Source organism: Gobius niger (genome assembly GCF_951799975.1).
Source record: "Gobius niger genome assembly, chromosome: 9".
NCBI lineage: Eukaryota > Metazoa > Chordata > Actinopteri > Gobiiformes > Gobiidae > Gobius > Gobius niger.
The window spans coordinates 24,270,002-24,342,090 of NC_136860.1; the positions used below are offsets into that span (position 1 = coordinate 24,270,002).

A 72,089-nucleotide genomic window follows, 5' to 3' on the forward strand; every position below is an offset into this window, starting at 1 on the left:
AGCCCCACCAAAGGGACCAGCAGCGTTTGAGGCACGGATTCTCATTGTCTGTGATGTTGGAAGTGACTGAGGCAGAGCACACACTTTACTTTCGAAAGCATTTGTGTCCCTTTCCTGCCTCTTGGGTGACGCAGATTGATTCGGACAGCAGCAGAGTTCCCACGTCTATGTCCAGCATATTAAAGCTCTCCGTGAGTTCCATGGAGAATCGTATTGAGCCACCATCAACAGATTTCCATATTTTCATATTTAAATGTGTGAGAAAAAGCACCAGAAACCAGTCAGATCCATAAATATTCTCTAGTGGAAAAGTGATTTCTTTTGCAGCCTCACTTCTGTCCCATGTTCAGCAGCAGCAGCAGCAGCGACATAAAGGGCGCATCCACTCTGGTCCTGAGCCACCAGAGAGTCCCGTGGCTCGGAGTCCAGTCCACAACCACTGCTGTCTCACAGGCCAGAGGACTGTGGTCTGCTGTAGGCCCCGTTCACCTGAGGATAACAGAGGGAGCAGAGTCAAATAAGATACTCATGTGACATAACATTATTAAGAGTCTGTAGTTTAATATTGAGGTGATGGTCAGGACAAAATACTAAGGAGGAATTTGCTTTTCAAGTAATAAATTGAAGAGGTTTTGACCTGGTTTATGGTTGTATTATGTTTGGATAATCATTTCACAAATAGTAAATGAGATGTAAAATCTCCAGCACTAACAATGGATCATACTGTATCAAGTGACATGGAAGAGACAGCGATGAGAGAATAGATTCTAGTCTAGATTTTTAGAACAACTGAATCAGACACAATCTGGGTTGGTAATTCAGTTAGAATTACTCGCGCGCACCTACTCTTACACATGCTACTTTATCCATCTTCTGAAACCTCTCATTCAAAGAATCTTCCAGACAGAATCAAACCTAAATCGATTCCTGTGAGACTCCTACCTCAAAAGACAATAGAGTAGCTGCTGTTTCGTCCAGCAAGAACAGAGACACATTTTTATACATTTGGCCGACAGACACAACTGCAAATCAACAGATCGAGAAGTCAAGAAGCAGCCAATCAACTCGCTGACAACGAAACTGTGCAATTACAACTCCTTTGATATGCAACAAAAGACAAAATTAGAAACAAAACATACAGTAGATTAGGTATAACCCTTTTTTTACTTGCACGAAAATAATATTTCGAAGTAACTGTAGGAACTTACTCTTGAGTAAAATTCTGATTACTTTATCCACTCTTTTAACATTATATTAGACAAAAAACTTATTTTAAAGGCACACTGCGTCATGGATTATATTGTTCCCAGCAATACAAAACATGCTCATAATGAAGAAGAAACAGAAAATGCTAGTTTTAATCAGAAATCAATAATCAAAGAATGGATTTGGATGAAGACCTAACCAAGTTAAATCTCATCTTTGGTCGTCTTTAGTCATCATCTCCACGGAGACGTCCAGCTCAGAGACAAGTTACAGTCAGGTCTTAGGAGAGGCGAGCCGCTCACAAGCACACGTGTTTCTTCATTTATTAGATATTTCTTTTATAGTTTTATAGATATTAGTGAACGTTTGTGTGTGTGTTTTTTTTTAATTTAACCATCAGATATGACTCACTCATTCTGAAACTAATAAGATGCTATGTTTAATTTTCAGTCACTATTTTTCTGCTTCTACTAATCATTAAGTCACTCTTTTGTTTAAGTACTGGCTTCTCGACACACTTCTGATACAAATTTATGAACAACTCTGTCAATTGTTTGTATTTACTGCAAGTGAGAAAGAAAGGGTGTGTGAGGTAAGGATTTCATGCGTGTCCAGTAAGCCTTGTGATATTTTCTCCTTTATTCCCTGGAAATGCAAGGTGACACTGTATGTTGTGGAGCCTGTGCCGGTAATTTGGGGCTTTTGCTGGAGAACTCACACTGCAAGACACTAAAGGCAACTCCCTTTCACATTCTTCCACCAAAGTAAATGCAGAGTTGCTAATAAACGAGGCATCACAACACTGTAAACAACACATAGCTTAATATTGTTGAGGAGTACAGGCCAGTTTCAATGACAGAATCTGCCTTTTAAGTTGTTATAAGGCAGATATTTAGATTTTTTGATGGGACAATATAGCGTTTAAGTAGCCTGGTCAGCAAGACACGAAAGAAAGTGTGGCAGTATGGCTGACCAGGCTACCGCAAAAGAGTGAAGAGCATCGCCTCAATTGGCACAATGTTGCTACGCTAGGTCCTCTGAGCTGAAGTTGTGGGGGCGCTAGTACTTCCTGTTCGTATGAATTTCCACTAAGATTAGCTTAGACCCGTTCGAATCATCGCATTTCCTAAAGATTCTGTGATGGACAGTGAGTTCCTGGTAGATGATCACTTACTGCAGGTGAACGAGTTGCTGTACAGTGTAAAGGATCAATGAGTTTGTCTTGAAGCTAAAGGCTAACATTAATTTCATGCATTATACAATTTGAAATAGTGCCTTTTATTGTTTTTTTTTATAACATGTTAGCCTTTAGCTTCAAGACAAATGATCAATCCTTTATGATCACACGTGTCTCCAATCTGACACCAAGATTTGAACACACAGTAAATGATCATCTACCGGGAACTCACTGCCACATAATCTATAGAAAATATGATTATTGTTTCAGGAAAAGAATACAGACAGGAAGTACTGGCGCTCACAACTTCAGGTCAGAGGAACTAGCATAGCCATAACGTGCAACAAGCCAATTAATGGGATGAAGCCAGAGCACCCAGAGAGACCAAACTGTATGTGGGGGAGGAGGAGTGCGTTTCTGATACTAGGTAGAAACTGATTTGACCCTTATCTAACCAGGAGTCTCACTGAGATTCTGTTTTTCAAAAGAGCACTGGCCTCAGGTTGTTGAAAACTATTTACATGGAGACAGAATATGAAAACTCCACACAGGCATTGCTGTGAGGTGAGAGTAATTCCTACAACTGAAATTCAATGAGATGTTGCCAAATCTTTGTGAACTTGTCGAGCACTGTTTCTTTACTTTCGTCTGTTAGGAGTTGAAACAAAGGCCTCACAGATGTAACAGATGTGATACGGTTTCTCCAGAAAGAAGCACTACTAAAACTACTACTCCGAATTGCTTCTACAAAGAAATGACAACATGCACCGTGTCAACTATACTTTGCTCTGGTGACACAACATCTGAAAACGTCCCCTTTGGTTGTGCAAAAAGTTAGTGCTGACGCTTCCAGGTAATGTGATATTAATACACCACAGCTGTTGAGCAGAAGCAACTATTTCACATACTTTTCATAGTAGAGACACATTTTTGACGGGGATGATGAGAACGCTTACCCTCGCGTCATACTCCAGGACGAACGGCGGGATGTCTATCTGCTCCGGTCTGATGCAGGTGAAGAGCTGCTGGAGGTTGTCAAGGTAACACACCTTCTCCTTGATCCCCGAGACGCTGAAAGTGGTGAAAAACCAAGTGGACACCTGCGCATGGAAACAATAATGTTATAATAGGACACACACGGAAGCAAACAAGCACTACTTTTATGCACTGTATATAAATGATGAAAAAAAAATATTGAGAAATTCTTAAAGGGACTATACAGTTTAAAAATGTTAAAATTATGTATTTTCCTCCCCCTATATGTTCCAGCCATGTCCGAATGTGTAGAATGAGCCCAGACCTGTTCACCACAACTGCCTCTAAAATCCTGCACTGTCACTCAAAAAGTTTTACTTCGGGTACTAAGTGCCGTCATGCGCGAGCTTAATATAGAAGCTGCAGTTACACGTATGACCTGAGATGGCAGTAGTGAGCATAAAATGGCCAACTTGCCCCTTTAATGTCTATAAATTATGAATTTTGTAGTGTTTGAAGGTCTTCTATAATGTTACCTTTTTTTAACCTCTTAACCCCTGCCTGAACCGAGCACATTTTCTCCAGTTTGGCTTTGCCCCGAACACACCCCTCACCCCCACATCCCCCGCACCATGTAAACACAAACACGTGTAGACATAGCAAATGTTTGAAGCAGCAGACGCAGCAACAGTTAGCGGCTAGCAGTTTAGCATTATGACAGAAGTTTCCAAAAAGATTGTGAACTGATCTGACCTGCTCTGATGCAGTTGAAATCCACATGAAATGTCTGTTTGTTTAATAATCCAATATTAAGGGTTGTTGGGAAAAAAACCTTTGCACTGTAAACTTACATCTAAATGGAAGTATTATCTTCTAAATGCCAAAAAAGAGAGACTTTCATGAAAGTTGCAGTTTAGCAAATAAACATAAGTCTCAAAATGTTTACTTTCTCTACATATCTTATTTATGCTTATATTTTGTGTATTTCACACAAGATTATTGAGATTTCCGTATCTCGTTGAATGCAATCACAGCAGCGTGTGGTTTGTGGTGTGGAGGGGAGTGAGGGGAGTGTGGGGCGTGGGTAACGGGGGAAAGCCAGGTGAGGATGGGGGTAGTGGTGTAGCAGAGCAGAGTTCACTACTACACCGACTGACGGAATAAGTTCAAAAAGACATCGCTTAAGGCAGCTTTAAAACAAACAAAGCAAAAATAAACTAACTCATTTTTTTTTTGTTCAAAATATAGGGTGTAGTAAAATTGTTCCAAGCCAAAACAGAAATCAACCAGAATTTGGCTAGTTGTCCTTTGTTGATGTGAAGCCTCAATTATGAGGAGGGTACAGGAACTAAAGTATCGAATATCAAGAAAAGCAACTGCAGTTCTTCAGAGTGTTATGGTCTTATTATTATATTCATCAAGTCCTTAATTGCTCACCATGAACAAATTAGAACAATACAGTCTGTTACTGTGGGAAACAAACTCTGGGAGGTTTCAAGGGCACAAATGGGGAAATGAACAGCCATTAGATTTTGGTTTCAATCCAGATGTTGCTATTTCCACTGAACTCTAGAGCCATGTTCCAAGAATTAAAAGGCTGAAAAGTTCACATTAATATAATTTCTAGATTGTTTTTACCTTCACTCTTGTGTCGCTTTTTTTCTCTTCATTAATGCAACATAGACAAGCAACTTTCCAGATACCAGCCACATGTTCGATACAATTTTATTTGCGCTATGATGTAGTGATTAATGTGTTGTTCTTGGTTAAAAAAAAGTGTAAATATTGAGAAAGAGCTCTAGGGCTTAGCACTCTTTCTCAATATTTACAATAGATGCTACTATTAACATGACACAATATACAGTACATATCATCTAAAAAAAGTAGAAGACTTTACCTTGGAGCGAAATGTTGGGTGCACAAAGTAGAAGGCCTTGAGATTCTTCTTATACCTGTAAAACAAAAGAATGTACAAGACAAAATATTTAAACAGTGTCAATTCAAAAGTGACCACAGCCAAAACAAAAATCTTAAACCTTTAACCAATAGTGTACTGAGTGGGTGTTGAGTAAATATTGCCCATCAAAGTTACAAAACCGAACTGTCAAAGTTCACAATGAGTTGATCTGCTGTGAACTCCTGGGCTCACAGCAGATCAAATATTGTAGTTCCGGTGTGCGAGTGGCTATATTAATTCATTTCACACTGGTCAACGAGAGCTGTTTATCTGGGACACATAGTTTACACTGACAACATCCAAATACCAGACAGTCCACAGTGTTCCCTATCTGCACACAGAGTACACCGGTGCAACAGCAAAGATTGGTTTAGTAATGAACTCAGACCATGACGAGAGGCTGCTGTGGCAACTCTGACCAAAGATTCTCACATTTGATGTAACCCCGATTGAAGACCGCATGGGCGAAACAAATTGACTTCTGGGGAAATTAAAATAACTTATTTTTCAGTCAGTGTGCCTCGGACTCTGCCTCTTCCTACTATTCTCCTTCAGGGCACTATTTTATCATTTATTTTATTTGTTGATCGTCCTGGCAGAGCACCTGTCTGCACCTTTGTCAAGTCTCTCCCATCCTGCTGTATTCTCCATTCTCACATTTGTGTTGGATTAAATGATCTAGACATTCGTCTTGGCGACCCCAATAAATATAAACTGGATAAATTACATTTGGTATACTTGCATAATGCTTAACTTTCCATGTTTCATGATAAAGTGAACTCATGATAAAAACAAAACAAAATTTGCTCTTTAGGCCATTTTTGCATATTTAATACCAAAATACTGCATTTCCTCATAGAGTTCCATTTATGCAAGTGTTAATCAAAAGGCAATCTATCGAAAACCATCAAAACAATTGGAACTCATGAAAATGGTCCCCGACCCACCAGTTGACAACCACAGTTACAGACTATGGGATTCAATTAAATGGACACAACATCCACTTATTTCTAAACCTTCAGCCGTTGGTCTGGCGTATAAGGTTATTTATTTCTTGTAATGTCATTTATTTAGGCAAAATGATCTCGTAAGCTGGCTAACAAATCTGGTGGTGGCAGTTTACAAACAACTGCAATTACATTTTGTTCTTCAAAATCTTTCAGCTTTCTACCCACTGTCTCCAAGTGAAAGTCATCACAAGCTCTCCCTTCAACTAGAACGCTTTGGAAAATCTTTTTGATGATGTTTGCTGTTGGTCTGCTTGGTTAGATGCTCGGAGCCAAACTCCGTCTGTGGTAAATAAACATGTTGAACAACAAGTCAGACCAAGCTACAGCGCTTATGGCACAATCTCCCTCATTACGAGTAAATAGACCAGTACAAAGAGGCTATGTACAAAAGCAAAAAGGCTTTGGTACAATACAAGCTCTGTAAATGTTTTATGAATTGCAAAATACATTTTATAAAGTTGTTACGAAACCTCTGCACATTCAAATTAAAGAATACAGCTCAAGTAAAGTACTCATTCACATACGTAAGATTGTTAAAAAATGACTTACGACAATTTTATGATGATATTAGACGTCGTATGATAAATAAAAATAAACAATGAAAAGTTTCTGAACCTTGCGTAGGTCCCATTCTAGGTGTGACCGAGTCCAGTATATTTTCATGTATTCCTCTGCTGCAGTAATCCATCACTGTCAGTTTGCATTGAGTGCACCCTGTAGCAGTGACTCAGCGTTTTGGGTGTCAAACGGGCCATTCACACATCTGGTGTCACTGGGGTCCTCCTGCCCCGGACGCAACCCTCGCCCCAGGCTGTAGCTCGTCCCGTGAAGCCCCATCAATAAACTATTTGGCCGTGAACAACTAACAGCAGCCACAAATATGCATCATACTTCAAGTTATCTGCTATGGATATGATATGCACAGAAACTACACCTGATGTCCTCCCTGACTCAACCTTCGGACATGTCTCTAAAACCTTTTAAAAGTTATGTCTACACTATACTCCATGATGATATAGGATAGAAAACACAATAACAAGGCAAAAAAGGCTTTTTGTGTGGCAAAACTGAAAAGTCATACTTTCTCTGATATTTTGTGGGGTAGACTAACAAAAGAGCATCTGCCAATTGGAATGATAGAGAATACAGACTTGCACATTTATTAAAGGTCACACACACCACATTCATACATAGGAAGCTGGATTTCTAACCACCAACTGTTAGGGTCGTGAATGATGAATTACTCTCTAAAAGTGAAACCTTTCTGGACAGCACCACTTACACATGCACTGGCAGTTTCACACATTTACACACTATCAGTTGGTAGAAGACATTTTAAGTCTTTAAAAGTCAAACAAATCAAAAAGAGTCATCTTCTTTGAGCTACATTATTCATAGCTCGTCTGACTAAACATCATTTCTGTTATGCAGAGGTCATAGAAAGATGAAACTCACCGGTGTCCTAAAGTGCAGTTGACTGTAGAGGAGTTTCCCATTCACACAAAGCTATTTTGACATTATGAAACAAGATTGAGCTTTTTTTTCCTTCTGACCACAAAGAGACCCCTAATGCACTTGATCCTGATATTCAAAACAGTGATCTCAGCAGCAGGATTTCAGGCTGGTATTCATTTTAAACTTGTCTCTCTCACATATACCGTCCACATTTGTGGGGCGTTTGAAGTTTGTGCTGATGACATCTTTTATAACATGCCCATATGTTGTTTTTCCCATGAGAAAAAAACATGAGTAGTGAGTAGCAGAGTTTGGCTTTTAAAATGGTGAAAGTGGAATGATATAAAAGTCATGTTCTGAGTTTCACACAAGGAGCACAGTTGAAGTTTCGCAGGTTGGTTTTCACTTCTGCTTTAGTCTGACTAATGCAACCCTACTAGATATTATACTAGATTACATATTCTTCCAAGCTCATTTGGACTCCATTTACTCTGCTCAGACTAGAGGTTGCCCCAGCGGCACTGAAGATGGGTCAATTCAGAGAACGAATTTCCCTATGGGGATTAATAAAGCATAAATAACTAAATCGTGAGTTAATCTGACACAGTTAACAGTGCATATTTCAAACAGGGTTGCACATTGTGAAAAACTGCAATATCGTCTTGCACATTGCCATAAAATTAAATTCATTAAGGAACAGGCCACAGTTTTTCCATACTAAGATATGTCTGATCTGAGCTTAGATGAGTCAATGCATAACTGTCTGGTCTTTGTGTGTGCGCTCAGTCAGGCAAAAAGACCAAAGATGTTGTGAGCCTGTCCTCCTCTCCTCTATGGGGCCAAACGGGGGGGAAATTAGAAGCGACCAAGCTCTTTCACGTTTTCCCTATTTATATAGTTACGGGAGTAGTTACACGATCCAAGAATAGTTATACAAAATTAAACATGTAGATTTTTCTGTGGACTAATATCTTCAGAAGATATCAGTGCACAGACATCGAAGTGCTCCTAAGGTGTTATTATGGCTTTTAATACAGTACCCCTGTTTATCTGCTTAGAAAATCATGTTTAATTTTGTGTAACTATACTTGGATCGTGTAACTACTCATGTACCCGTATTTAAATAGGGAAAACGTGGAAGAGCTGGGTCGCTTCTAACTTCACTCCTGTTTGGGTCCATAGGAATATGCTGGGAGAGGCTAAAGGCTAACAACATCTTTGAGTGTGTGCTCAGTCACGCAAAAAGACCAAAGATCAGACAGTTATGCATCAACTCGTCTAAGAACATATCCCAGTATAGAAAAACGGTGGTTGCTTTAAATCTAAAGAAGATGCACGGAACTTTTTTCTCATCAAATCTTGTCAAAACAAAATACTGAAGGAGAACCTAAACATTACTAAAATGGGTCCAAATCAGAAAACTAAAACTGAACTTTTCATATTTTTAAGTTACCATGTGTTTTGTGTGTACTGCTTTGGCTGTGTTGGCAAAAAAATGTAAATCTAAGTCAGATGGAGAACGGACCTCATTTTAAACATGAAGAATTTAACATCTGAGAAAATGCATGAATGTGAGCAAACAAAAGAATCACGTGTATTTGAGAACATGTTTGCAATGGTCAGGTTTTGCACATAATCAGACCCCTTGATGGGATATTTTCTTGTTTGCACAGGACATTTCCCTACATTACTGCAGCCCGTAATTGCATCTATTTAAAGTTAAAGTTCACGCTGATTGTGAACAAACTCGGAAAGGTCAAACAAGAGTCAACTCTGGGCCAAACAATTCGACTTCAGCGGACTCGGCTTCGAAACACGCATGGGAAATTATTAAGTTAATAGTTTTTTTGCTATAACAATACAAAGCGCCAGGAAGCTGTCACGAGCCATAACACATCTGGAGGTATTTCTCTGTATGTATTATTTCTATCATCTATGTTAAAACAAAACAGATCACCATCTTGTTGTTGTACATTTGATTTGCAGCTCTGGACGCTAAAGACCGGACGTGCAGCGAGCCAGGCCAACCGAGTTAGCCAAATGGCATTAATACTTCTGAAAACTATGTTCACGTCGCGCCGCGGGTTACTTACGGTGCCCTGCAGTGGAAATTATAACTTGTTTCAGAGTTCATAAGTCTGTGTGTGTTAGATGAACTGAGGCCGATCGGAAAAAGCATGAAGCTATGTGGTTCTGTTTGAAGCTGATTGAACAAGCTTTGATCTGACATGATAAAGAGCTTTGCTGGGTTTCTGCATCGTGTCTTAAACAGTATTTTGACATGTGTGACTTCATACAATGGCAGGTGTAAGGCTTGACTCTTGTTTCCTTGTACAAACAGGGTGATGTAAATGTTTGAGCAAAATCTCAAGAAAAAACGTCAATAAAACACAAATACCCAGGATTATGCTACTGAAAAGTACTAGCAAGAAGTACAATTGTTTGTTTATGTGGTTGTAACAGTGCATAGTAATGAACACACACTAAAAGTTCTAAATCTCTATGATAATATGATACTGTATGCGCGAAAGGTTTCAATCAAATACAAGCTATATTTTAGTTGCTTGAATACTATGGTCAATGCATTTTATCACTTGTAGGCTATGCTGCTGTAGGCTAATAATAGTTAAATCACTTTGTTGGAATTTAATCGCAAAATTCCCATTATCACGTTAAAGCAGAACTAAGTAATTTATGCCCCTAGAGGCCATCAGCCCCACTGCAGGTGTCATAGCATGTTGCATTTTTTTTTAACTCATTGTCCGTGAGAGTAAATACTACACTGACAGAAAAGACAAAGACAGAGAGGGATATTGTACATTGTGCCACAACCCAATTACACAATGGAGATCATTTTTGTCACTCAAACTTGGCTGTAAATACTACTAAAGTGGCACGAGCCCACAGTTAACTTTGCCAGTCAGCGTCTTCTTCGTGATTTCATTAGTCTGTATTGAGCCTCCGGGTTCGGAGCGGGGAAAGTTGCAATTGCAATTTTCTGGCCAGAGACACCAAGGGGAGATGAAAGACCCCCCAATCATCCCATCAACATTTATTCATTTCCCCCAGAGGAACTATGGAAAGGATTTCATCATCATAATCATCATCATGAAACTTTATTTATAAAGCGCTTTTCCTTCCTCACGAAGTGCTTAACAGATTACAACATTTAAAACAATATGCCTGGCACACCCTGAATATATACGGATTAAAGGTAAACAAACTACTTAGTACTGCTTTAAGTTGTATTTGCAGTGTCCTGTGGCTGTAGTAATTCCTGTTGCCCCAACTGAAAGGCTGTCAAGGTGCAATATTTGTGTCATGTTCCATTCAGAAAAAGGATTATTGCCATTGGGTAATTTCCATCCGTGCCGCACATACAGGAGGTCTTGCCCAAGAACACAAGAGCAGCCAGCACTCTTCAAAGCTCGGATTGAACTGCTGACCTTTGGATTAGCGACTCTAACACTGTGCCACTGCCATCCCCTTAAAGGTCAAACAACGTTTTTCCCATGTGCCTCCAAGTGCAATACTCACTGTATAAAATATTTAAAGATAATAGTAAACCAAGTTACCGATCAATACCACTGGTTAGAGCTCAAGTAACACGTTCATCCACAAAAACCTACCCAATGAAAACAATCAAACATCCTTGTAATTTAATATTTCTTATGACCGTACCAATTTTATTCATGTCACTCATCCTTGATCAAATCCACAAAGTTTAGTCTGACTGGTATCACCTCTAAAGGACAGTAACAGAGAGAGAGTAAAGCCATTTTTGTGAACGTGCTCTTTCACCGGTCGGTCAGTTTAATCAATCAACTTAACAAGTGGAGACTTTCACAGAAGAAGTAAACATGTCCACTCACTTTGCATCCACAATGTCGTAAAGGTTCTTGAGGAAGTCGGAGTCCAGGTGGTTGTGCTCGGCGGTCAGTGTGTGGAAGTAAACCATGACATACTCCTTAGCCGTGATGTGGTCCATTACATGGATGAAGTACAGTAAGGCCTATCACAGACGCACAGCGAGAACATAAACAGTCATCAAGACCTCCTCAGAACATTGAGCACTGACAGGCGACATTTGCTTAACATCACAGAAGCAGCATAGCTTAGACCTGGCAATACTCACGTTTCATGATATATTAAAACTATGACTCAAAATATGTGTGTATTAATATGCTCAGAGAGAGGGAAAAGAGGTTACTTTTTCGATGTCTATGAGCGTCACAGGGATGTTTCGTCCGACCACAACCATGACCGTCCTGCCACACATATCCACACCTGGAACATGTGTCAAAGGATACGGGTCAAAATCAGACAGATAAGATGGATTAAGTTGGTTACTAATTGTGCAATCAGATATGAATAGTTCTGGACAAAAGGCACAACATAAAATGAATCTTAAAAATACATTACAAAACTTCACACAATACTGTGAATACAGTAATAAAAGTGAATACACAGTATTCACGCAATACTAAAATAAATGCTATGTTTTTGTTGGAAAAACTGCAACCAACTGCAGACATTATTACTACTTTTCATACTTTTCAACTTTTTTACAACCGGTACTAACTTTTTGAAGATCCTTGTGACATGGCCATGCACCTAATGTCAGCTTCAACTTTTTATTTCAACTTTGGCAGTAGGATATTTGCATTAACGAAAGAACAAATTAAAAATGTACAATTCACAACAGATGTTCAAGCTATTTGACTCACAAGCCACTTTTAGAGACATGTACAGAGATCTACCCATACATTTCTAATATAGGCACAAGTGGTAATAGGTAAAATTAAGGTTTTTGTTATTGACTTGCAGTTATATTGATAGAAACATACAAAATCAGTTACTCCCTGTCCTGTGAATGTTTACATGTTATGGCCATTAAAAAGTATAACATGTAATTGTTTGGGTGGTATTAGTTTAAGCAGACAGTTTTCTCATTCTTATGATTTTGATCCATCCATCCATCCATCCATCCATCCATCCATCCATCCATCCATCCATCCATCCATCCATCCATCCATCCATCCATCCATCCATCCATCCATCCATCCATCCATCCATCCATCCATCCATCCATCCATCCATCCATCCATCCATCCATCCATCCATCCATCCATCCATCCATCCATCCATCCATCCATCCATCCATCCACCCACCCACCCATCCATCCATCCATCCATAAAATATAGTAGTCTACTTGGGTGGGCAGGATCCTGCTAACTACTGGCTGATCACAATCTACTGGTTGAGCGCGTCTGATTTAAAAGGAAATGAAAGAAATGTACGTCTTTGTACAAAACAGCTGACATAGTCAGTAAAGCCTCTTAGGTCTCATCAATTACTGCTTGTGTTATCTTTTGAACTGAACCCTGTAGTTGTAAAATGTCCCAGGACAAAACTTGGTGCTTTTCTTTCCTCCTAAATCAAAACCTTCCCCCACTTCCAAGTGGTGGAGCCACATCTCCAGAGCCAGCCATGATCTTTATTTTCTGTTTGTTTTGTGTGGGACATGTGAGATATTTCTGAGGCCTGGGCTTTGTTTTAATGCTACCCTCGGTGTCCAACTCAGTGGTTTTGGATCCTGGATTTGTCCTCTCTGCCTAAAAGAAGCCCAGTCTGTCAGTGCTGCAGCAGGAATAGACACAGGCTGAGATAACAGAGAGCATCACTTTCATCATTCATTAGTGGCAACCGCAGACAATGGCGTTTGTGTTTTAACTAAAAAAAATGCAGACATATGTGGGGTAAACTAAATTACGGCGTTCAAATGTGGGTAATTTTGGCTTAGATCTACATTAACGTCATACTTTTAGTCCTTTAATATCCCTTAAGATGAGTTCAAGCCTGTCTACAAAATGTGCAACTGTAAATTCATGATATTTGATCTTTAAAATTTATGATATTTGATTTTGTGTGACCAAAGGCAAAATGCATTTGACAGCACCCCCATCTACAGGCGAAAATCATGAATTACATAAATAATAATGCATTTTGTGACCATGTCTGTGAGAATGGCATGATTTCTTTTTACTTGTACCTGTCTGATATAAGGCTTTTAGTGCAGCAATATCTGATAGATCTTCTGCTCGGGCTCGACACAACCAGCGATTGTAACTGAAAAGAAAAAACACATAAGAAATTTAACTATTTAACTAAAATGCCACTGATAAAATGTAATTGCTGATGTGCCCCTTACTTCCTCAGGTGCTGTTTCTGTGTGGCGGCCTCAGACATCTGGCCCTGGAGGATGAGTTTTCTCTGTTTGTCCACGTCGCCCTCCATACGAGCGAAGGCGTGGTGTCCCACCTGCCCCAGATCTATCTCCAGACTTTCCTCACCAGAGTCCGACTCATCTGCACACACCAGAAAATATATGTTTGGATTAATTTAGACATGAAACCGCTGTCAACATTAGATCGCATATGAATAACAATACAGTATTTAGATGGCCTGCAAAGCAAAAATCATTTCGGAACATATTTGCAGATGTTTGGTTGTTTTCAGAACAAAGGACAACACATACTAATCCCGATCAAAAGTTTAACACCAATTGAAAAATGGCGAAAAGCCACTGGAGCCCGCGGCCAAATCAAATCGTCAAAATGACCCAAAAGCCACTGAAGAGTGTTTTTTGTAAAAAGAGGCAGAAAAAATCTGAATGTATGGTTATTTTAAGGCTCTTTTTTGGAGTGTACATTTTTTGACATTAGGGTCTTGAAAGGATGCAAAATTAAGGGCCACACAAGGTTTCAATTGGTCTTTAACTTTTGATTTGAAGGTCCCGCACACCAGAGGGTTCCAGAAGTAAAAATCTCAATTGGTAAGAGTTAAAAGACCCGACAGAAGCAAATCAGCTCTGACCTGACAGAAAATATGAAATACTTGAACATACAGACTTTGAGTTTATAAGTTGTTGTTGTTTTTTTTAGAAATCTTTTTTTAGTCATCATTCTTTTAAACTACTAAGATTATTTCTGTTTTTCAAAATGTATATGGTATTTTTACTTCGGGAACTGTCCTGTAGGCAAGTCTGCATTGTAATCTATTCTAATGATGATTTCTATTTGATTGCGCATCATTTATGCAGCCCTAGAAGAAACACTTTTTTTTCCAAGTCTCAGCTCCACATGTTGCATTTTAAATAAACAAGAAATAAAGAGGCTTTAGATAAAAATGTGTTCGCAAATAAAGACATTGTTGATCAAAGGCAGGGCCTGGTTCCTTTATCTCCACATGCATCACAGAAGGCTTGTGCAGGGTTTTAATCTGCATCCAAACAGCCTGTGTGTGTATGGAGGGTTGGAGGGTGTTGTCATTGTGTTTCTTTTGCAGAGTTTGTTTAGTTTGGCTTAACACCATGAAGCCACATCTCACACGTTTGAAGCCTCAGGCCAACAGAAAGGTCACTGAGGCCAACACGCTCTGAGCAAAAAAGTCTGATTCTGCTTGAACTTGCTTTTTTTTCCTTGGCAATTATATAAAAAAAAAAAAATCGAAATAAATTAAAATAGATACATACTGCGGAGATGGGTTATTTTAACATTTATTTGGACATTGTTTCCTTGAAATTGTGCATTTTCACCATGAACTGAAGATGTGATTAGTATGGCTTGTGAATGTGCACTAAATGGCACACCCTCGCTTACAATGAATGAAATGAATGTTCTTACAAAACCACCTGTGTAAATGCCAAATTAAACCAGAAGGTTTTATAAAACCAGTCTGCCTTGTTGCCATTTCGAGTTTGATAATAACCGGAAAGCAAATCTCCGGGAACATAATCATTAAGATTTGTAACTGGGTCAGTTAAAAGCAACAGCTTGAATTTCATGTTATCTTGTGGTAACACGATGAAAGCTGTTTCCCTCTACGTTTACTTTGGCAGAAACGATTCAAATTAGTCAAATGATCCTCACAAATGATGTCGAAAGAGATTACTGAAAGTTACAAATGGATTTGTAAATCACCTTGCCATAGGTCAACGGTTAGAGCAATATTTGAGGAATTTAGCCACATCAAGATATTAAAAGCTGTGTATGCAAATGTCAAAACCACAGTCCAAACTTTCTAGTTGGATTGAATGATCAGCACAAATTATTTCTGTATATTTTCTTATTTATGCATAATATTTTTGTTATCCACAAACGCTATATTAGGTTATATTATGCATGTATGCACAACACGTGCATTGTAAGTGCTTATAACTTACTTTTATCCAAACTGAATTTGGGTTGACGGCGTACTTACATACAATCATTATAACAAGTTTGTGAATTTGGTCTCAGAGCTTTAACTACTGGGGGCCTGCATTAGCAATAACTTGGACTTGACTGGTGCTTGGATTTTGGTACTAGAAGGAATTTAGATCAGAGAGACCTTTTAAGTTATGCCTGCTGGTTTGCATCAAAAGATCTGGCAACAAAACGTCCGGGTCACTCTCCTTAATCAACTTTTAAATCATATGCTTTTGTAATTGTGACAAAATCAACACTGTAAATGTAACGAGCCAAGTTTAGGTTTAATATAAGCATGTTTTTTTAAAAGTTAGATCTAGGGACATACTGTAGATGGGTAATTGTTATTTATAATAATGAAAAAACAACAATAATCCTACTCTTCCTTTAACTTTATTATCACTGATTTAGTTGCAGTGTACCTTCTAAAGTGCCTGGTTTCTCTGTGATCCGGATCTGTCTCTCTGGTACGACTGGTTCTCCCTCTGAGTTTCCGATGTCGGCGGGAATTAAGGGCAGAAAGACCCTCTCCTCCTCTTCAGAGCGAGGGTAGTACATGGGCAGCAGCTTTCTGAACACAGCCTACAAAAACACACAGTTCAAAATGTGGTGAGAATTTGCGCGTTTCATGTGCGCTGCAAGAAAAACAAATAATTTCATCTGATGTTTCACAGAGCATTGCCTGTAGAAATACTCCATAATCCAAAAATGAGATTAAAAACACTGGAAATTTAAATTGAAATGTTCCACTTAAACTATTTGCTTAACTGGAAGAAAAATCTGGACACAAAACAAGTATTTGAGATGGATGATGAGAGAATTAAGGTCAAAGTGAAAATTCAAACAAATAAAAGTTTTACAAACCTCCTCGGTTTCTGAAACCGCGAACACCACAGCTTCAATACTGTTTCCATGATTCTCCAGAAACCTCCGAACTGTTCCTAAACACAAAGGGTAGGACAAGAAATCTTTATTTGTGCAGCACTTTTCCACTTTTTCATCTCCACTATAACTGAGACCATTGTTTTATCTTCACAAAGTTAAAAGATGACATGAGTTTCTCGATTAACAACAAACCAAATCCATTTAAAAAGTAATGATCTTAACATCATACTGACAAGGAATTCATCCTGACTGTCATGACAAAGAATAATTACTTAATCTAATCACACAATCACACAATCAACAAGGAACCAGCACTGAGCAAGTTAGTTTCACGAAACATGCTGGTATTCATCAAATAAATATAAAGGAAACTGAAGACCTAATAGTCAGTGTGATAACATCTGTTAATAAAGTGCATGTATTACAGTTTAATCAGCTCACATGTTTGAGGTCAGCTTTAATGGGTTTTTGAATGTGACCACTTACTCAGAGCTATGTGCGTGGCATCCTCCAGAGGGTACCCTCTTCTGGTCGTACTGACCACACAAAAGCCCACAGATGCCATTGACTGCTCACTGCGCACACAAAACAAGACCTTTATAATCACACATTCAGAGTATTTTCAGTTATGAAATAATAAAACACAGATTTCTTGCAAATAAAACACATTTTGTCAAGTGGCGTTTTTGTTAACTTCAAATAGATTTATTGTCCCTTTCATAAAACAATGTTTCAAAGGTCATTTATAAACCAGAGATTGGTCTGAAATGAACATGTTTATTTATTACAATTTCAAGAAGAAAGCCACCTGAGTTTATTTAACATCTGTCAGTGAGACATTGTTGATCAAAGTCAAAGTGTCAGAATGGAAAAATCCAAATCTAAAACTGCTGTTCCCAGACCATTTATCTTCTATATACTATGCCTTTTTGGAATTGAGCTGGTTCTTACGCAGCCAGCTGCATGATGTTCCTGTAGCAGCTGTAGAGCGAACTCTCTGCTGCGGTCCTGTACTTGGCCTTGAACTTTGGCCCAACTGTGTGAACGATGAACCGCGCCGCCAGATTAAAGCCTTTGGTCAGTTTGGCTTCTCCCGTTCGGCATCCTACAGGCACAGAGAAAAAACATTTTGGATGAAGAAGATGTATAATGGTAGGGTCATTAATTACTGTATTGCTCAACTATGGGAACATGCAGTGAGCCATTAAATACTTTATGTACTTTATGTTTTTCTGTAGTAATAGATATTCATTTATAAAAGCAGAACACGTCAAATTCCTGACTCAACCTTTCCCCCCTGAGATAACAGAGCACATCTCTCTTTACCCTTGAGTTTGAAGAGTTCCTCCCTGAGCTCGGGTCCGGCCAGGCAGTGGATACTGTCAGACACTGGGTTTTTGTCGTTTAGAGACTCGTTGCTTGTGTTCACGATGGCGGTGCAGTTTAACAAGGCCACATCTCCAACACTGACGAGACAAACAAGAAGTTTGTTATTTCATACAAACATATTGACAAATACTTTAATTAATTGGTATGATTATTAAGTCGTAGATGATCATTTTGTATAACTGGGCACCAATGAACACAACATATTACTATGATAAATAAATGGAGAGCTATGTGACTGCTGCACCTTTAGACACAATCAAAGGCAAAGTGCAAATTTATTAGTTGAAATTAGCAAATTGCAAACAAAAATTGTGAGAAAAGAACAACATCCTTTGCAAAAAACCCTTTTTTTTAATGTTATATTTAGACATTGTGATTCATAGGAGTTCCTATTCCTCAAATGTTAGTGCTTCTGGACATGCTTAAATCTGAATCTTGATCTTAAAGCAGAACTAAGAAACTCATGCCTCTAGTGGCCATAAGCACCACTGCAAGTGTAGTAGCATATTGTTGTTGTTTTTTTACTCATCAATTGTCCGTAAGAGTAAATACTACACTGGCAGAAAAGACAAAAGAGGAGAGTTTACTGTTTAAGTGGTGCTAGCCCGCAGTTAGCTTTGACCATTAGCCTGTTAGCCTCTTCTTTGTGATTCCATAAGTGTGTATTACGTCGCTAATCTGGTGCAGGGAAAGTTGCAAGGGGTGATCTTCTGGACAGAGACACCAGGGGAGATGAGAGACACCAGGGGAGATGAAAGACCCCCAATCATCACATTAAAGGGACTACACGGAGTTTAAAAATGTCAGAATTGTGTATTTTCCTCCCCCGACATGTTCCAATAATGTCCTAAGGTGTAGAATGAGCTCAAACCGATTCACCACAACTGCCTCTAAAATCCTGCACTGGCACTCAAAAAGGTGTTAATTCGGGTCCAAATTGTCGTCATGCATGAGCTTAATATAGAAGGTGCAGTTACACATATGACCTGAGGTGGCAGTAGTGAGCATAAAATGGCTAACTTGCCTTTAGCTCCTTTAACACCAGCGGGACGACGAAAAGAATTTATTAAGGTAAAGTTACTTAGTTCTTCTTTAAATGATCAATAGCAAACTAATTATTGTCAGAAAAATCTCAATTACATATATTTATCAAAACATTGTGCAGTTCTACTTAAGTGAACTGCATGTGTTATGAATCAGCCTGATAAGAGACATGTGTCTGTCTTGTCTAGACATGCCAGTGGCCCGAATCATTGTTGGTGAAGTGCAAAAGTCAGTGAGGCCTTTGTCTCCAAAACTAGAAGATAGCCATATATTAATAGACAGCACTTTCTGTATTACTTTAGACGCTTACAAGGCAATTCTACACCAACAGGAATACATCTAAAACCTTGTATGAACTCATTTAACCTCTGCAGGAAGAGACCACACGCATCAGTAAATCAGAGCATGCCTAAACGTCATCTACGTATCATTAGCCCAAATTACTGATTCACTGAAGTCGTTTCATCGCTCCCAGCCTGTTCTGCGTATTTGGAAAGAACAATGAGGAACTGCTCGAGCATGTGTTGAAAGTATTTGGTCACAAGACAGATCCTGCCTCCAGAGCTGAAATATGCTTTTACTTCACCCTTAGTGCCAGAGAGGCCAAAGCTATAGCACTGCAACTCAAAACAACATTCTGCGAAGCACCTCTGAGAAATATCCTTTAAATCAGCTTCAGTTTGGAGAGATGAGAAATAAACCATAAACATAAGTCATTTCTTCAGAAACGTGGATTCTCAGATTCATTATTTCCAAGAAAGGTCTTTATAGCAATGGTCCACTGATATTCAATAGTTTTACATGTACTGGCTGTAAGCTGTGCTGATAAGGAAATGATGTCATGAGCCAAAGCAACCAAACAGGCAGTTTTATGCTTTGGCAATAAAAAATGCAAAAAAAAGTCCAATAGGGCAGCACGATATATGGAAAAAAATATTGTGTTCGTGACATTCGCAAATAAACCTCCATACGTATAAGAATCACATGCCTTTCTGAACATGTTTTCATTAGTATTTGCATTTCTTTAGTACACAATAAATCCTTTTGGAGACATGTTGAGATTTTATTTAGTTAATGACATCATATTACCTAAATAACAGTATTTGTAATTTTAACAGAGATTCTTATAGTTGTGATTTAACTTCAATTCCCCTCTGGGCCAAGACTCCACTGAAAAAGAGATTCTTGTTCTCAGTGGGACTTTCCTGATTAAATAAAGGTGCAAAAAATAAAATAAAATACCTCCCCCGACTTATTAAAAACACGTTTTCAAAGGCATGGTATGTAGCATGTGCACTTACGTACTACCTACGTATATTTAGGATAACTGTGTACGTGTTATTTTAGTAGGATCCAGTGCTCGAGAACTGGCAGTGGGTGGGCTTCACAACCAAAACAAACAATATGTGTGTATGTTATATTTTAGAGTTATGGTGGCTTGTAGTGGTTACAGAACTTTAAAACCAGCTCAGCGACCTTTGGACTAAGCCAAGGTTTTTTAGTAATCAAACATGTTCAATTGTTCATTGAAAAGAGATTTTTTTGGAGAGTCAAAAAGTAGCAATTTCACACAGTAGGTACCACTGTGTGAGGGTCCAGCAGCAGTATTGAGGAATGTGAGCTTGCAATGTGAATAAAACAAAAGGATATTTACAAAGATCTTCTACAGCTGCAGGTCATGTGCTCTCGTCTAAAAGAGGATTTTCTGAGTGGCCTGGACTCTGAACATGAGGTTAGTATATACTATAGCATGATGTTATCACAGCTGATGCAAACTTACTGGAGGATAATCTTGCGATTGATTTCGGGCATGAAGGGGAAAGGTGAGGGGAAGGCCAGCTGACTGTCCAGACTGTCATTATGGTCTTGTAGGAACTCCTGGTCAATCTCGTCGGTCTGCTGCTGCCACGTGGGGAGAGTCTGAATGTCCACAAACTGGGACCGGGCTCCTAAGGGGTCCATCCCAGCGAGCCTCACACCAACTCTACAGCAAAAGATGACAGTATTTTAAATCATCTGTGAGTTTACAAGGTCATTATCAGTATGATGTTGTTTGAGAATCAGAACAATCAATAAAAAAGCAGAACAAGAGAAGCACAACAGCAAGATCAAATGGCCATTACAGAGAAGGGCTTGTACTGAAGAGGCGGATGCAGTGACACAGTGTATGATTGCACACAGATAATGATTTGTTAAAACATATAGATTCATTCAATTTGACATTTTATTTTTATGTGCTGAGTTTTTAAATTCAGTAAATGCTGTCACAAATAGCGACCACAGGCACCGCAAACTGGCCAATGAAAAAGAGGTAATGACAATTTATACAAACCAATTTGGCCTTTAGTACAGCATGTACAGCCAGTGCTTAGGATCCATGAATTGTCACACTGCATTGTGAAGCAAAGCTTTGTGTCAAACTAAATTTCTTTCTTTTTAATTTTTTGTTTAATAAAGAGCTATTGTATTAGTAATTTAAAATGATGCTAGGATCAGTTCCTTATCAATAAGCTTTCTTAACAAAATAAAAAGACGAAATAGCAACAGTGGGTAACAAAACATTGGTATGCAATAGTTGACAGGATATAAACATTATCAATATAAACATGACAAATCTGGCAAAGCACAAACAAAATCTGTAGTTGTACAGTACTTACCAATCAGATGATCTCGTAAAAAATGACCAATAAAATTAAGAATTATTTTCACGACCGACTTCTGATCAATGAGGTCGTTTTAATCCATCTTGCTCTCAAACTAAATTGTAAAATCATGGCTCAAATGAAACAAATTATAAATTGAACGCTGCTGCATTGGCAAGAAAGACAAATTAGCCGTCATGCTAGTAGTAGTTGACTCCTGCCGAGTCAAGCTGCAGCAGCAAAGAGTGACGACTTTCAAAATAAAATCCCGGCTTATCATGTGTTATTTTGCAGAAAGCAGAATGTGGTTCGTATCTACGATGTGCTCGATACTTTTGAATACATATCAGTCTATGAAAAATCATTGCAGTGCCAAAATTGATATTGTACTCACACTGTTAGAAGTTTAGAGAAGATTATTTTTGTTTTGATATGCAGCTCAATTTCCTCTAAGTTTGCACTGACAGTACTTTGACGCACCTTTCCTGAATCAAGTCAGCTGACCAAAACACTTCCGCAGTTTCCCCACAACAAATCAGCACAAATACTTTATCAAAAACTGACATTAGTACACACTGTAATTCTTAAATCTAAATGTCATCAACAAATACATACGATAAAAAGTTCCTGTTGTCACTTTTTGGGAGACGGTGGAGTCAAACTGTTGGTCTTGTTTCTCTGGCGACTAGACAAAAGCAGTTGAAAAGTTGCTCTAATAAAACAATTATTAAAATCCCTAACAAGAGGTAATATTTTAGGATACATTTCAGCTAAATAATTACAATAATAATACACATTTTCATGACTCGTTTGACGCTTTGACATAATGAAACATTATGGATCGATCATGCTCAGTAGTTGATTGGCTAGGTCTGGAAGCTTGCACTGGAACCATAACACACGACTAGGCTAGCCGCTTCATCAAAAAGGTAAAATATCATGGGGGAACGAGTACATTATGCTAGTTATTACTTCAAAACACGAACATTAAACCTGTGAGTAATGTATTTTAGTATTAGGTGTATGGTAGATTCATTACAAGAGTGTTTTAAGGCGTAAAATCTTTAACACGTGCGTCCTGAGGTAGCGCTGTGTCCGCTCGATATGTTGTTAAATTGCAAACTGGAGGGGCGGTGTTAGGCTCAAGTCTATGAAAAGCGAATGTAACTCCGTACCTTCGGGTTACCTATTATGTATAAACAGTCAAACACTAATAGCCTGCTGCTAGCTTCAAACATGCTCAGTGTTTTCTATGAAACATCGAAATAAATATATAAGAAAAATGTGGAAACAAAACATGAATGCCTTGCATACAGATTAGAAAGAAGTCTCAACACACGTAGTAGTAGTAGTAGTAGTAGTAGTAGTAGTAGTAGTAGTAGTAGTAGTAGTAGTAGTAGTAGTAGTAGTAGTAGTAGTAGTAGCAGCTGTTGTAGTTGTAATAGTTGTAATAGTTGTAGTAGTAATGGTAGTGTTGCAGTCCTTCTTTTTGGCAATGCACCAACCATCTATAATGTAAAAAAAGAAACATTATTTGATGATCACAATAAGTGAGTGGTGTTGACAGTATTTCAAAAGGTAGCACATTTCTGCAGTCAAACAAGCACACAAACAAAAACATACTTACACAATGCATACAGCTTTCTATGTGTCTGCTTTAATGTCATTGTGTTTTGAATAGGTTGCAGTGTGTTCCTGTCACAGTTGGTCATGGGTTTGACCAAACAGTACCTGCGTTATGCGCCCAGTGCTGTGTTTGGAGTGATCGGCAGTCAGAAGGCAAATATTGCATATGTGACTCTACGTGGAGGAGAGAAGGGACGGTATGTCGCTGTGGCTGCATGCGAACAAGTTTTCATTTGGGATGCCCGAAAAGGGGAAAAGGTAGGACTGATTCTGATGTGATTCTGTATAAACTCAGAAAAGGTGATTTACTCCAAGTATTTTTGTGTTTGTACGTCTAGGTCCTGATTTTGCAGGGCCAGAAACATGAAGTCACTTTCCTCTGCCCATCCCCTGATGGTGTCCACATCGCCGTGGGATACGAGGATGGGGCTGTGAGGATTTTCAGTTTGTTAAACGGAGAGAGTAATGTCTCTTTCAATGGACACAAGTCGGCCGTCACTGTCATTCATTATGATTCTCTGGGAGCACGGCTAGTCACAGGATCCAAGGTGAGTGTCTAACATTATAACATTAACACAACACAATTAATAATGTCCAGAGTTGTTTAAACATTATGATAATGAACAAATGCCTTTACCTTGTTGTTTATTACTTTTTAAAACAGTTTTTTTTGGCTCTTCATGCAGGACACCGATATCATTGTTTGGGACATTATCAACGAGTCTGGCTTATACAGACTGAAAGGCCACAAAGATGTCATTACTCAGGCCTTGTTACTCAAGAAGAACCTCCTGGTCACTAGGTAACTTTGTAATGACAAGTGTTTGATATGTTGCTGTAAAATAACAGAGTGGTATATCGCAGGCATATTTTGTGGGCGGCATGGTGGCTCAGCAGTTAGTGCTTGTGCTTTACAGCTAGAAGGTCCCGGGTTTAATACGCAGGCTGGACGGAGCCTTTCTGTGTGGTATTTAATTTGCATGTTCTCACCGTGTCTGCGTAAGTTTTCCTCCGGGTACCCCGGTTTCCCCTACCTCTGCAAACATGCACTGTGGAGCGTGAACCTTCTTGACTTTTGTAGATGGGTACCCAAGCGCCATGTGGCTTCCCTCTAGAGGACAAATGTTTCTACAGTGTTCAATAAATAGTGGAGTGAGAGTGTGGTACAAAGGATGAAAAATAGCCAATAGCTGCACTGTCCTGATCAAAATAAACTATAAAGAGTTGATTTGGTTTTATTTGTGATACTTTTGCAGCTCTAAAGACAGCTTTGTGAAGTGGTGGGACTTGGATACTCAACATTGCTTTAAAACCATGGTTGGCCATCGCAGTGAGGTAAGCAACTTTTTAAAATATCACTGGGAAGATTTAAAGCAAAACATTTCCAAGTTATTTTGTGTATGTGAAGGAAATACATTTTGAGCCAGGTTTTTCCGTCTTGTACCTTTCCAAGTGTATTATTTCTTTATATGTGTATTGAATGTTGTTGTAGTTGGCTAACTTAAGTCCTGGAAAGTAATCGGATTGCCTCATATCTTCTGTTGACTTTATCTAACAGAGACATTATTCTTTGAACTTTGTTTGGTTCAATGATTAAATCACTCACTTACGCTTCTCAGTAACGTCTCCTCAGGCATTGTTGAAAGATCGGGCATCATCAAATCAAATCACTATAACTCAAATCAAACTTTATTTATAAAGTGATTTTCATACAACATGTAACACAAAATACTTTATGGATTAAAATCACCTCAACCCCCGCATATACAGTAAATGATAATGAACACACACACGCTCAAAACCCCCACCCCTCACTCATGTACAGACAACCGCAGATAAAAAAAAATAGATGGGCTAAAATAGGGGGCATGACCAAATCTTTTATTTTTAGCTACTCGTTTCTAGTTTTTGTCTCAATTTCTTGTTCTGACTGTCCTAACAATCATCAGTCAACCTAAAATTAAAGTAAAAAAACAAACAACGCTTTTGTCAAGATTGGAATCAGACATTGATACTATACAGTGGGGAAAAAAGTATTTGGCCAAAATCCAATAGAATGTCTGTGTGAAACTGACCAAATACTTTTTTTCCCCACTTTTTTTGTATGTTACTACTTGAACATGTTAACCTTTTTATTATAGGTGTGGAGCATGGTGATGCTGAATCAGGAGAGCCGACTGTTGACAGGTTCAGCTGACAGTGAACTACGAGCCTGGGACATCAACTACCTGCAGGAGGTGGGGGCTCAGGGTCACTTTTTTTATTTTGCATTTTTCATTTTGGTCAACAAGCATTTACCGAAATGACATCCAGTGACATGTCATGTAAAAATGTTTATCATCTGTGTGGTATCAGTAAATGATGGCTCCATGTAATTGATTACCCTAATCCGTTAACGATTTCATAAGCACCGGCCAAGTTCAAGTTTTGACAGAAAATCAGCTTTTTCTAAGAAAGCACAAACTAGTTATTAAGCAAACCCTGTTTGTCATTTGCAATTTCTGCGAATGTTTGATGTAATCTAATTAAAAGCATATAATGGATTTGTTTGATTCATTGTGACCCTCAGGAAAGAGCAGAAGGAGAGCCAGATGTGAAGAAAGGAAAAAGTCTGCTGGAGGAGGAGGATGAAGACCCTGAGGGAGAGCTGGACGAGAATCCAGAAGAGGTAATAGAAATTAATGTTTACACAAAGGATAAATGGATGCATAGATAGATATATGTAGTCCTTATGTTTGACACATTTTATTACATTTCTTAATGCTTTATTAAATGTGGTCAAAATGCACTGTCAGAACTGTCATCTTTTAACGGGGTTTAATGATTTAAAAAACACCATTAGGGCGTCAAATGGTAGAGTAGTCCATTGACCGAGAAGTTAGTGGTTCAAATCCCGGCTCTCGCAGGTGCAGATTGTTGTTGTGTTCTTAGGCCAGACTCTTTACCCCCTCTGTGTGTGAGTAAGTGAATGGTGCTGATCAGAGATGGCACAGATTGGAGTGAATGAATATTGACTACAGTGAAACTTGTCAGAACAACCTTGTTATTATTGCAGTTTGCTCTGTGTACAAAATCATAATGGGAGTTCCCAGTTGAAAGTCCTCTGCATTAAACTTCAGCTGAACTTTCTTACAGCGCATTTTAAGTTGCAAGAAGGCAGGCTCCATCCTGAGAGAGGCCAGGGACCGCGTTGTGTCAATGGCTGCCGACAAAAAAGCCAGAGTCATCGCCTGCCATGTGAGTTTATCGTTGCTCATCCTTATGTGCAGCACTTATAAGATCTGCTGCACATGATAGCTTTGTATTTTATGTTTTTAATTGTATTTCCAGGGCAATGATGCAGTCCTGGAGATCTTCACTGTGCTCTCAAAAGATGAAATAGAGAAAAAAATGTCAAAGAAGCTGAAAAAGGCCAAAAAGAAGGCAGCCAAGTATGTAAAATGTTGATTCAATTATTTACAACAATCCAGTGTTTATAATGAGCATTTATAATGTTGTTGTGGCGCCCTCTGCTGTAGGTCGCAGGAGGATGCAGCTGAAGAAGCAGAACCAGTGGTGGAGCAAACACTAAAGGATGAAATTATTAGATTCACAAACATCAAAGCATCTTCAAAAATCAGGTCAGTGTCAAAATCGTATTATATGTTTCATCAAATAGTCTCAAAATAATCATTATGTAATTTATCACCATTCACATTTCACAGCTTCTATGAAAGTTTTTTTCTGCCTTTGTGTCTGATGTTGCAGATGGGTGGACTGCCTTTCATGTGCCGGCTGTGAGCTGAAGGTGGCGCTGCTGCTACAGAACAACACAGTCGAGACATACAGTCTGAGGACCACAGAGAAAATCCCCACAGCCAATAAGACGGCTCGGCTCACTCTGGGCGGCCACCGCACTGATGTCCGGACTCTGGCCTTTAGCTCTGATAACCTCGCTGTCCTGTCTGCGTCTGGGGATACTGTCAAAGTGTGGAACAGGTGAGGGAAAAAGTCAGAAATTTCCCCCCCTAGAAATGTGTCATTTTAAAGTCTTATATGAACGATGTGCTTTTTAGGTCGACTCTGCAGGTGATTCGGACTATGGCCTGTGAATATGCTCTATGTTCCATGTTTGTGCCTGGAGACAGACAGATTATACTAGGGACTAAGGTATATACTATTCATTCAAGTCAGTTCCCCACTATTTCTATGTCCTTATGTATTCATGTTGAACTGACAAATCCTTGTAATGACAGAGTGGGAAGCTGCAGATCTTTGAGTTGGCTTCAGGAAGCCTTCTTGAGACTGTAGATGCCCATGATGGTGCCCTGTGGTCGATTTGCCTCGCCCCAGATCAGGTAAAAATATTTGCAATGCACTGAATATTGTGGAATATAAAAGCTAATTGGAATTATTTATAGCGAGGAATTGTCACTGGTGGAGCAGACAAGACGGTAAAATTCTGGGACTTCGAACTGATCAAGGACCAGGGGACAACACAGAAGTAAGTTTTGAAAAGTTACGCTAATTTGAAATCATGTTTTTGTGTTTGCTTGTCATGTTATTGTCTCTTACCTACCGTTTTTGCTGTTTTACAGGAGGTTGACATTGAAACACTCCCGCACTCTGCAGCTGGAGGAGGATGTGCTGTGTGTAAAGCTTTCCCCAGACCACAGACTTTTAGCTGTTTCTCTTTTAGACTGCACCGTCAAGGTCTTCTACACAGACTCGCTGAAGGTGCCTAGAGATATGTTTACTTTATGTGTATCAAGAAGTTGACAAGTTTTGATCAAAAACATGCTCACCTTGAAAATGACCTGTCTGTCTTTTCAGTTCTTCCTCTCTCTTTATGGGCACAAGCTTCCTGTTTTGTGTCTGGATATTTCCCATGTGAGTACTGAAGTCAAAGCAATAAACTGATTTGTATGGCATTTTTCTAAACGATCACCCTGTGGTTGTTGTTGCAGGACAGTACACTCATTGCCACAGGCTCGGCTGATAGGAATGTCAAGATCTGGGGTCTAGACTTCGGAGACTGTCACCGCTCCATGTTTGCTCATGACGACAAGTAACATTGGACTACCTTATTTGAAATTGGAGAGCGTGCCTTTAATTCTCACTAATTTAAATCTGATTCTTTCTATTTCCACAGTGTGATGTTCCTCCAGTTTGTCCCCAAGACCCATCTCTTCTTCACTGCGGGAAAGGACAAGAAAATCAAACAATGGGATGCAGACAAATTCGAGCACATTCAGACATTGGAGGTATTAATGTGTATTTTCATCCACAATCTCACATGTATCTATAATGTGATGTTTTTCTCGGTCATAGGGCCACCACAGAGAGGTGTGGTGTCTGGCCATCAGCCCAAGTGGTGACCACATTGTGTCGTCCTCTCACGACAAGTCCCTGCGGCTCTGGGAGAGAACGAGAGAGCCTATTATACTGGATGAGGAGAGAGAGATGGTATGTACTCATTAAAGAGATTATACAATGTTATTGACTAATATTAATGATGGTTTTGTTGTGAAGGAGCGAGAGGCAGAGATGGAGGAGAACATGGCTAAAGAGGATGTTCCTGTGGTAAGAGCGATTACTCACTCATATTTCAAATGTTTTCTAAGATACACACATGCACAGTAAAAAATATGGTTTTACTACTTTGTAAGATGCAATCTACATGGATGGTTGGATGTTGTCAGTAATGTGTTGTGTGTGTTGTAAATATATTATATGGGGGTTTACAGGTACCAGGAGAGACACAAGGAGAAGCAGCACCAGCTGGAAAGAAGACAGTAGAGACGGTCAAAGCTGTGAGTGTTTTCACACAAATCACTGTTTATTTTGTCATTTGTTTCATCCTCTTAATGGTTTGCTAAATCAAAAGTACTATCTGGAATGATATTTTTTTCCAATAAAAACTACCGGCAAATGAAAAAAGAAGTTGAGATCCAAGCACCCGATGACAACCTGAGGTCAAAGGTCGCAGTTTGATCCCGGACTGTGTGGACTTAACTTGTACTCCATAGATTCTTTTGTAGGTTTTGTCTAGGTACTTCGGTTTCTTCCGTGACTAAAATATGTACAATAGTGTCTCCTCTTGGGTAAGGGCACTCATGAAAAAGTGGGGAGCTCTGGAATCTCAGTGGGACGTGTCTGGTTAGATAACGACCAAAGAATGAGCCACAAGTTGGACAATTTGTACATCCCAGGAACAAATGTGGTCATTTACGAAACGTCCTCTGAAGCGACATAATATTAATCATTAAACGTAACAATGTCTACAATGGAATGTCTCTGTTTAAAGAAATGTCTAAATTTGCATGACATTCAGTAGACTTGAAATGAAAAAAATATTTATCTTAACTAAAAATACAGGGTTTCCCAAAATTAAGGCCAATAAATGTCGTTAAAGGGGGGGTATTATGCAAAATCGACTTTTTCAAGCTTTACATCATGTTATTAAGTCATTCCCTCATTAAAACCATGCCTGAAGTGTTGCCTTGGCACATTCACGTATTTTCGAGTAATCTGTAGAAACTCTGATGGCGGCCATTTTAGGGATAAAACTATGGATAAAACGCCTGATTCCTTCAGGAAACGCCCTCGACCTCCAGGATACGCCTCCGACCTTTCGTCACCAGCCGAGTAACCAACCACTGCTCCTCAGCAGAACCCCCTCCCCGCAGTGTCTAGCCCTAAGATGTAAACAGAGTCATCATGGAGGATTAGCTTCATGTGTTGTGAACCGGAGCCACAGCAGACTTTTACAAAGACACACATCAGTGTTTCTGTTACCGAAACACCCAGGATTCAAACCGGTGACAAGAACACTTATTTCAGTGTATGGTTCTGCGCTGGGCCTTGATGATGCACAGAGCCTCCGGTGAAAGCTAATGCTAAGCTAAACCTCGAGTCATCACGTGAAAACGAGAAATATGCACACATAAAGTCAATAAAACCACCACACACATAAAGAACCGTTTAACAATGATCACAGACGGAGGCAGGCTTGTTGATTTGGAAGTTTATTGCTCACATTTCATCTACAATGGGTCATAGCCGAGTGGTTTTCTCCCGGAGCTAACAAGCTAGCCGCGACAAGCTAACGGGAAAATTCACTGAATACAAGCAGCATATTATGCATTGAAAACATCACTAAAACAGGCAACTGCTTGAAGCAGCCTTTATGATGACCACACACGGAGCCTGGCTTGTTGATTTTGTAGTTTATTGCTCACATTTCATCTACAGTGAGTCGTAGCCGAGTGGTTTTCTCCCGGAGCTAACAAGCTAGCCGCAATAAGCTAACGGGAAAATTCACTGAATACAAGCAGCATATTATGCATTGAAAACGTCACTAAAACAGGCAACTGCTTGAAGCAGCCTTTATGATGATCACACACGGAGCCTGGCTTGTTGATTTTGTAGTTTATTGCTCACATTTCATCTACAGTGAGTCGTAGCCGAGTGGTTTTCTCCCAGAGCTAAGGCACTATTAGCCGCGACAAGCTAACAACCGTCACCTTCACAACATTCATTGAAAACAGGCAGCATATTATGCACAAATAACGTCAATAAAGCAGGCAACTACTCGAAGCAGCCTTTACGATGATCACACAATGAGCCTGGCTTTACACATTTGTGGTTTATTACAGACTTTTCATCAACAATGAGCTGTAGTCGATTATAACAAGCTAACGGGTAACCTCGAAAAACCATTGTCCACCTGCACAGATAATGTCCGTCTTTTGAATCTTATGGGCTCCTGCAGATCCTGGTGTCGTCCATGGGGGTATAGTTAGAGATCCATAGGGCATGGCAGATGCAAAGAGAGAGCCTCCAAACAGCAGTTATTTTTCAGGCAAGAGCCCCGTCCAAGCGTCCGGTGTGGAAGGTTCGTCTCCAAATAATATCCTGTGTGGCCATTGTTCACAAAGTGATAAACAGTAGCTCCTTTCCAACAATAAAAATTAAAATGCACCGATCGTAGTTTCAATACTGTTGAGACAACGAGCGCAGTGTTGTTGTGATGCCACAGACAGCGTGTGGAGGGGGCGTGTCGGAAAGGGTCAGAGGTTCTTAAAGAGACAGGGGCCTATTTCAAGTCATTTGCTACCGCCATTTTGAAAGAGCAATTTTATACAAGGCAGTTATTCTAATTTACTGCATTGACAGACCAACAGAAGGTTTCGTCATCATTGTAGTGTGCTATAGACTGGTGCTATGTGGCTGAAAAAAGCATAATACCCCCTCTTTAAATTGGATTCAAACTGGCTTCAAATCTAAATTTCTGTAACAATAACAAGGTTGTTTGACTAATTTTGCTGCAGAAGCTCATCAGAAATACAGAAATGATGGTCCAAACACATTTGGCTGCAGTTTGTAGCATTAACAATAAAATACCTTTAAAAATCATCTAACTGGACTTGCTGCTGCCTATAAACCATGAAATAGAATGACATTTTTAACAAAAGCCTCAAACTAAATGTAAGTTTGATGTACAACATGGTCAGGTAAGATGTAGTTCAAAGAAGGCACCAAACGCGCAGGAATGTGTTGAAATGCCATGTATAATTGTGTAATTTCAAATGTGTGCAGGCTGAAAGAATTATGGAGGCTTTGGAGCTTTACAGGGAAGAATTAAAGAAGATGGAGGAGCACAAGTACGCCTGTAAACATGCTGGCAAAGAGGTAAAGTGTGGGACTGAAATGCACGTAGAGCTGCTTATGCATTGCTTTTATAAATGTGTTTTTGCAGCTTCCTCCACCGAAACCCAACATGATCCTTGTGGCATTTGGAAACATTTCTGTAAGTGCAAATAACTGAACGCTTCATAACAAATATTTCAAGTTTCCTTTATCCTGATACTTTACTGTGTCAATTACAGCCAGCCCAGTATGTGTTAGAAGTCATAAAGAAAGTCAGATCCAGGTAATATAGCAAATCTTGATGCAAGTTTTGGTCTTGCATAATCATTTAACTGCACATTAACCTTTCTTTCTCTGATATTTCTTCAGTGAGCTGGAGGTGTCTCTGCTCGTGCTGCCGTTCCCGTATGTCTCAGATCTACTGACGCTGTGTAATGGTTATATCAAGCAGGGCCTAGATGTGGAGCTGGTCTGTCGCTGCCTTTTCTTCCTTCTTAAGTAAGTGTTCTTGCTAAAAGTTGAGTTCAGATATATCTCGAGACACGATTTGCTAACGTAAATGTCTTTTCTTTTGTAGAATCCATTTTGGGCAAATCTCCAGCAACCAGATGCTGCTGTCTGTCATTGATGAGTTACGGACCAATACCCTTTCCAAAGTCCAGGAAATTCGGGTAAGCAAGTTGAACGAAATAATGTGTGGCATTGTTTAACTGAAATTAAATCAACTGTCTACAAAAAGTGAGACAAAAGTGCTATGTGTTGATAACATGAAGGTCCTTTTGAAGCCTACATACAGCTGATTGATTTAAGATAAATACTTGATCTTGCAGATGAAGTAAATGTGAATGTTAGTGGGGACCAAAGGAGAGAAAACCGTGTGTTTTGCTTTATATTACTTTATTCTATATATTTACTATACATTGGGCAGCACGGTAGTTTAGCGGTTAGTGCTTGTGCTTCACAGCTAGAAGGTCTCGGGTTCCAATCCCACCTGGAGGGGCCTTTCTGTGTGGAGTTTCCATGTTCTCCCCATGTCTGCTTCGGTTTTCTCCGGGTATCACGGTTTCCCCTACCACTATGAACATGTACAATAGGTTTCCCTCTGGGGCCAGGACTCCCCTGTGAAAGAGATTGTTAATCTCAGTGGGACTTTCCCGGTTAAATATACAGTAGGTCAAATAAAAAATGTAGTATTATTAAGTAATTAAGCATTAATAAGCGTTAGTAATCTGTTTAGGGTCACGGGTTAGGGTTGTGGTCAGGATTAGGATTAGGATAGGCCATCAATAAGTATCTTGTTAATGGTCTAATTCTATGGTAAAAGATGGATAATAAGCAACATATTAATATCTTTACAATTATTACTTATGACCTATTAATTACTAATGCTTATTTATACCTTATTAATACTTAACAAGCTCCCCTTAATAAAAAGCGTTACCAAAAAAAGGAACCAAATCTTGTAAAATTCATTTGGAGAACCACATAACATTTTGGAGGTACAATATAGTAAGTTAACAACACTGCCTATAGGTATAATAAGTACTTTATATTTTACAATGAAATAAAAGCTATTAAATAGAATTAATCAGCTTTGTGGCCCATTAGAAAGAATTTGACAGATTATGCATTTGTATTTGATTTTCCCGTTTTCATTTGTTGTGTAATAAAGTCTAATTTATTCAAATCCATTACAGGACATGATGGGCTTCAACCACGCCGCGCTCCTGTTTCTTCAGAGAGAGATCGAGAGTAAGGAGGATGTGATGTTTTTCGCTGACGCCACCGGTCGCCTCCAGGACAAGAAGAAGAGGCGGAGAAAGAGGGAAAGAGCTATCCTTACAATAGCTTGAGTTAAAACTGGACTTTTCAACTTTAATTCCTGGAGGTCGTGCCTTGGCGGATTTTTGTAAGCTTTGACATCGCTGTTATTCACGCTTCATTTCTCAAATAAACTGCGCCAGATTTTTCACACAGTTCTTCAACTTTTATTTGAACCTCTGAAAACAAATAAATCTCCACTGCCGGGCTCTCCAAAGCAGTCCCCCAGCCGAAAAACTGCACCTCTCGTAAAATGCATCCACATATATTGAGTTAAACATAGTCACATATCACGTAAAAGTCACTACACGTTCCCCCGCTATGATCATTTCACGGGGAGGACAAGTGTGATTTAGGACTGCTTTTCTGCTATAGGCCTAAAGGGAACAGATCGGGCATAAAGCCAGCTATAGCTAAAGATAGTTATGGGGGTGCAGACTTGGCAGGGACCACCAAAGCTCTGCACCACCTGGCAAACCCGCCACTAATGTCAGGATGATGCAATTTGACTTTTTAACATTTGTAACTTGGTCATTATTTACACAAGAAGAGAAGTATTAGTATATAAGTATACAATGCCCCAAACAGAATACTCACCCTGCGTTGTTGGTGACCATTGAGAGCTGCCACATTCGTTGACAGTCGAAGGCATGCATTTTCCACCAGTGTGTTTATTTCCTGACCGAAAGGTGGTGAGCAAGTATGTAGTGAACCCTTTAAAACACCTCAAGTCCTCTGTTCCTGTTTTAATCTCGCGAGCAAAAAACAAATTAACTGTATATTTACAAGGCTGTTAAAAACAACTGCCAGCAGCACTTTACAAGACCAGATTCCTTCGCAGGGCTGTAAATGTCACACCTACCAAAATTAAAAATTCTTACCGCCAGAGCCAGGCTGCACTCACAGCACAGGCTGCTTATGTGTTTAAACAAGCTGCAGTTTACCGGAATGGACACCAAAGACGTGTAACTTCAACACAAAAGTCAGTGTAACATTATAAATATATACTCACCACTTAAAGCTCATATGACATACATATTGACATATTTCTTTCACTCATCTGTGGAGGATTATATTATTATATTTTTGCTCAATTGTGTATTTTACAGCCATAATGCTAGAGAACACTAGATGGCAGTCTTGTGTTTTCACAAGGCCCACTCCAACAGAGCAGTGTTTCTCATATTCTCAGTATTACAGTCTGCTGCTGCTGCCACCTGCTGCAGCTCAGCCCGTAATGGCTGAGACGCAGTGTTGTGATGGCTGCGCTCCAGAAGACTGGCATACTGAGAGCGGGCAGTAATCTCACACTAATATCACACATGGCATCAGCGGCACTTTTAGTGCTGATCGGCATTGAGCCAGAGCCCACATTTTCCTACAGCTGCAGCGAGCTGGATGAAAGCCCTACTCCAGAAGAAAAATGCTCCCGAGGGTCAAGTTCTTCTGTACAACCAGTGAGACATGAACAACATTAATGTTATATACTGAAATGTAATTAATTCATTTCATTTGTATATTTTATCTGTCAAAGCTTTGCCGTTATATTTGTTTTTATCATCATTTTATCACTTCTCACTGAACCACATTTCTTCAAGCATTCTGAACAGTCATATTTGTCCAGACAGGTGTTTATATTGTTTGACCTTTAGTAAATAATCATAATTCTGTGTATTTACATTGCACATATGCTGCACAGTGTTGAAACTGACCACTTTGTTTAGCACTTGTACAGTAACTACAGTTACAGTATAATGACTTACTGCCCCTCATGGCTTCTTGCTGCGGGGATCTTTCTGTGAACAGATGTGCCTCTCCCACAGTGTGTTATTTCACAGCCAGTATTTGCGTTAGGTTTTGATGGACAGGAGATAATGTTGCTGTATGTGGTCAGCGCTGCTATAGTCTGTCATCATATGGGCTGCATGACATTATATACAGCAGGCCGCTGCTCGGAGCTGTTGACTTGATTTGGAGGTGTCTATGGCCTCTGAATGTGATCTGGGCTATAAATGAGTATGACCCATGCTTGAGATAGACATCCCTGCAGTGACAGGCTTCTGTTACAGCTGCAGCCTCGCTCTGCTGACCGCTCCACAGCCAGGTTAGAAGGTTAGGCCCGCTAAATATAAATGAAATTAACCAAAAGGTTTTTCTGTTATAAAGTCAAAGATAAATGTGTAGCCACAAAAGTCTTTTATCTTCTTTGCCTTTTTTTGTTTACAGTTTCTGAAGCCCAAGAACTACTTTATGGTTTAGGTACGGCAATGGAAGCAATGTCAATGAATTCTAACCAATAGGCAAAAATAATTCCTGTGTATTCCAAAGACTTTTCCTCAATATCCTCAAAAATGGTTGAGTAATGTGAACGATACCACTGATAATAATAAAGATGCATAGATAAAAATACTGCATTAGTAATAAAGGTTTGTTAAAAATATGTCTCACAGTTAGGCCAATTTGTGAGCTTTATTTTTTTATTTGCAATGAGGCAAATGTCAAAGAGAGAATTAACAGTTGTTTGACAAATACTGTGCTGCAAAAATGCAAACCAAAAAGCATCAAACATAGAAAAGCGCAGCATGTAGTGGTATTTCAGGTGAGGGCCAGATTTTGTCATTCCAAATTGTTTTTGTCTAATAGCCGACTCCTGACTGGACCGTTACCCACTTGTAGGCTGAGATATGAGCTGACAGATCGGCCTAAATGGTAACAGTTTTTGCCCCAGCAGCAGGAGCGGGCGGGACGTCCAGCCAGGCGCGTGACTGATGAGGTGAGAGAGCAGGTGGGAGAGGCCAAAGCCCCAGACTGACTTGAGTGACTGTTAACCTGAGCAACAGCAGCTAAATTACAACTGTGACTTTTCCAGCCTTGTCCACCTCGTAAATGTGTTTGTTTGTTTTGGTTTCTTTTATTTATTGAGAGTAATAGATTTTTTTTTTTTTTTTTTATGTTTTTTCCACACACATCTCCGTTTACAAAGCACCAACATGAGCTGCATTAAATTGTATGATAAAAAAAAGACATTGCTGCATTTTGATTGACTGCATTGAAGGGCCTTGTAAAACTTGCGGCATTGGGGCTAATGTAGTTAAGCTCAGCCAGTGAAACTATTGTTGCAAGTTTTTATTTACTGACAGATAGCAAATAGCTTTGAGAAAATGCAATTTGGGATTATGAATTATTTGTGTATTTATGTATGTCTATGTTAAGACCACTAGGAACAATGCAGCTTTTCTACAGCTTTGAAAATGTTTGTATCTGTGTCATTTTAGGTTCGAATTTTGTCAAAGTTGTTGCTGCAAAAGCTGAAGAAGGGTCTACATCGCGCCTATCATCACGGCGGATGAAAATCCTGTTTTAATAACCAGATCTGCACGCGTGACGACGGTGGAGGAAACCAGTTTTCCTGCTTCCTCTGCACCAAGGTCAGGTCTCTGTGGGCAGCAAGGAAGCCACACACATTCAATCAAAAACAGTCTGTATAAAAAGACCCGCGTTTTTACCCGTAGTCTGATGTCATATCTTTAACCGCATTTGAAGGGGTTTCCAAATAATTATTGTTTGTTCTTAGATTATTAATTCCCAAACATCATCAATAAGACATTTTTTTAATTTATATTTTTAATACTTGTGAGTGTGTGTGTTATGTTTTTTTACTCTATTTATCCACATCTGTGACCAGCAAAGTTTACCATGGCTTCTAATCCCTTTATTGTGATGAAAATGTAAGAGTGGTTGATAGGATTTTGCTTTACATTGCAGTAAAAGCATAGCAATAGGATGGAAATGACAGTGTCTAAACATAACACACTCCTGTCATTCTACTTATTTTATGGGAATAATCATAACCCTAAATATGAACATGGTCAGTATTTTCAGCAATGTCCTTTCTTGTCCCTTATTGCCCTGCGAACACTATTCTTTTATTACCGGGTTTCTGCAGAACTGTGAACAAGAAGTTTTAGTTTATTATTTTGAATACAACCCCCGATCTGCTGCTGTTGTTCTTCTGTACGTTCATTAATGTTACACCATTACCAGATAGGGCCACATCTCCAGTCAGAAAGAGTTTGTAAATTCATATTGCATTGGTTCTAGTTGGATTCTGTTGTGAGAAATAAAAACTGTTGGAGTTTGATTTAAACGATGCAGAGTTAAAATAAAAGTTACAATATATGTCCAATAATAAGTTGGTTCTTGGTCACAGTTACTGTACTAGCGTGATTTATGAGCTGAACGCCAACCCACAATCCTCCTGACAGACATGCAATTTCCTGTGTGAGAAAGGCTAACTTCATCCGTACATGAGGCACAGGACAGAAACTTGTGTATTTGTGGGTAACAGTGGAGCGTGCGGCCGCTGACACGGTTTCATATTTTCCAATGAAAACCTGGACCTATTGACTTTTACATCATTTTTTTTTTTTTTGTGGGAATCCATAAACATTGAGGGCGATGTTTGCTCGTTTGTGTAAAACCTCAAATCCAGACGTGCACATTGTCAATATACAAAACCACAATTACCCATAAATCACAGAAAATTAATAAAAACCTTTCCTGAGAAATAATATTTGTTAACCGTGGTTGACTGTTTGATTTGATAAATCAACATGAGATTCAATATTTATTTTATTTGTTTGCATAAAAGTTGACTAAATTTAAGGAGCTGATGTTGCCACAATCATGGACTGTGTGTGTTCATTCTAGCAGGTTTTTATTTTTTTTTATTTTTTTTTTACTCAAGGCTAATTTATATTCGTAATGAAATCATTTTATCTGTATCTTACTTGATCCCTTGAAGAAGCTCAAACCATCCATTGACATACTGTATTCACTAGGGCTAAATTGACCTCTCTATTTGTCCCCACTCATGTCTAATCCTATTAATTTTCTGTGAAGATCTTAAATCCAGAGTCTCCATTTTGTGTTTGGTTTCTCTTTGGAACAATCTGAACCATTGCATTGACACAGGAAGCAAACCTGGTCTGAAGGATGTGTAAAGTGTGGTTTGTGCACAAGGTTCGGCACATTACAATGTTACATGTTAATTCTTCAGCAGCATAATGTCGATGTAGGCTGGGGAAAAAAGTACATAATCCTTCATCAACATGGACACAAATAGGTTAAATAAAAAGACAATGATGAATGATATAGATATGTATTTGATTATGAAGCCAAAAGCATACAACTTATATATTTGTTGGTTTTGACCATCTTAAAGTTTCTGTTTATGATTAGTTTGAATGTAGTTTACCTTTATTTTATATGACATGTTTGTGTAAGATTCACTGACATTTTCAGTATTCTTGTCAATTGGTGGAAAGTACAATTGAATTAGTATAGGCTACTGATAAACCGTTTTGAATGAGCCATATCAACATGTGACTCCCACGTGAAAAGGAAGGTGTCCATGTGCCAAAGTATAACTCCGCCTTTGGGAATTAGAAAAGGCCATTTTACTGGGGTAATGCTAGGCTATGCTAACTCCTATAAAGATTTTACTGGTGAAAACTATATGGATGGCTGAGAAGTAGCTGAGAGGGTCTCTAGAGCAAGTCAATCCCTGGACCACCCAAGAACGAAGACCTGTCAATCATTTTATTCTAAAGATAAACAATGAGAGGAGATTTTAGTGCGGTTTAGAGGCATATTTATACAATCTTTACTCACTATTGCAATGTCTCTCTCAGAACTATCCTGATCCAAAACACATTTGTAATGTGGTAACTATAGGCTAATCATCAGATCCTTGAAAAAAGAACTAAAAAAAAACAAACAAATGTTTTCAGCTCTGTTCATTCCCTGATTTATATTGAGTTTGCAGACTAGAGGATGAACAGAAGAAGCTCTTTGGATGAGAGATGGAAAAACAACCCAGTCTAGATGCTTACTTTTGAAACTGTGTGTTGCTTTGTTGGAAACTCCCTGAAAAACTGGGAGCTTTCGCAAACATGTCTGAAGTGCTTCTCTGTTCTTCTTGTCGAGTAGTTAATTTATGGATCATGTCATTGACTGTTAGTCGAACAGGAAGTGGGTTGAGTTTTGGGAGACTCCCCGGGGTGCGTCCCAGTCATCGCCGTGACAAACACAGAGGTGCAGGGGTCAGACGGGGTCAACGGCGAAGTGTGTCCCTGAGTTTGTCTTCGTTCTCCGGGGTGAGCTTGTCTGTCAGTGCTCAGGCCTGAACTGAACTGTGGGCTCAGTCCTAATCCCTCAGTCAATGAGTAGATCCTCCTGCTACAAACACCCTCACCAATGACGAATCAATCCCACTATTAACATCGCACCACCACACAGTCTGGGGAAGCTTTGGCTTGCCCTATAGACCTGTGGTTATTTGTCTTGCATTTGCCTTGAGCTTTGACTTCCTCGAGGTTGTTGTCCATTATTTAAAAAATTATAAAGTAAAAGCCATGTTCATTAGTTAAAAGGCTAGAAAATATTTCAAACTATAGATTTCTAGGGCTGAGACCATACACTTTTGTCACGATCCGATACGTATCACGATTCAGGGGCCGAGTAATATGTTACCTTAAAGCTACACCATGTAGAATTTTACCCAATAAATACAAGCGTTTCTTTCATGACAGATGTTTTCATCATTGAAAAATCCCACATAAATGTACAAACAAACATGTGATTTTGCTGTGAGCGGCTCACCTCTCCTAAGACATGACTGAAACTTTAACAGGAGTGGGTACGTCTCCAGCTCGTTTCCATGGAGATGTGACTAGACCCAGTAAAATTTGACATCTTAACAGGTTAGATCTTCATACATATCCATTCTTTGATTACCCACAGTAAGAGCCTTTTCTGTGCTGAGCTGGGCATTAGGAGGATGTTATGTCCTGATGGCAACAGTATAGTCCAAAATGTTACGCGGTGTGCCTTTAAAATGTGTGAAAAGAAAACAGTCACATCGTTTATAAACCTTTTTTGAAGTGTTAAGATTGAAAAGTGCATCAACACAAAATGCAATAAAGTGCTGTGTAACTGTCACTGAAAAACAAAGGAGAGCGTGATAAAAATGCCTCCAAACACAATTATTAAAAGTATTGCGATACTTGATAAAGTATTGCGATCCGATATTTTGTCCCATCCCTTGAGATTACCAAAAATCCATTTTATCACCATCTCTTTAAACATGGATTGCATTCCTGCCTATACCTCTCTGTTGTTTTTAAATTTTCCATAAGTCTTTGAAATCCTCAGTACACAGACAGGAAGAGTCAGACATAAACAGTGCTGCCCTGTCACCTCCTCTAATACGATCAGATCTGTGTGAAAACAACTCAACTCCACGCCACACGCCGCTCATGCGCTCTTAATCTCTGTGACTCCATCTCCAAACACCTCTCCACCTCTGTGAGGGTCCACGTCAACATGCCCTGTGTGTTAGCGCTAAATCACTGCTTCCTATTAGGATTTAATTAAGTTTAACCCTCCCTGCACCACAGCCCAATACTGCCATTGAAGTCGGCTTTTGTTTCCAGGAGTTTCGTGGGCCATACGTGTCTAACAGGTCTGAGATGCCCCTGGCCATGACTGATGTGGCACCACTGATTAACTCAATAATACCATCACAGACGACTTCAGGTTTTCTGTTTTTGTTTTGCTTTTCTAATAGCTGTTTTGCTCAAGTTTTAGCCTCAGGCCGAAAGATATATATTTATTTATTTAATAGGCTTATATGTAAATTTTTTTATGGACAGACTAACGTGACCTTTTTCTACTTAGATCATTTGCATCATGAAATAATTAAGTATTCTAGTACTTTGCAGACCCATGGTAAGAAGCAAGGTTTGATTTCTTTACGGGGTGTGACCTTTCTTAATACTCGCCGTGTCTGTACGTTTTCTTCTGATGCTTTTATTTTCACCATAACTCTTAAGCATGCACAACAGGCTGAAACCTCCAGCTCCTCTTGACCAAACTTAGCTCATCAAACTTATAAAGCATTAGTCAGCTATACACATGGACCCACTTTATTTTTTATTATTATTTCATTTTTATCTTTTCCTTCATCTTTCTGCAGCCTCTTCCTCTGATCACTGGTGCCCTTTCACACACTGACAGCTCTGTTGCACCAATATAAATTGTAGATAAGGACGTTTACTGCGGAGTGAACCGATCCCAACTCCTCCAGAGGCCAGCGCTGTGGTTCAAATAGGATATTACAGAGAGGGAAAGAAAAACAGATACAGTCATCGTGGAGGTCTGGTCGTCTGTGAGGAGATATTGCAGACTTGTGCAACAGATACAAAGAACAAATGGTTGATGAAATTATTTGTCTCGGGCTGTAGTCATGTCCTTGTAACTCAGATATTGTTAATGAGTAGTTCTTTAAGATAGAGATATCTTAGATAGAGAGATAGATAGAGATACTTTATTGGTCTATGTTGATCTGTTGCGGGCCTTCAGCCACTATTGTTATTTCTAAAGATTGAAGAATTGAATCCTGCGTGCAGTGATCTGCCGTCCGGAGCAGAATGTTGAGAGGGTTAAAGACCAGTGTCTGCTGATGTTACTCATGATGTCTGTGCAGGAGCCACAGCTTGCAGGGGGTCCCGGCCGAAACTCAAGAACAGGGGCTGCTGAGATTCAATGTAAATCGACACTCAGAGAGATTACACCCATACAGATCACATGAAGTCATAGAATACAGTGTCAAGTATCATCCACATAGGTTTGGTATGAAGGTCAAACTGTAAGCACGCTTCGCTTATAGTTTGAATCATAAGCACAGTGCTACATTTGAGATATTTTATGAATTAAAATTAAAAGTCTTGAGTTCTATTCCTCGCAAGAACATAGATACCAACTCCATCCACAAGAGGCCAGTCCAGTTTCAGCCAGGGATTATTTGCTGCAAAGCCTTAGAATCGACTTTCTAGACAGGAACGAAACGGTGAGAGACAAGACGTCGAGTCCGAGGCTGTAACTCCTGTCACGGTCACAATGCTGTAAATTATCAAGTGGAAGTCTTTTTGGTGTTAAGTGTTTTCACTCCCAAACCGTCCCACCTTTGACCCGAGGAGTGTGAGGACAGCTTGATGTTCCCAGCACAATTTATAGCCGCGATCAATGTGTCCAGTGGTTCTGCCATATGAACTCCTGTGGTGACTGCTCCTACATTTGAATGATTGAATTTTTAGATTAAGGAAAGGATTATTATTTATTATTTTCAATTTTGGGATGTCCTTGAGACTTTTGTTGTGTCTTTGGGTAGGACACTTTGAATGAGAGATTGGTGGTGGTCAGAGGGGCTGACAGTAAAGGTTGGCAGCCTCGCTTCCAGAAGTCTACCCCAGGACAGATCACCACAAATATGTAGTGAATGCATAATGATGTGTGTGGCGAAACTTGTTAACTCAAACTTGTAAAGTGGTGTATAAATATTAACTATCTTAGGACCTCTTTGTTTACTATTCCAATCTACCAATGTATTTTCACAGTTTCTACTTCTCAGAGAGGTTGTCTTGTTTAGCTGCCATTTGGGATGTGAATTAGCAAAAGAGTGACACTTTGACATTTGAACTGTCCCGTCGAGGGGTGGGTTTCACTTGACGCAGGGTATGTTGTTTTCATTTTGACTAATTACGAGCTCACATTTTGCTCACGCGGCGCATTTCTCAGCGAATACATCCATCTGCAGCGGGGATTCAGGCTTCAGTGACACTTTTTTCCATGAGCCGTGGATGCGGCCCCGAGTAAACCGGATTGAAATATTCATCAGGCTCTGCTTCAAAAAAAATGACGCGACTTCCAAGTAACTGGGCATGTGATGGATGGCAGACTGTTCTGTCAAATATACATATAATCTTTGATGGATTTCCAGTGACTGCTGGTGTTGTCATGCACACAGTGAGAAAAACAAAACATTGTTTGCTACAGTCAGTCAATTAGTCTTAAGGACTAACTTTAACCAGCAATGTCAAGAGTTGGAAAAAAGGAGACTTTGAACTAAGAGATGAGCAGAGCTGATCTTAGAGTTTCTTACAATAAGACCAACCACAATTAGTCAGCGTTGGTTGATCCATTAGTGTCACATTTACTAAATTCTGGTCCATCGACTTTAGACCTTTTATCTTGGACATAGCCTGATGGAGAAAAGCTGACTGGTCTAAAAAGGTCTTCATAACACGGCCAAATTCGTACACTCAGGTGTTTATGGAGATGTTTCTTGAAAAGAAATGACTTGAATGTCACTGAAGTTCCTTTCATCCCTTCATAAAAGAGTTAGGTTTTCATTTTACAGTTTGTCTCGAAATCACCTGCTTCCTCCCTCCCCCTTACACTGCTGCACGTCTTTGCTTTCCCACTCACCGTTTAGCCGCCTTCTCATGTCTCTGTCGTCGATCTCACGCTGAGAGTCCTGCTCGTAAATTTGGTCTCGTGTGAAACCAAAGATGTCTTCCCTGGACGGCCGGTGGATTTTTTTTTTTTATCACTTGAGCCTTTTTAGTGCCACCGGCTCATGTCACCAAACCCAAGCACTGCTACGTGTTTATGTATGTGTATTTGAGCCCATCAGGGGGTCCTGGTGTAAGGTTGCCGCAGAAAAGTGAGAAATATGAAAGGCCGGACATTCAAAACTACAAGAAAAAAGACACTATGTTTAGGGGAGAAGTGGATATAGCAGTTTATTATTGGACTGGAGTAATACACTGACAAGATTAACTCGCAGTTGATGGGAAGGTTTTCACAACAGGGTGCCAACAAATAAACACAATTTGGAGATGACATGTCCACTTTGAGGCGGCGGTGGCAGACGGACAGGCAGCGTCGGGATGATACGGTGTCAGACATTTGGGGATTTCTGAAACCTGCCAGCCACGCCAGGGAAAGGTTAGCTGTTGAGCAAGAAACACCCAGGCACGCCGGGTTTCTGCGAGACAGCTGGGTACTAATCTCCGGTCCACAGCAGTTGTATAGTGGTCAGATCACAGCCCGCCATTCGATAGTGGTGTGAAAATAAGACTATTAGGATTCATACAAATTGATTTGCTGGACGTTGTGGTGCAAAATTACAGCTTTAATGTGCGATTTTTACATACAACCATATCTGTGAATGGACATTTTATGGATTCAAGCCTCTTGAATGTGATGCTTTGGTCTATATTACTTTTAAATAACCCTACAAAAGCTCATAGGATTGTCAATTAGAATTTGATTTGATGTTGGATGTCATCTTGGGGTTGGAGTTTATAAGATTTTTTTTCTTCATCCAACTCCTGTTCTTCTTTTCATGGAATGTATTGTTTGTTTGTTTTTTGTTGGATTGTTGCTTTATTTTTAGGTTGCATTACCTTGAAAAAAGAATAAATAAAATGAAATGAAATCTTCTCAATAATGCAAATATATTTTCAGCCACTACTATACTACTAATTAGTACTAAGCATTTCTGAAGGTGGTTATGGCTTTACCTTAAAAGTGTATAGAAACTTACTACAACATGATAAGACATCGTTCTTGTCCAAGTTGCTTCAAAAAGTCGCAAATTGACTGAATTTTGCATATTTTTTGGCAATACAGCATAAAGCAGCAATGCATGGTAGCCTAAAATGGGCAAAAGTTCAGGTTCAGTCATGATGTTCCCATTTTACATGTCCTTTCCTAAACATATCCTTCCAGTGCACACTCGACCGCCCTGTGCTCCATGTACCGTACAGTGCTGTATATTTAAAGCCATGACTTCCACAACAAATGGACGTACTAATTTGAGAGAGAAGAGAGAGCCAAACTGCATGCAATTCCTGATACAGTATGTCCGTGGGGATTTGAAGCTATAGCCCCCATCTTCTCATATGTTACTGTCCACACTTGCTGAAGGCTTACAAACATGCTCGGATCAGAATAATGCGCAAGAACAAATGGCGTTGGCACTGGACACATGTTAAAATGTGTGGGACATTTGGTTTGCAAGCAGCACATGTTGCAACGCCTGTGTGTGGAGACAGTGGAGTGGTAGTAGTAGGAGGAGTGGCGTTATTATTTCGACCATTCGTCAGACAAATCATCAAGAGATAACCAGGACTCATCCAGATTCACAAAGGCACTCAGACACCCACTTAGCAACTGTGTACACGCAAGTAGCCTAAACCAAGAGCGGTTCCAACGGATCATTACTGTTATAAGAGCAGGGTCTTTGTCCAAAAACTATTTTAATGCACGTTTACAGATATAACTGAATGAATGTTACAAACAAAACTATAAAGAACAGGTAACACATTATTGAAAGCTTTTTGCAGTTATTTTTTGACTACGGCCAATTATTTAATTGCATGTTCAAAGGGCACAACCAACTTCTGCCGCTTGATTTAAAGGACTAGATGCAAGTTGGTCATTTTATACTCACTGCTGCCACCTCAGGTCTTACGCGTAACTGCAGTCGCTATATTAAAGGGATATTTTAGGATTTTTGACATAGGGCCTCATTTCCTAGTTATCCAGAGTGTTGCTGATTCCTGGAGATATTTTTGTTTTGTAATTCATGCAGTTCTTATATTTGAAGAGTTACGTGGTGCTAGGCTAGCACATTTCTATGGTATCAGCTACACTGCAAAAACAGTCTCAGTGCACCTGAGGCAAATCACTTATAACACCAGACTAACGATATAAATGTCTGTGTCAATAGGATAATTTTTGGAATATAACTGACCTTGCATCACACGAATGATCGCATTTTGAGGGACTATTTTCTAGCAGATCACTCCGCCGCTGCGTAGCTTATACAAACACGAAGCTGATGCTGCTCAAATATAAGGTATTTTAAATGCTCTATCGACACAGACATTTATATTGTTAGTCTGGTGTTATAAGTGATTTGCCTCAGGTGCTCTGTGGAGCGGGTCAGACTGTTTTTAATGCAGGCTAGCTGATATCGTAGAAATGTGCTAGCCTTGCATTAGCCTAGCGCCACAAAACTCTTCAAATATAAGAACTGCATGAATTACAAAAAAAATATCTCCAAGAATCAGCAACACTCTAGGAAAAAGGATAACTAGGAAATGAGGCCCTATGTCAAAAATCCTGAAATATCCCTTTAAGCTGGTGCATGACGGCACTTCGGACCCGAAGTAACAACTTTTTGAGTGACAGTGCAGGATTTTAGAGGGAGTTGTGGTGAACAGGACTGAGCTCATTCTACACATTAGGACATTGCTGGAACATGTAGGGAGAGGAAAATGTATTTTTCTTTTTTACATTTTTAAACTCCGTATAGTCCCTTTAAGAGGAGACACAGAAAACATAATTTTGCCTGTAGGGAGATTAGTCTCTAAACAAGGAATACAACCATTCATTTGGAAAATTAAAGGAATTTTCTCGTGAAGTTTCCCCCCCCGCAATCTAACTTTAAAGGAGCACCTGCAGACACCAACCTTTTCAGACTTTTGTAAAGTCTTTTTTTTTTTTTTTTAATTCAAAGACTAAATAAGATATTATATGCTCTTTGTAATATGTATCAAATATGGTAATTAAATTGTAATAAATGCATATGAGGCTTTATGTCCATATGAAAACATAATGGAAAGCTTTAGAATTTTTTCCCACTCTTCTTTTGCTGTTTCATATTCTTTTTGAAAGAGCAATAGTTTCAAAGAGATTTCTCGAGTTTTGTCTTGTTTTCCCCCTCTTTACCTGCTTTGTCTTGCCCTTAAATTAAACTTGTGCCCTACAAGCGATTTGTTTTTGGGTGGATTAATATGCTTTATCAGGCTGACTTCTTATAAAAACAAGCTTTTCTAAGGGTTCCTGAAATAAACAGACTCCCAGTGAGGATCCATAAATCCCATCACTAAACCAACCTAAAACTCAGGGTCACTGCCTGTGCACTGCCCCACACCGGGGACCAGTGTCTGTGTACATGGGGTAACGGGGCAGAATGTGCCACTTGAGACGAGGAAAGAGGAGCGTGAAGGTGGAGGTGGTGCTTGTGTTTTGCAGTGTAATGACAGACGGACATTAAATGGACACCGAATATAAGCCCTGATCTCAGCTACAAATCTAATACTTAACACATCTAATGAGAGAACGCACACCTTTTTTTGAATGTGCAGAGACGTTATGCAACACTTCTGGCACTGTGGATTAGAATGCATGAAATAAAGTAATGGAAACTTTTGTATTGATGTTCCCAGCTTAAAGTGTGTGGCTTAAAGTGACATTGCAATTTACTAAGTCATCATGCATATCTCTCATTTTTTACTTTATCTTGGATTATAAAAAAAAAAAAAAAAAGCTTAAAGGGCTGCATGTGACCCCTGGGCCTTAGTTTGCCCTCCTGTGATTTATGAAAGAAACAGAGCTTATGAATCATAACTTGAAAGCTTTGTTCCTACTACTGTATCAACAATTAAACACATTTGTTCTTCCTATACACAATTTCCTATGGTTATATTGTCTTGTAAGTGTCATAAGGTTTCCCCCTGGCAGTCCATTTTGATTTGTTAATGGGAACAAGACTTGACCCAGTAACTCTGCTGGTCATTTTAGGAATTTTCTAAAAAGGTCCCGATGTGATGAGGTGCCATCTTCTCACTTTCGTTGATCCTTGCGGCTCAGGGATGCTCATATCCGCACAGACACAGAGGAATGTAAGCTGTAACACTGGCCACTCCTCAGATTTAAATTTACCAAACAGGCTGAAGGGGCAGATGAAGCCGGCTCTGTCCAAGTTGTCACCATCCTTCTGCCCTTTCTGTGTCTCTGCTTCCACTGGTGCATCATTCATCACTGGATCTCCTCGCGTCTGCTCCGTCAGCTCTGTGTCCTGACAAACGGCATGTGCAGTGTACCTTTATCCCAAAAGCATTGCCAGTTCATGGCTGTGGGCATTTTTAGCTTTCAGTAGGAACAGATCAGTGGTAACGCGAGCGAGACGCCAACATCTTGTTGATCCGAAGCCAGGTCCCATTTGATTGTCATCTCTCACCAAGTAACCTTTTGTCCACTAAAGGTATTTGGTAAAAATAACCAGAACACGGAATCATAATTTCCACATTAAGGTGGTTATTTATGAAGACAAGAACTAAATAGCATTTGCTACTGTGTTACAGAGCCAAATCTGACATGTAAATGAGAGAATGCTGCATGACTTAAAAATGTGAAAATGATTTTGCTGCTGATCCACTTTTGCACATGCTGCTTGTTTTGCACATGAGCATCACTTGGTAGAAGTATCTTTTTTATGCCGAGCCCTGTTAGTTGTGAAAGAAGAATGAGATGGCAGAGAGCATGCTGGGAGAAGTAAATAATCTGTCACTCAACTGTCTGCCCCATGCCCTGAGCTGAGTGACCCCCAGCTGGACCAACAAAGCCCTGGACACCACACACATCGGGCTAAATGTGCACAGGCCTATTCTAGAGCACAAACTCACTCACTGACCTGAAACCAGGTAATAAACACTTTTAGTGTGAACAACACTTGAAATAATGTAGCATTCTTTAGATTCATAGTGAATTATTTAAAGAGTTGATGAAAAAGCCCCTCTCGCCCACACCTGCTGCAGGGAAGCGTTAAGGCCTGGGATCACAGGGACAGGGAAATTAGCACTGGCTGTCACTTGTTACAGGCCCATTGTAGCATTATCGCATTGTCATGGTCAGACAGAACTCAGAGATGTCCTGTAGGGGGTCACTGTGCCGTATTCGCTGTGTTGTATTCTTCATGAGGATATAACCTTTATTTTCAGGTAGGATCACAAACCAATCATTTTCAATGATTTATAAGAGCCAACTTGTACCTGCTGGTTTGAAGTTAGTTTTGCTTCTCCTGGAAACTGAGTTTTAAGAAACTCCTTACAAGCTGTTTTCATGTAAGTGGTTTAACATTGATTCAGATATAATTAAACATATTGTAGTGACAGTGAGCCTCATGTGCCTCAGAATAGAGCTGGAGCTGTGCGCCTGAAGGTGTTGAGTATAATGTTCAGCATTAGTTTCAAGGTCAGAGCTGCCAGCGCACACACGCACAGCGGATGGTAATAGCAGCACTGACAGACATGAGCCACCAGCTGAGCACCCGTATGGTGCGGGCTGAGCGCCCGAAAAGGCCGGGACACTTTTAAACATCAGTGAAGTCAAAGCAGTGCAGAGAGAGACATCTGTAAACAAGATCCAGAACAGACAGAGGATTACAGCAAATGTCCATCTGTCTGATAAATGACCTGGTCATCGGGGACAATAGGACTGAGCTGTGATTAGCTTTGGGACTGATATTCAGTTAAACAGGGCTGAAGGCTTAGCATGTTTTACAAACAATGAAAGAAGAGGGTTATGTATCTATGGGTTATTAGTGAGTGACTGAGCTGTTTGTTCCCCAAATTCCCATGTAATAATAAAAAATGGAAAATAGCTTGTGAGACAAGGGCATACAGTATTAACTTGTAAACACACGTTTCAGTTAATGTGCTTCAACTTAAAAGTCACTCACAATGTAAAACTTTACAGCTTGATCTTGATTATACTTGTCAGGTTTCAGATCTTACAACTGGCCGGTGACATGTGGCCTAAACATTGGAGCGAACAGCACAGTGTGTACATATATACTTGGAGAGCAGTGGGTTTGTGTTGCATCGGTGCAGATAGCCCCATGTTGAGGCTACAGTGGTCTCCTCCTGTACTGTCTCGTAGTGCTGATATATTTGTGTGATGGTGGTGTGAGTGTGAATCTGTCATGTTTCAGCGCCTCTCTGATGCTGCTGGCGCCTCTGTCCTGTGCTCCAGCCCAAACTGTCCACTCTTCTACTCTGGTTGCTCTGTCGGCTCGAAGACGACAGTAAACAATCATTTAAGATGTTTAGCACAGTATTGACTCATTCAGCTATAAATGTTCACAAGCAGCTCTCAAGCTGTAATGGTTTTGTACATGCCAGCAGCACTTTGGGAATTTCCTATCTGTAACATAATCAATATATTAGTCCTTTAGTCAATTGGCCATTCTATTTAAATATTAAACATACCATAATATATAGCGGAGCGGAGTTTGTCATCACTGCATCAGTGCTTGGATCCAGATATTTTGTACAAAGGGGTTAATTCTTCCCCACAGTCTTGCTCCTACTGTTACCCAATCCTGAAGGGGAGCATCTCAGATAAACAGCCTGAGACTGTCCTGTGGATCTGTCCTGATCCAGTGGCAGCTGTAGAAACACCAGGTCACATGGGACGATGCACCGCTCCAAACAGCTGGACAAACAGACTGGGCCTGGCTGCACTCTGGTGTTACCATGAGGGTGTGCTGGGTGTGAATACAGAAGAAGTGGGGAAAGTTTCCAGTGGGTGAGAGTCATGAAATCATGATGAATGGACAATTGTCACTTCAACAACATCCACATAGCAATGCATTTGTAAATGCAGACACCACGGAATAAACCACATAGTGATGGTTCATTGTTTTATGTTTGGCTACTCCGGGATGACTGTTTACAAGCGTGCTGCATGACAGACTGTCAATACAAAATTATGCAAAGATTAGAAGAGCTGAAAGTATTTTAAATCAGGAGCTCTGCTTAGTAAATGCAGGATTATTAGAAAAATCTGACTTGAGGCTTAATCCTACAATTATTAGCCTTGGGACTAATACACGTACAGTAATTTCTGCAATTTACCATTCATTATTTTCATTGAAAGACACAGAAAACCTCGTTTGGACAAAGAGAATTATTATAAATAATATACATTTATTATTATTATTATACGTATACGTCAATCCACTTCCATTGATGGCTTTCAAAACAAACTACATTTTTTAAAATAAACTCTAAACAAAACTGGATGCCAAATGCAAAGAAAATAGTACTGAGGTGACGTCTGGGAGTGTTTGTGAACAACCTGCTGCATTTTGAAACAGTTGTAGACTGAAAGTGAAAGGCATTGATGAACGAGTGTGGATGGTTTGGTCAAGGTTAGTGAAGTTTAACAAAGGCTTTACTTTTGTTAAAAGACGTTTGAGCACGCTGTCAATCTGTCCATGAAATCTACAAGGCTTTTAACAGTTGATTTGAAGTCAGAAGATAACAACCAAAATCTGAAAATGGCCAAAGAAAGTCTGTTTTGTCCTTTGTTTTTAAATTGAGAAAATTCTGCTCAATCATCTGCATAGCGGTCAAATGCAGGAGTATGTCCGGCTATAATGGATTCCAGTGGCAACATATAAAGAGAAAACAAAATGGGGCCCAAAATGGAGCCCTGAGGCACTCCACAAGGAGGCAATAGAGGAGGACAGGTCACCAAGCATAACAGAAAAGGTTCCGTTTGTTGTGATTCGAACCATCTAAGTGCATTATCACAAATGCGGACATGATGCTTGAGGCAAGACAAGCGAACAGAATGATCGACAGTATCAAAACGCTGCAGTGAAAAGCTCTAACACACCAGGGCATTTAAAGCGATATCATTGTGTACTTTCAACAATGTGGAATCATTGTGGTATGTCTGTGTTTGAACCGAGAATGACATCTTTCAAGAATAAAATTACAATCCAAAAACATTCGTAACTGTGTGAAAACAACTTACTCAAGAACTTCTTGAAACAAATGATAATATACAATACAAGTCTAAAACTAGATAAAACAGAAGCATTGACACGTGGCTTTTTAAGCGTAGGTCTGACTACAGCACATGTGAAGAGTGAGCTTAGAGAGGTGTTAATTAAAGCCAGGAGGGAAGGCCCTATGGTGGTAAACATTATTGAGTGGGAAGAATGTTCAAGGGGCAGTTTGTGTGGGATAGAGAGGGATAGAGAGATAGAGACAGGTCATCTTCAAATTCTACATTATAAAATGTACAATTCTATAGTTTTTTACTTCACATTCAGATACTGCATACGTATCTGAGGATGGAAATTAGCCTATGGTACATTCTGGCGTGGCGTGTTTACAAGTATAAGTCTCGTGAGTGTTCATTAACATGCATCCTGACCAAATAAGCTACAATCAAACCAATTCAGGAATGAAAGATTTGATATGGTTAGTATTGTATTGCACAAACATTTTTGCATTATGCGGATATATTTGTGCTTTGTGTGGATTTATTTGCACATACATTACTATTTAATACATGCATTACTATTTAATACAATTATTAGGAACTATTTCAAAATTATTCCTATTTTTACACGTGTGGGTGGTGTCAGTATGTTGGGCACATTTGCTGGGTTAGTCTTGTGTGCTGGACGCTCGGATCATTAACGTGTAACAACATTGTTCACAGCTTATCAGAACATTTAGGTCTCACCATGAGATGTCTGCGCCCGGATGTCCTGACAGAGACTGATGGAGTTAAATACCAGTGGAGATGGTGGGATGTGCAGGCCCTGTCCCGAATACCCGGCTATATATAGGAGGACACCGTGTGTGGGGTACAAAGGCAGGGGTCAGAGGGGGTTTTGTGTGTGAAGGCACTAAGCTTTAATACAGAGGGTCCAATCTCCTCCTGGCACTGACAACAAAGTTAAAATCTGACTCAAATCACAGCCAAAGCCAAAAGGTTTTCTGCTTTATAGGCCTGACATGATGCAGTGACTTGAATAGACATGAAAGTGTTAATAATTATAATGTTAAATAATGACAAGATAATAAGAGCTGAGATGTGTCTGTTTGGCCTGATACATATATAGAGCAAAACAAAACAGATAATAATTTTAGATCCAAAGAACTAATGAACTACTGGTTAAACCCATTGTCTAACCTAAGAGAGAGAAAGAGTGTTCAGCTTTACTTTCTAAATATATAATTGTTTCAAAATAAAAGTTTTATCTTGTAGATGTATATCCTTGGTCCACATTGAAGTCCCACCACTAGGGGGTGCCAAAGATGATTTTCAAATCGATAGGAAAAGTTTGTTATTCTATTATTGAATATCATTACCCTCGTGAAAGGTCAGTAGCCTTCATAGTTAGATATATCGACAAACGAGAACACAATTAACACACAGTAACAAATTGCTCTCTTTAGCAGCTGATAAACGCACCATTTCATCTTCAGATTATGCTTTACGAGGCTTATTTTTGCAAGAACAAAAATAACTTTTATGGCTACTAATTAATAACACAACATCCATGAGATATGCTGCTACAAAAAAAAAGGAAATCTTTCTTTAACACTAAATATTTATCTGATTTACTTTGGACTTAGCTGTGATTGGCTAATCTAATCAGCAACAAAATCTCCTCTGAAAGTCCCTCCTCTTTCTGAACAAATTTAACGGCAGCCATTCTTGATTAATATTACATGTCCAGATTTATTCACCATGTAATATAAATCGGGTTCTTTCCAGGTGATCTTGTAGTGACTTCAGATTTTTTTTTTTTTTTTTTAACTTGGTGAAACAATTTGAATGCTTATCTTTCTTGGTTCATTTCGGAGATTGGAGGATGTTTTCATATGAGAGTTCTGAACATACTGTTACTACTCTATATTTTTTATTGCCTGCTGCATAAAGGCACTTTAGTGTTGGGGGGACTTACTTAGTCTTATGAAGTTATTGATAAGATCTTAGATGGGAACCAGTGGTTTACAGTAGTAAATAATGAATGGCAGCTATCTTAGTTATAGTAATAGTAATTCCCCTCATGAAGCTGAAACCCACATGGACAGAGCTCATACTATGTCATATGCAGTATTAAATAGGGCACCACAAAATCTGCAGCAATGAAATTCATAACAAACACTACAGCAAAACGAGAACTAGGAATAAGAGAAGACTGAAATGTGGTTTTAATGAAATATAATCCAAATACCTAATAAGCCTATCTTTTACATTTCCCGGTACAGCTTTACAGCACTCTTGGGATTCCTTTTTTTTATTTGAAACTGAAACTACTTACTGAATGACCTAAGCACTGCAGAATAAAGGCTACAAAGAGTTTAGGTTACAAAAAACAGGAATACAGTGTAGGGTCCCATTGAGGGCAGCGGTGATGCCCTGCTGTTTTAGTGGTTACAAAAAGGTAATGGAGATGATGCAAAGAAGGAGCTCTCAATATGGGCCAATATTAGGTTGCAATTTTCAATCTGATTAACATTACAGGATTACAATGTTTACATAACAGCACAGAAAAGAGTGAATTCATTTATAGTTACAGTACAGCAAACTGCTTTTAAAGGCAGTATACCTGATTTTATTTTGCCGAATAATTGAACTAAATTTGTTTTCTTCATTTGTGTGGAAAACATTGTGCATCTAATTACAAAGCATTTGCATTCATTTCATGAATTTACAGGATAGTTTTCTAGCATTTCTGTGACTGTCACCCTGTCATCCTAGACTTTGTGGACTGGTGTGAGCGCAACCACCTGTGCTTGAACATCAGTAAGACGAAGGAGATGGTGATCAACTTCACGAGGAAGGCACTACCGCACACACCGCTGAACATCCAGGGGGGGGACATTGAGGAGGTGGACAGTTTCAAGTACCTGGGTGTTCACCTCAACAATAGACTGGACCGGTCCCACAACACCAACGCCCTGTACAAGAAGGGCCAAAGTCGCCTCCACCTTCTGAGGAGACTGAGGTCGTTCGGAGTGAGCAGGCCTCTGCTCAGGACTTTTTATGACTCTGTGGTGGCCTCTGCTCTCCACTACGCTGCCGTGTGCTGGGCCCCGGGCAGCACAGAGCGGGACAAGAACAGACTGAACAAGCTGGTCAGGAGGGCCAGCTCCGTCCTGGGCTGCCCCCTGGACTCTGTGGAGGAGGTGAGGGACAGGAGGGTGTTAGCCAAGCTCACCTCCATCATGGACAACACCTCCCACCCACTGCACGGGACTGTAGAAGAGCTGTACAGCTCTCTCAGTGGCAGACTGAGACACCCTCAGTGCAGGACGGAGCCTTCATCCCCACTGCTGTCAGACTGTACAATAAGACTGTAAAGTAACGCCGACTGTAACAAGTGAATTTCTCCTTTGTGAGATCAATAAAGGTTTATCTTATCTTATCTTAAAAAGTGACCCCGCAAGTTGTGAAATGTGTCCCTGTGAAGAATTGGGATGCTACAAATAGTATTAGAAAGTTAGGAATGAGTTTGGACCACAACTAACATTTTAATTTAGTGGCCTCTTCTTTTATTGTTTGCAATCCAAGCAGCATTTTAATACACTACCGTTTTTTAAGTCATGCATGGATAAAGATAAAAATCTGTGCTCCCCCCCCCAGCTCTTTATTGCTTGTTACTGCGGTCCGAAAGAAAGCATTTGCCCATAGCACACTATACTACTACTCAGGACACTAGTGCACTTTACAGCTGTCATTAAAACAAAGCTCAAATTTAGATACAATCCAGGTTGATTGTACAGTTGTCTGAATGTAATTATTTTTTAGAAAAACTGAAATGTCCTATTTTCAACAAATGCTGGAAATCTGCTGCACTCACAAGCAAGCAGCAGTTCACATGCACAACCGAAAATAAAACACACCAAATCATTTACATGACCACTTTATACTGCTGTGTCAATAGGTGACGTAAATGTGGAGGGAAACTTGGTTTAACTGAGTATCAGCTCTGCAGTGCACTACATAAAACATTCTATATTTCGTCTCTGATTATTGTACAGCCAGGGCGTACTGAAATAGAATTTATTACATGTCAGATTATTTAGTACAGACAAACAGTCCCCGTTCCATGTTGTAACAATAAATATGTGACTCGGTGTTATTTAATGTGGGAAACTCTCCTGCATGTAGACTGGTGCTCCTCTCTGTAGCCGCCCCGCAGCGTAAGTCATGAAGAGTCGCTCTCTCATGCTCCGATGCCGGCTCCCTGTGGAAGTGGCCCATCCTCCAACTCGCCCTTTATTTACTGCTCACGGACACGACAAGGCCACAGTAAAACCTGATGTCTTTGCCAAATGGTGCTGGATTATGAGAAAGTCATAACAAAACACCTTGTCCTCACATTTTCAGGTGGTATGTGGCACTGAGTAATTTTATGTGATAGCATTCATGGAATCCCACAACAACAAGAAGCTTCTTCATCTCCTGAGCGCTAACCTGAGGAAACTTCTTTGATGAGAGGAAAACCAACTGTAAATTAAAGGGATATTTCAGATTTTTGACATAGGGCCTCATTTCCTAGTTACAGTATCCAGAGTGTTTTTGATTTCTGGAGATATTTATATTTTAAATTCCTGCAGTCCTTATATTTGAAGAGTTTAGTGGCGCTAGGCTAGTGCTAGGCTAGTGCATGCCTATGGTAACTAGTAGCCTGCATTAAAAACAGTCAGACCCAAGCACAGTGCACCTGAGGCAAATCACTTATAACACCAGATAATAAACGTCTGTGTTGACTGAATAATTTTTGAAATATAACCATTTTGCATTTAAAAGAACTTACATTTGAGCAGCATCAGCTTCCTGGTTTTAAGCTACGCAGCGGCGGAGTGATCTGCTCGGTTACCGGATCTACAATAGTTTGTTTCTCTGCGGCCGGCATTACGTGGAATTCACAAAGGAGCTTTCTACAAATCAGATATGGCAACATTGGGAGGACTACTCGATGATTTTGAAGAGGTTTTTAATGCAGACTACTAGTTACCATAGACATGTACTAGCCTAGCACTAGCCTAGCACCACTAAACTCTTCAAATATAAGGACTGCATGAGCAATGAAAAAAAAAAATCTCCAGAAATCAACAACACTCTGGATAACTAGGAAATGAGGCCCTATGTTAAAAATCCTGAACTATCCCTTTAAAACTGAAGCCCCAACAAAGTTTGAAACAATGGGCCTATACTCACGTCACTAATTTGAAGCCACAATTCAAGTTCTTTTGCACATAAAAGTTGTGACAGAATTGTTCAAGTGTCAATTTAGTCCCTAGACTCCTCTCAGAAAAAAAGTAATTGAGAAAGTGAGCCGTAAAGGGACGTCTGAGGCCCCTCACTCATGTCCAGTGTGTAATTCACATTGAAAAGTTTTTTCCTGCTTTATTTCCAGTCTGGCAGCCCCTTCCCCTCCCCATAATTTAGAGCTTGTTCCTGTGGGGCTGTGGGTACTTTGTATGAAACAGACTGAGCTGGTCCCGAACACAAAGCTACAACTATCTGACCTCTCACTATGCGTAAATATAACCTATAAGTGCGGTGTCCTCATGGAAACACTGTTAACGGGAAGCACAATAAACTTAATTTCCCCCCGGCGCCGAAAGGGGAAAAAATACAAACTAAAACTGAGTGCCTTCGATACTTAACACTAGAGTTAAACTAAAAAAGTCTATTCCGTCTACTACTGTAATTCATAGCCCATTATGTCATACTAAAATAGCTTTGCTAAAGGTTGTCACTGTGAAAAGTTCCTTTCACAAAGACCTACTGACTGCTGCAAAGTATTGTGGGTCCAATTGTATTTTTAACATACAAGAAGCGACACTGACACAGAGAGAACATGTAAACTTCACAGAGGCCCTAAACCTTCATGGCACTGAGGTTTATTTAAAGATTTATGGCATTCATATCCCTATAATTGTTCACATTTCCTGACGGCACTATTTCAAGGGTCCATTTAGAGCTGCCCTTTTTTTAGAATACAAACACCAGCACTCACAAAAGAGTTGTTTCTGTTACAGGCTTGCTTATGTAGTGACGCAGGTGTACACTCTTTGTAGCGCCACCTTGCTCATGGGCTGTAAACCCCATTCACCTGCTTCAGGAAGTGTGTGGTCCGTGTGACCTTTGAACCGGTCGGTAAAGGTCGTCACTGTAAAACCAGAAACATCAGAGGCGTCATGTTTGAGTCGACCCCGGGCTTTTATTTTGAAGGACACTTTGACCTCCTGGACACCTTTACCATAATAAAACTGCAGCATGAAGCCATTGTGAGTTGTGTATTTATAGCATTCTTTGCTCAAGCATTCAAACAGACTCATTTGAACCTTATGTCATTTGAAATATGCTGTGTTTGTTTTAAAACAGGTTTAAGGTGTGCTGTTTTCATACACACTATTGCTATTGTTAACTTGCACTGACATACCAGTCAAAAGTTTGGAAACACTTCCTTTTTCTATTTTGTTTTATTTCAAAAATGAATGAACACATATGGAAAAATGTTAGAGGTGAAATATATTGTTAAAAATAGCCGCCTTTTGCTTTGTTTACCGACTAGCACAAACATTTCTCACGATGTCGTCACCAGAAATGGCATTCACTTCACAGGACTGTTTTTCAGATGACAAATTTGAATAATTTCACCCTTTTGTGTTTCCTACAGAATCCCATGTGTTCATTTATTGTTTAATGTCTTCAAAATCAAATTTAAACTTAAGATCAAGAAAAGCCAAAATCAAGAAACACATAAAAACTGTTTCCAAACTTTCGACCAGTAGTGTTTACTAATATTAAAGGCCCTTTACATTATTTATTTTTTATTACAAAAAATTAAAGAGGATGTGTGGTCCAAACTCATTCCTAACTTTCCGAACATATTTGTCATGTTTTCAGGGCCATTTTCACAGAAATGCTAGAAATGAGGCAAGTTTATGAAACTGATACAAATGCTTCATAGTTAACAATATACTAAAGGAGGACAAAAAAAACCTTTGTTCCGCCACTAAAAAAAAAATCAGGAAAAGTACCATAACTCTCTGTGATGAATCAGCTTTGTCATTACTTGGTGATAATTGTTATATACAATACATGCACTTTGACCTTTTTATGAGATTTGTAACGTAAGCGAGTGATCAGTGCACTGCTTTCTGTATTACTGAGCTTTTCCCATTCCAATAATAGATTACACATTATTTAAAAAATAATGTGTAAAATATTATCAGTCTCAGCACCACATTTTAGACACAGAAGAAGAAAATAGACATCGATAACCTCTTCCGCGTTCCAGAGCTGCTGTGCAGGCCGGGCCCAGCAAAGCTCTTTATGGGGTTGAAGTGTTTTACAGAGAAACCACAACAAACACCGGCTGAGTTCATCTTTTCCGCCCCATATTCCTCTGTGCAGCACCGGGGACTGAATCACACGGCTGAGAGGACATGATGGACGCCCGGGCTTTATCTATGGAGCGGGAGGACCTTGTGTGTCGGACGACGCTGGAAGGAACTGGAGCCTGCCACAGCGGAGGACGGGGCCAATGCTGATGGATTTAACATGTGAAATCTGGCTTTGGTTTTTACGGCGCTGGCTCCACCGAATGGATTCCTGAAATAGATATCACAGAACACAGGCCGAGGCTAGACTGCCATGTCAGAGGCAATCTTTCAGCCTATTTGTTTAATCCGATTATTGAATTTGGTTGTGTAACAGGTATAGCGGGTCCCTATAGTGAGGCATTACTCGAAATATCATTCACAAAGAATTAATTTGACTTTTCCAGCTTTTTGCTTTCAGCCCCGACAGCCGTTAAACTCCTTGGACAACACTGCACTTAGACTGGACAGTGGAAGAGCAGACATACAATTTTATTAAAGCTTGGTTCCCTTTTCCTTTACAAATGTATTTGTCTAATTGCTATATGTGCACTTTTGCTCCTTGGTCATAGGCCAGTGATTTTTTTTATTTTAATAGATTTGATTGATATTCCTATATTTCTATACCATGTCGTAGAGTCTGAAATTATGCATTTCCTTATTGCAGGGGAGGAAAAAGTCCAACCTACTGAGTCTTCTGTAGGGGCAGTTAGAGAATAGACTTACAGTAGCCCTTAAAAGTTGTGTTTATGTATGTGTTCATTCATAGTTTAATGCCTTCAATGAAGAATCACACAATGTAAAGAGTGTTGAAAATAAAGAAATGCCAATACATAAAAAGTGTTTCCCAACTTTTGACCTGAACTGCACATCAACATCAAACTGAGTTGTCTTTCATTTCCGATAAAGTGCCTCAGAGCAAAGCTCCGAACTCTTAACAATGTGACAGCGACGGCCACAGCATCGCGCTCGGCCGTTTAATACAACTGTCATACTCACACCGTGCCACCTCCTGACTGCGCCACATTGTCCTGATGTCTCTGCCGTGACAACATTACACCTTGTGCCTAGCAGCTTCTTGAAGGTCTCAAAGGTAGATTGAGACTTAGAGATATTCACAGTTATTGTGTGACCAAGGAAACGCGTTTCTTCGTTTCCACCTACCACATCTTTAGGGTGACCGAGCAATCAGGCGGCAAAAATGTATAGTCACTTAGGACAATTGCTGTTGTTTTTTTGAGTAATTGCTAAATTGCTCCAGACTGTGCACTTGTGGCCATTGCATAAGCAGGTGTTGTACAATGGTCACTGTGTCAATGGAGCAGCTGCAGCAGCCTTTGTGCCACTAAACCGCAGTCACAGCTGCAGAGTTTAGCGCCACAACACTCCAACCTGAACATGTGGGTGCTGATCCTGGACATGGTGTAGTGGTGTGAAGACAAACACGTTATTGTTGGGCAAACACCACTGGCTCAGAGTGGACTGTGGCCCAGGTCTGTGCCTATCTGGTGCCCAATGTTTTCATCCGAAGTCACATTGACATACTGATTCTGAATGGTCGTTGGAGGCAGACAACTGAAAAGTGAAAAGTTGTCTCTGTGGGTGACTTCAAATAACATTCCCTCCAAATATCATGAATTACTGACTGTCCCTCAATGTGTTGATGTAGTCATATGAGTGGACACCTTTAAAATAATGTATTACGTATTTTGGAGCCTTTATATTCCATTTCATTCGGGTCAATTGAAAGTCTGGTGAGGCCTCGTTTAGGATTAAAAAATGCCCTTATTTGCAGCGGTAGTTACCGAGGACAGAAGTGACGGAAACACATGTAACATTAGTCTTCATCATGTGGACTGATCCGTCGCATAACTGTGATCCATGTCTCCCCCGTGTCAGCCTGCGCACTCTGGGTATTCCTGCACTGTGTTTATTTGTACAGCACCTTTGAAACATACATGAATCAGAGTGTGGTACTGACATAGAACATTGCACTTTGTGAAGAAAAAAAAAAGGTGTCTCCATCACTCTGTAAATCAGTCTTTCTCTGTGTCAGCGCAACAACAGAAAAATGTGTTAATGCGCATGAGGGAAAGTGCAGGTGTCCCAGACCATCAGCCTGAGTTATTGCACAAAGTAAATCAGCTATTTTTGCTCCACTATTTGGACACTGGAATTTGTGTACACTCTTTGGAATATCTTTCACTTTCCATATGAACGCTTGAATTAGATATCTGATGGGCTACTGATGGCATGTTGCTGGTAAAAGTTAGATTGGGAATGCCCATGCTGCTTGTGAGCTCACCAGCACTAGAGACCAAGGCCGAAGTCTTCGCATGGATTTGGGGACCAATCACAGAACAGGGAGGGACGGCAAGACGATGACGCGCTATTCGACAGACGGATCCAACATGACAGGAGCAGACGCAAAGCTATCTTTCGATCAAGCTTTAGACCATGTTCTAAATAGTTTAGTTTGTTTTGGCTTTACAATCTCTGCATACGTCATCGGGCACAATTCATGCAATTGGCTGTGACTACGTGTAGACGCATATGATAGACATTCATAACGCCCAATAAATGGCTATCGACAATCGTAAACCACACCTGTCCTATGAGAAAATGAGTTTCCTGACAATTTGAAATGTCAAATTAGCAGCAGGGCTCTCTTCAAGTTGACTCTAACCGATGAGATACTTGCAAAGGCAATTTTATACCTGAAATGATCAGAGTCTGGCGAAAAAATAAATAAATAAATTGTGCTTTAAAACATTCTTTGTTCATAAAAAATGATTAGCTTAAAACAGAGCCAGGAATTTCTCCTTTACATAATGGATCCTGACACAATTATCCACAGTTATCATGTGTGATGGGGTTTCTGCCTGTAAGTCAATAGAAGTTTCCAGTTGTAATCCCCATAATCATATACAGAGGCTTATGGTGTAACACAGACCTGAGCCACAAAGCCACTTTTTACTAATGACATTTTAGCCCCAATTGAAGGAAACTGACAACCGACACAGGCACAATATGCAGTTCACACGTGAAAAATGTGTGCATTTGCTACATGTGCAGTGAGGTTGTCAGTGCATGAGCTACCGCGCACTGTCCTGGGACGTGTGTGTGTGTGTCAGTCTGGCAGGACGGCCCGTAACAGTGATGAATGGCCCGTGTGTTCAGTGTTATTATTTGTGACGTGTGAGTGTGTGTGACCGGCCCGATTAGCCGTACACCTGCCGCTCGGCCCGACAACAGCTGGACACTGTGATTTAGCTCCTCGCTCCCTGGACTGCAGGAACCAGTCGGGCGACAGCTCATAAAACCGACCCTTTATGATCGCTGCTGCATTTGCCCTCCAAAACAACTGGCTAAATCATGTGTTTTTCTAACGGCCAACGCCACACAAAATTAAATCCTGGCCTGAGGTGTCGCTCCTGAACCTTTAGGATCTATGAGGCTTAAGGTCTGGCTCTAAGCCATGACATAATCAATGCTGCATGCTACAACAAGGCGACTATGGACTAAAGCGAGAAAATAGCGAGAACCTACATCGTGTTTTATTAAATATTCTAAGACGTTTTGATGAGTTATTAATAAGATTTTTATTGCCCATGTGCCAGTGACCTGTAGCTTAATAAATGAGGCCTGTTCAGACTCTATAGATTACTGTGTACAACACTTTTTACCTTACTTTTTTTTACTTTAAACCTTAATACAAAAAGTCGACATCTACCACATTTAAACAAATGTCACAATAACGACTTTACAATAATAGTATATCAGAAATATTACCCAGTGTTTATAATGATGACCACCATACAATATTTCTGTGTGTATTATCTTTTGAGGACAAACTTGTTTCTAATTCAAGATTGTCCAATTTCACCACAAGAGTAAAAAATTCAAGCTCCATTCAGTAATGACACAGTTTTGATAATCAAAAGCCATCCTCTGACTATAGGCCTACATGATGCACAGAATAGAATTAGCCAGAGCTTGTGCAGCAGCTGCCCGATGTGTTGGACATGCACATCTGGAGAAACTCAAAACGAGAGGCTTTAGTGCAGTTGACAGACACAATACTCATTAACGACCGAAATCAGAGATGACAAAGAAAGTGAGAAAAAAAGAAAGGGGCAAAACCAAAGCTAATTAGATGAATGGCAAGACTGAAATAGGCCTGATGACGGCGCTCTTAGAGAGACGGGAGAGGGACAGGCTTCAAGTCACGTCTTTCTGGTTCTATAAAAACGACCCTCAAGCAAGTTTTGTATTACTCTTCGCTTCCTGTCGCTCAATGCATTGTCTGAGAAAAAGCTCGTGTCTATGTATACGTTTACGTACAGTGCGTATGTCTACATGTATGTGACGGGACGGCCAACTGGACATATCTGCTTGGGTTTCTAACAGCTGGTCGTCGCAGTTGGCCTTTCTCCACACATGAAAGGGCAGAAGTCACCGAGTGTGTGTGCGTGTGTGTGTGTGTGTGTGAGAGACATGAAAGAGAAACGCTGCCGAGGCCTCGCTCAGAATTATTCAGAGGCTCGTAAATCAGAGCTGCACTGCGCATGACTTTAACAGAGCCGCGTGAGTGAGTGTGTGTGTGTGTGTGTGCGTGTGTGTGGGAAAGGGTTACACAAATGCGCTCTTAAACTGCTGTTAGTGAATGTGCACACCATTGAGAGAAAGTTCAGAAAGTTTTCAGACCATTTATCATGGAGCAGAGTGATGCAGAAATCACACACCTTTGTTTTTTTTTTGTTTGGCATGTGTCTGCTGTCTGGGGTACAGGAGATTCCCAAGCTGTCATCTGTTCTAGGCTATTGCAAATCTAGTAGGAAGGGTTTGCATTTTTATTGGTTCTATCCAATTTGCCGTTTTTTTCTGTTGGTACAAAAATGTAAACTGATTATTCAATAGATAATAATGGAAAATAGTTTCATTCAAGTATTTTACTCTATACACTAACTGCAGACCCATCCCATAATAAATTAACTTTTCAGTCTGATTTCAGGTCCATTATGCATACATTATTAACCTCTTAACCCTCGCCTTAAAGTTTTTCCATACTGACACATGTTCTTAGACGAGTTGATGCGTACCTGTCTGGTCTTTGTGTGTGCCTCTGGAGTAGCGTGGTAGCTTCCAACTTCACCCCTTGTTTGGGGCCATAGGAATACATTGGGACAGGCCAAATGCTAACAACATCTTTGGTCGTTTTGCGTGACTGAGGGCACGCACAAAGACCAGACAGGTACGTATCAACTCGTCTATACACAGGTAAGAACATATCTCGGTATGGAAAAACTGTGAACTATTCCTTTAACAAAGTGCATTTCCTTCAGCTCAGCTTTACCCAAATCTAAAAGTTTACAGCCTCATTTGAAAGCGAAGACCTACAAAATTCATCTCAGCAGGTCTTTTTCCTTGCGTTGTTCCCCTTGTTATCGCAGCCTTTTTTGACATTTCTTTTCATTGGCGTTTTTGTCACTTTTCTGTTGCTCTTTTGTGTTTTTTCATAGCTTTTTTTTTTTACACATCACACGTTTTTGTTACTTTTCATTGCCTTTTTGATGCTTTTTCGTCACTTATCTGTTGCTATTTTTGTTACTTTTTCGTCGCGTTTTCAACCTTGTTCTCAGCTCATTTTTGTTGCTACTTTGACACTTCCTTCAAGAAGCTTTTAGAGAAAATGTGCTCGGTTCAGGCAGGGGATAAGAGTTTAACTCCATGTGATTTTTTTTAAAGAATACAAAAAAAGATTAAAACTTTTTGAAAATGTTGAATATAAAACTTCCACTTCCACATTCAACATTATGCGAATGGAACAGATGCTTCCTGAACTGTCAGTATGTGCAGGGGGTGGGGTGGGGTGGGGGGGGGGGTTATTTACAGTACATGTATCAATGCTTTATGAGATGATAACAAGATCCATATATGCTAGGTTCTTTTGTCCAATCTAATACTTTCACACACATAGCTTATTAGAAATATAGTCTCTTCCCTGTTGTTGGTATGACATACGTAGAGCTTAGCTGCGCAAACAAATAGGTCTGGTTTCCAATGTACAGTCCTTGATATCATGTGTTACTGTAAGAAAAGTTGCACACATTGTTCGTCCAGCCTTGACCCTGTTCCATTAAAGCTGCTCTGTGTGCAGGAGGTTGTGATCTCAATGGCTGACCTTAAAGCTCAGCGACACACCCTCTACGCTTAGTCCACTAAAAGGACTTTTGAAGCTTTTACCAGAATGTTGCCCGCGCTGAGAAACAGACAAAGTTGCGTTTTGTCTCATTCATGTCCGTTTCCTTTTAGAGGAACTTTACCGATTTTGTCTGAAACATTTCAGAGCGGCACAATGGCACAGTGGTTAGCTGTCTCATCTCACAGAATGAAAGTCCTCTGGGTTTGATTCCCATATAACATGAGGTCATAAGTGCAGTTTGCAGAGGGTTTCATTTATCCGTATTTTCTTGTTCCATTTTGTAACATTACGGAGAAATTGTGTGTGAATGTGGAGAATACTTGTGAGGGTAAAGCCTGTTTAATTCTGTAAACAAAACAGTTAAAAAATAATAATTCTGAACCTCAAGGATGTTCCTGCCTAACAATAAAGATCCAATTTCAGTGATTTGAAATCCATTACGACAGCAGCTATTGTTTTAAAGCTTAGTCCTTTACTATCTGTACCAATAGAGAATGAATCCATGCATTGTATAACCTCAGAAACTGACTTACAGTATATTGTAAGTTATTAAAGATAAGATAAGATTAACATGAAAGATCAAAATCCATGATTTTTTATGACAGACGCTCCACACCTTCTTCACTGCAACATTTTTATGCTCAGTTACTACTTTTATTCTTCACATTTTCCGTCATGTTGTTGAACCAAAAGTGGCCGTGTTTGCACTTCTCGGCATTGACACATTTCATATGTGACGTTTAATTTCCTAAGCACAACAATCGCTTTAAGAGGGCTCTCTTTACACCTTGATATAGTATATGGTGTGAACCAGGTCAACAGCCTTAATGGCACCGCAGCCACCAGCAGAGAAGGAAATGGTCAGGGGAGCGCTGACGCAGGAGAGCTTTTAATTCACCACAAAGCCGAGCAGGGTGAAGGTAACAGAAAATAAATCTGCAACAAATGGACTTTTATTTAAAGGGACTAGACAAAATTTAAACATTTTTAAAATTATGTGTTTTCCACCCCCTACATGCTCCAGCAATGTCCTAATGTGTAGAATGAGCCCAGACCTATTCACCACAAATGATGCTTAAAGCCTGCACTGTCACTGTCACTCAAAAGGTTTGTATTTCGGGCTGAAATGCCAATTGCAGTTACATGTAAGACCTGAGGTGGCAGCAGTGAGTAAGAAAATGACTTTTTCCATCAAGTCTATGTAATTCACTTGTTAATCTGTTTTCTACGTTAACATATTTAACATGCAAAATATGTGCTGAAATAATCTGGCAAAATCAATATTATTTTTTACATCTTTTTCTTCAGTGTTTCCCAAAAGGGGGTCCAGGGAGCCCTGGGGGTACTTGAGAACTCAACAAAAGGTACTTGAAATGATCTCATATTAAAAAAAAGATGAAACCGAGAAGAATCTCAATATTATCAGTGGAAGTTGAGTTTGAGTATTTTAGCTTTAGCTTTAATTAACACCTTAGATACTGAATCATCAGAGTTTAGTTGATCACTGTGAACGTTTTGACACGGGGACGGGATTATAAATGTGTGATAATGGTGTTAACATTTATCAAATGTCCCTTTAAATGTCCTTTGAGCACTTCCTGTCCAACATTGTAAAAAATATTGTTCCTTTATGTTTTGCATAATGAAGTAAAGAAAAGATTTTAAAAAAACCTATTCTTTATTTTATAGTAATTCATTGTAATAACTTTCTTTAATTAGAAAAACCGTATGACAGATGCAGCTACATCTTGCCCAGACTTTGATTGAAAAGTAGCTTTAGCTCAAAACTGGGACATTTAAAGCAATGTTTATTATTGTGCTTTGTCCCTGTTCAAACAAACTGATAAAATAAAAATAAGTCATTAAATAATGACTTTCTTTAATTGTATTTCTAGTAAGATTCTAAATTGCATGTTGTTACACAGTACTTACATGTTTAATGACAATATGAAATTATAGCAATGAAGTATGAAGTTTTTTTTTTTATCACTATTAAGAAACAATTAATACAAATAAATACAGAGCATTGATTTATTGTACTGTAGTTACTTATCTTGTATATCCAAACATGTAATAGTCTTGTTTGTTTGCTGCATGAACATAATCTCCCTCTTCCTTTTGATTTACAATATGTCAACACTGTCGGAGCACTAAACAAGAAATCATAACCGCGTCCTGTTGGTCGTGACCCTCCTGTAAAACTCTGACACTGTGTTGTATTTCTTTCCACAAACTAAATTCCCACCTCGTTTTTCTTTCTTCTTCATGTTTCCGCCTCTGTCGACCCTCAACACTACAGACCCTTCAGACCATTCACCAGCGCTGAACATTAATCACACAAGCCCGCTAACTGCTCGGGACGAAGGCAAGCGAGGGCGCAGGTGACCCAGAGCACCTTCACCACGGTCCAACACAGTAAATTCACTCAGGACTTAAGCCTGTTATTGGTTACCTGCTTCAAGCTCATGTTATCACCATCACATTTATAGTGTTCCCGCCATTTCCTGTTTCTTGCCTCCACAAACTAACCTCATTCTCACTTGTGTCAAAAAATGATTCAGGAACCTTTTTTTTAAGTCACATTTGGTAATTTTACTTAACCTCCTAGTTAACCGAGCACATTTTCTCCAGTTTGACTTTACCCAAATCTAAAAAGCATCTTGAAAAAAAGCATTAAAATAGCAACAAAAAGGCAACAAAAACTAAAACAATGCAACAAAACAGGCAAAAAAAAAAAGTGACAAAAAACAACAACCTGGCAACAATGCAAGGAAAAATCTTAGATGTTTTTTAGCTTAGCTTTCAATGAATACGAATACGAAACCAACCTGGAAATTTGTCTTTGGTGTGACCTTTAAGATACATAAAAACACATCCAGAACATCATGTGGCGCCACATTTCTTATACTACATGCAGCAAAGTCTTAAAAAACATTGAAAAAGGCAAAACGATGCAGGTTTATGCCTCATAGGGCCTCAAAGAACAGCTTCCCTTACAACTTTAAAGAGTTTGCAGCTTTTATCTCGGCACAAAGGAGTTCTCATAATTGTAATTGCGGGTATGACTCTGTGTCTCCGTCCTGATGGCAGTAGTTCAAACTCATTGTTTAGCTGGTGGGAAGATTCATTTATGAATATGTCCCAAGCGCTCCTTGTATAAACTCTGTGGCTTCCCAATGATCTTTGAGCTCATGTTCACAATCCTCTGGGGTTTGTTCTTAATCTTCACACGAAGGTTACCATACCACATTAGCATGTCGAAGGTGAGGATACTCTCAACATAGCTCTTATACACCGTTTAAAGAGTGGACTGGCTCACTCCAAAATTATTCAGTTTGTGAAGCAGATACAAACGTTGTGAGCACTTCTTAGAAATAAAGTCAGTGTTCTCAAGAAAAGTGAGGGCTCCATCTATGTGTGTACCGAGATATTTGAAGCTGTCAGCGATTTGGACCTTTTGACCATGAACCTGTGCAGGTGTCTGTGCCTCATTGTCATTACACACAATGAGCTCCTTTGTTCTAAGAACGTTATTCTCTAAAAAGCTCCACACACCACTATTGTAACAGACAAGTTATTAAAATACTGACTCTCCATCTCAGTGTTCCCTTTCTGTAATAAAGCGACCAGCGCCACATCATCAGCGTATTTAAATCGTTGTGATGAGATGTGTTTTGAATTTGAAAACATTTGTGTAAATAGAAAAAAGCATAGGGGATAAAATTGTCCCCTGAGGTACACCTGTAGCAGTCTCTTCTGAGATGTCAGAACCAAGTATAACTCTTTGTGGACAATTAGACAAAAAGTCTCTGACCCACTTGATTATGCCTCCATTAGCACCAAGATCCATAAGTCTGCGCAGTAACTATAGAACTATAGAACTGAAGGCAGATGTAAAATCCACAAAGACAATTCTGGCATAGTGATCAGAGGCCTGGAGATGCTGGTGCTCGGTTAAACCGGGGATTAGGAGATTAAGAACCTTGAATTCACATGATATTCTTTGGCGTCAAACATGAACAAAATATTTCTAAAAGTGAGCAAGTAAGTACACAAAGTTATTAAATAGAGCTGTATAATGCCTCATTACAAACAAATTTAGGCAATATCAGGCCATGAACCCCAAATCTGGTCCTTAGAGCAAATATCCTCTGACCCCAAATGGTTTTGAGAAATATGGTTGCACATCCATCCATCCATCCATTTTCTTCCGCTTTATCCGGGGCCGGGTCGCGGGGGCAGCAGTCTCAGCAGAGATGCCCAAACTTCCCGATCCACACACACCTCCTCCAGCTGTTCTGGGGGGACCCCGAGGCGACACCAGGCCAGCTCGGAGACATAGTCCCACCACCGTGTCCTGGGTCTTCCACAAGGCCTTGTCCCACTAGGACATGCCTGCATGAAAGACCTAAACTCCTGTTAAAATGCTAAAAAAAAAAAAGCTAAAACATGATTCCATATGTGAGCATGTCTCCATTTGCCCCACAAAACCGATGAAACAACCGTTCCATCCTTTCAGACGTAGCATGCTGTTATATCCTGCAGCCTTATTTCATGATGTTCATTATTTGTCCAAACAAAGGAACCTGGATACAGGTTGGGCCATTATTATTATGAGGCAAACTGGGTCATAGAAGGAATCTCCTCTCGGCAAATAATACAACGTGGTGAGTAACTTTCCTCCGCTGTGGTTAATGTAAACATTATTAGAAATGTCATGAACTGTAGGTGCCAAGCAAAAGGTTCACACCCAAACTTTTGCTGGGATAATTTTAGATATTTTTCTAGTTTTGTGCATGCTATGGGTCATAAGCCACAACCTTTGCGCTTCATGAAATTTAATATCAATCTGTTTATCATCTGTTTATCATGGGTTAGCCATATTAAACTTACACTATATGTGTGTGGTGTTAACATTGTCACCTTTGCTTGGAACTGCATAGTACTAAAGTTCATTAAGGCTGTATACTTGATTACACCATTTTGATTACAAACAACACAAGAGGAAGCCACTAAATTAAAATGCCGTGATCCAATATGAGGTTATGGCCGAATTTGACAACTTGCAGGGTCTCTTTTCAGGGTGGCTTTCCCAGAAATGCTAGAAAATTAGTGTGCAAGTTCAAATAATTAAGACAAATGCTTTATAATTAGATGCACATTGTTTTACCAATGTTTACAATTTGCTAAAGGAGTACAAAACATTTGTTCCAGAACAAGTTCAGTGACCCCTGCCAAGTTTATGTCACAATATATGAATCCTATGTGTTCTTCTATGTGTGCTTCTTTGTTGCTGCTCAGCTCGAGTTTCTTTAATAATAAACAAATGGATCTGCATGACCCGGCTTCTCCAAACATCCGAAAAACATCAACAACAATTGACCTCATGGTGGTCAAAAGTGTGTCTAGTTACTGACGCATCAGAGAAGGGTAAGAAAATATATTATTGCCGGTGGAGCATAAAGTGATTTTTGTTAAATGCTCCAACAGCTGAGGAACAGAGGAGTGTACTCCATCAAATCTTATTGGACGAAAATATAATATATAATATAATATAATATATATATAATATACTGTAGATGCAAAATATCCAATGCTTTCTTTAAAAACAAAATGCCTGGTAACCCCTCTAAATCTAGTAAAAAGAATTGTGTTGGAGCCAACAGGTCACTGGTGATGTTGGCCAACACTAAGCTCTGCCTTGAATATAGTGAATAAAGGATCAGTAATGGAGGACGTGTAATATATATTTTAAAGAAGATGAACAAAGCCATTGTTTTCACTGGAGCAGCGGCTTCTGGTTACAGATGTTGCCCTTAGGATAGGGTCTTATGCCTTTTCTCCTTAGCACAATGATGGTGTTCACAAATAGCAAGATGCACTGACCTTGTTTTTGGCCAATC

General features: G+C 39.7%; 2 protein-coding genes across 4 annotated transcripts; one reads left to right on the forward strand and one right to left on the reverse strand.

Annotated features, from left to right (window-relative positions):
• Window positions 1-329: 329 nt before the first annotated feature.
• Window positions 330-22,179, reverse strand: gdap2 (ganglioside induced differentiation associated protein 2). 2 transcript variants are annotated; one of them, XM_079563099.1, is made up of 14 exons: window positions 22,006-22,179; window positions 21,129-21,332; window positions 18,242-18,381; window positions 17,867-18,020; window positions 17,402-17,490; window positions 16,895-16,971; window positions 16,453-16,612; window positions 13,993-14,149; window positions 13,834-13,910; window positions 11,991-12,067; window positions 11,653-11,792; window positions 5,256-5,310; window positions 3,340-3,483; window positions 330-489 (listed from the first exon to the last, which is right to left on the reverse strand). In XM_079563099.1, exons 2-14 carry the CDS (start codon window positions 21,308-21,310, stop codon window positions 448-450), a joined length of 1,494 nt encoding a protein of 497 aa, XP_079419225.1. In that variant the 5' UTR covers window positions 21,311-21,332; window positions 22,006-22,179; the 3' UTR covers window positions 330-447. The 2 variants fall into 2 exon arrangements, with proteins under 2 accessions (XP_079419225.1, XP_079419226.1); XM_079563100.1 differs by lacking the exon at window positions 22,006-22,179 and adding an exon at window positions 21,681-21,754.
• Window positions 22,180-22,874: 695 nt separating this feature from the next.
• Window positions 22,875-34,555, forward strand: wdr3 (WD repeat domain 3). Of its 2 annotated transcripts, none has more exons than XM_079562504.1 (27): window positions 22,875-22,919; window positions 23,672-23,874; window positions 23,955-24,164; window positions 24,303-24,418; window positions 24,873-24,951; window positions 25,758-25,853; window positions 26,186-26,284; window positions 26,752-26,853; window positions 26,947-27,047; window positions 27,135-27,236; window positions 27,364-27,594; window positions 27,672-27,765; window positions 27,852-27,953; window positions 28,017-28,099; window positions 28,194-28,332; window positions 28,429-28,485; window positions 28,563-28,663; window positions 28,748-28,859; window positions 28,927-29,061; window positions 29,128-29,178; window positions 29,343-29,408; window positions 32,197-32,289; window positions 32,357-32,407; window positions 32,487-32,530; window positions 32,617-32,745; window positions 32,825-32,918; window positions 33,945-34,555. In XM_079562504.1, exons 2-27 carry the CDS (start codon window positions 23,701-23,703, stop codon window positions 34,098-34,100), a joined length of 2,817 nt encoding a protein of 938 aa, XP_079418630.1. In that variant the 5' UTR covers window positions 22,875-22,919; window positions 23,672-23,700; the 3' UTR covers window positions 34,101-34,555. The 2 variants fall into 2 exon arrangements, with proteins under 2 accessions (XP_079418630.1, XP_079418631.1); XM_079562505.1 differs by having other exon boundaries at window positions 23,679-23,874.
• The last annotated feature ends 37,534 nt before the right edge of the window (window positions 34,556-72,089 follow it).

Coding starts and splice junctions, on each gene's coding strand:
- gdap2 (XM_079563099.1), bottom strand. CDS start 21,310: ATGGACCCCTTAGGAGCCCGGTCCCAGTTTGTGGACATTCAGACTCTC. Junction 16,972..17,401: donor TGCCACGCACATAGCTCTGA/GTAAGTGGTCAC, acceptor CTTTGTGTTTAG/GAACAGTTCGGAGGTTTCTG. Junction 16,613..16,894: donor CGGTTTCAGAAACCGAGGAG/GTTTGTAAAACT, acceptor GTGTTTTTGTAG/GCTGTGTTCAGAAAGCTGCT.
- wdr3 (XM_079562504.1), top strand. CDS start 23,701: ATGGGTTTGACCAAACAGTACCTGCGTTATGCGCCCAGTGCTGTGTTT. Junction 28,333..28,428: donor TCTACACAGACTCGCTGAAG/GTGCCTAGAGAT, acceptor CTGTCTTTTCAG/TTCTTCCTCTCTCTTTATGG. Junction 32,919..33,944: donor CCAAAGTCCAGGAAATTCGG/GTAAGCAAGTTG, acceptor AATCCATTACAG/GACATGATGGGCTTCAACCA.